The following is a 72089-nucleotide window of genomic DNA, read 5'->3' as shown; positions in this document are numbered from 1 at the left end:
CCCTGAGGGCACCGCCCTTGGTAGGCCCCCCTGAGGGCGCCGCACTCTTGGAGGGTCCTTTGAGGCGCCGCCCATGGGTGGGCCCCTGCAGCCACTACTCCTTTAAGTCCTTGGGGATGCCGCCCCTGGGAGGGCCACCGTGGGTGGCGCCCCTGGGAGAGTCCCTGGGTTGCCACCCTTGGTAGGTCACCTTGGGACACTGCTCCTAGGGTCACTGCCCCTGGCAGCACAGTCCCCTGGAGGGTCCTTGAGGACGCTGCCCCTGGGAGCGATGCCCCTAGGAGGGTCCCTGGGGTCGACGACCCTGAAGGCGCCGCCTATAGTAGGGTCCATGGGGTGCCGTCCCCGGGAGGGCCCCAGGGGGTGCTGTGGGAGTTGCCCCTTGGAGGGCCCTGGGGGGGTTTGCCCCTGCTGGAGTCCCATGGGGCTCTGTCAGTGCACCGGCCCTGTAGGGCCTCAGGGGCTATGTTTTTGTGCTATTTAGAACTTCCTGAGATGCGACGTTAGTTGAATGAAAAAATACATTCACCATCGCATTTCCAGTAACAACGCTTCCTGAAACACTTGGCGCACTGCTCCTGGGAGGCACTCTGTGGGTGCTGCCACTGGGAGCAGCAGCAGCAGCAGCTGCTCAACAGAAACTGTTCAGTAGCAGCAGCTGCTCACCAACAGAAGCTGCTCAGCAGCAGCAGTAGTAGAACATGCTCAGCAGCAGAGTTGTTCAGCAACAGCATTACCTGTTCAGCATCTGCTATAGTAAAGGTTGGACCTCACTAACCCGGGACCTGATACAGTAGTCCGGCAGCTTCGATGGTTCGGTACAGTATCATAGCTCACTTCTTGTGGCTGTTGCCACTATTTTACCTTTAAATATTTATATTTACCCCTAAATATGCCTCCTGAGAGACCAGCAAGCAGTGGAAGTGGTTGTAATGTGGTGAAATGTAAGCATGTGACATTAACTATTTTAGAAAAGATGTCTATACTGAAGAAATTAGTGAGTATAGTAATAGTACATTTTATGCATTATTTTGCCTTTTATAACCTCAGCTTTGATGGTTCGGAATTTTCGCTAATCTGCAACCAGTCTGGTTCCAAGCTTCCGGATTAAAGAGGTCCAAACTGTAGATGGTACAGGACAAAGGCAGGCCATCCTGTATCATCATATTTCCATTAGGTCTACCTGCATCACAAGCCCAAGACAACAGCATCTGCTGGTGAGTACAATATAGTGTTTACATATACCGTATTTGCCGGCGTATAAGATCCTCTTTTTTTTAAATGTATCCCAAATTACCCTGCGTCTAATGCGCCCATATTACTGATGGGAGGCCAAGCACTGTAGGCGGAGGTACCTAGCTAAGGAGTCTGGGACGAGCAGTAGTCCTCTAAGCACAAAAATTGTGTTTACTACTAATAAAATACGTACAGAAAAACAAGCCAAATTATCACAAACTTATGGCAAATTTGCCGGACTTAAATAATGGCGTACATTGGCTTAATGGTAGAGGGAAGCTCACAACATCTCACTGTACCTCCTCCCAGAATACGTAACCCACACCAGATACATGTCTTACATTATTTAATGACTGTATTACCTTTAACAAACATTTGTTTATTATCTAAATGAAAAATGCCCCTAGAAGGATTAAAGAAATGTTAACAGAAAGTTCAACCGCCAGTCAGCCATTTGCAGTGAGTCGATGACGCCAAAACAATAACGATGGTGTTACACCCTGGTGGCAGATTTCGGCAACAAATATCACGGCCAAAAATACAAGTTTCACATCCTGTCGGTAATTCTCTTGACCAAAATATAAGCAAGCCACACAGCTGCTCTGATCAGAGGCAGAGTTGGGTTAGTTTAATGTTACTATATATGATTTCCTACTTGACTCCAGTATACAGTGGCCCCTCGGTTAACGAACTCAATCCGTTCCAGAAGGTCGTTCGTTAACCGAAACGTTCGTTAACCGAAACCATTGTTTCAATGGGTTTTTGGGTAATTGGTTCCAGCTCACCGAAAATTTCCTAACTTCAACAAAAATGGCGGAAAAATTTACTTACTTTGAGGTGTGTATGTAGAAGGCTCCTGGATGATGGTGATGATGTGCATTTGAAGTGGGAGGTGCAGGAGGAGAAGGGAGAAGAGAAGGAAGTGGAGGTGGAGGAGAAGCATTTTACTGCTTCTTGGAAGGTGAGTCACCTTCCATGAAAATGTCAGGAACCTCTGGACTGACAGATTCTCCACCATGAACATCCTCTCTCCTTCTTGAAGTGGAAGGCTGAGGGCTAGCATCTTGTTCCCTCTGCCTTTTACTGAAGAAAGTGTCAATTGTGGTCTGTGGGGCATCTGTCCTCCTCACCATTAACTTATGTTTAAAGAAGGAGACCACTGAGTCCTCAACATGACACAAAGTTAGTTCAGTTTTTTCCACTTCTGGGTGCTTTGAAGCCAGTTCCCTGAACTTCTCCCAGTGGTAAATCACATCTTTCAACTGTGTAGCTGACATATGGTCATCACTTTCAATTTCCTCCTCACCACTGTCAGCCTCTACCCGTAACATCTCATCCAGTTCCTTCAAGTCATTAGGAGTAAGTTCCTCCTCATGAGACATCACAAGCTCTTCCACATCCTTCTCCTCCACTTCAAGACCCAATGACTGACCAATGGACACAATCTCCTGGTCCAACTCTGTGTCATCCTCAAATCCCTCAAAATCATGGACTACTGATGGCCACAGTGCTTTCCATGAAGAATTGAGGGTTCTATTGGAGACTTCTTGCCATGATGACACAATCAATTTTACAGCCTCCAGGACGTTGAATTGTGTCTTCCAGAACTGTTTCAGTGTTAGTTCAGGATCAATGGAAGTTGCCTGATGACACCTCCTAAACATTTTCTTCATGTACAACTTCTTGAAGTTGCTGATCACATTCTGGTCCATTGGCTGTATGAGTGATGTAGTGTTTGGAGGCAAAAACAACACTTTCACAAAGTCAAATTTATACTCCAAATTTCTGGCAAGGTCAGGGTCATGACCAGGAGCATTATCCATGAGGAGAAGAGCCTTTAAAGGAAGTTTATTGGTGGTTAGGTAGCTCTTGACAGAGGGGCAAAACACATCAATAGCCCATTCATTAAAGAACTGTCTTGTCACCCATGCCTTACGGTTGGACTTCCAATAAACTCCAAGCATTGTTCTTACCACTTTCTGTTGCTTGAACACCCTGGGGTTTTCAGAGTGGTAGACAAGCATAGGCTTCAGTCGGAAATCCCCTGAAGCATTGGCACCAAGCAATAGAGTGAGACGGTCTTTCATGGGTTTATGCCCAGGTAAAGAGGCTTCATCCTTGGTGATGAATGTTCTTTTGGGCATCTTTTTCCAGAACAGCCCAGTTTCGTCAACATTGAACACTTGCTGTGGAAGATAATTTTCTTCTTCCATCAGTTTTTTAAATTCAATTAAAAACTTTGCTGCCCCTTCTTTATCAGCACTAGCAGCTTCACCATGCCTAACAACACTTAAAATGTCACTTCTTTTCTTAAATTTTTCGAACCAGCCTTTGCTAGCCCGAAAATCTTCAAATTCTGTTCCTGAAGAACCAGGTTGATCTGTCTTTAAATGTTCATAAATCTCCCTGGCTCTTTCACAAATGAAATCACCAGAAACTGAATCACCTTTCATCTGTTTTTCCCTAATCCAGATGATAAGTAACCTCTCAGTTTCTACGATTAGGGATCTACTTTTAAACACTCTTGTAGATTTGTCTCTCACGTTCACTTCCTTAAATTTGTCTTTTTGTGCAAGAATTGTCGACACAGTTGATGCCGACATGCCATATTCTTTGCATAGCGCATTTGATTTAATACCTTGTTCGTGTTTTTTTATTATTTCCTGCTTCATTTGGATTGAAATCACTTTTCTTGATCTCTTAGGCCCCATGCTGGATTCAAACAATGGCAACACGTATTTTTCAAAGTTAAACTAGCTGTAAATAAAGAATATTTTCTTTAAAATAACACTGCACTGCACTATATATTGTCAATATGTAAAATAATTTTCAAAATGACCAATAATTTGCTTGGAAACACAGAAAAAAAGCGTTTAGTTGAAGAGAGTCTCAAGCAAGATGTTACCTCCAGTGAAAACAGAGAGAGACTGACGCCTGTTTGCTGTGTTAAGAGGCTGGATGCCGCGCATTAAACTAGTCACTTTACCTTCAATTATGTTCAATAATTGTTAAAATGACTAAAAAATTGAATATTAAACTTTTAAAATTATTGAATAGTATAAACTTCTTGATATTTACAAAAATAGTAAGGAATTTAAGCCCTAGAACCGATTAATGTATTGGCGGACTGATACTAAAGCTGGTTGCCCGGTCAGTGCAAGCGAAAACATGTTGAGGTCGGTTCGTAAGAAGTTCGTTAAGCGAAATTTTTTTCGTTAAACGAATTGAAGATCCTTATGGAAGGCAGTTCGTTAATCGAAATTACGTTAACCGAGGTGTTCGTTAAACGAGGTCACTGTATAATGTATTTACATGCACAAATCATGTGTTTTTCCCTACAAAACCACTTTAAAATTTTCAATAATTGTATGATGAAACGTACTAAAGAAAATTCCACAAAATATCCTTGTAAAATAAGGGTGCGTCTTATATGCCGGCAAATATGGTAATCCCCTGCACTGTACACTAGTCTTAATTTTCAGCTTTCCTTCTGAGATACAAGTAAAGGATAAAAGCAATAACTTAAAGGTACTTCAGTGAGAATACTTTATTTATTAAATATTTTTGGAAGATCATCCTTTACAAACATATGAGGACACTATACAAAACCAACGCATTAAAACCAACCATTAGAAGCATTTTCCTCGTTAGACAGTTGAGCAGTTAACTTGGGTCAGTGTGCCTGTAATGCTCGTACACAGTTTACCTGTAGCAGCACAGCAGTTATTAAACCTCTGCAAAGTTTTCCATCACAAACTGGTAAATTAATTTAATTCAACAAGAAAACATTCATTAACAAATTTTAATTTATTTTGCCAAGCGGATAAACATTTCAAAGTACTGTACAGTAATTTATATACTTCAGTTTCTAAAACAATACTTCACATGATTCAATAAATGCTGAGTGGCCTAATCAAAGTACTGTACTGTACAGTATAATACAGGCAATTCTGAACATATCTTTTGGAAAAGTTATTAGTTTACTGGTTTAACTCCTTAGTTCCTGCACATTTGGACAACTCCCTTTACACATGTACTGTACTGCTGCTATCATGTGTACATGTACTGGCTCAGTCATATGGTTACCAAGGGGTTAAGACACTAGTGGATGTGAATCAAACTGATATTTAGTAATGCATTGCTTTACAGACATAACCACAAACAATACACATCAACAAAAATATATTATAGCAGATATATGCTGAGCCTTAACAGAGAAACAAAACAAGACCCAGGCAATATACAGGACAGTATACTACTGTCCCAGTCCTGCTAAAAGTGTTGCCTAAAGGATCCGCTTTTACCTTTTTTATATTTTGCAGTTACCTACTAATTTTGTCATAAAATAAAATACTGTGGCTGATTTGAGACAGTAATCACCTTTAGGGCAGGGCCTGGGACGAAGGGGGGGGTGGGGGTAAATGGTACCAAAAGACCAAGGCCCGGCAGATTTGTCATGTGTTAAAAATCGTAAAATATAGTAAAACTATTGTGTACTGTATTTCATGCAGAAAACATTAAAATTGTATGGAGAGGGATGAGATGAGGGTGGCCTTGCAGGAAGGAGTGGAGGGTAACTGAGGTCTGAAGGGCCTGTAAGTCATACATAAAACCAGAAGAACGAGATGCCTCTCCCATGGCCTGCTTATGGGGTCAGCTCACCCAGCTGAGTAAGGAAACTTAACTTTATAGTTTGGGAAAGTGAAAGTAGTCAAGTGCAGTACTGGCCATTTAAAAGAAGGCATAACCTACTGTGTGCTGTATTCACACTGCCCGTGCCTGGCTATCAGGTCTACAGGACCTACTTTCACTTTTCACTAACTTGTAGAGTTTACTACAAATACTGTAATATATACACAGTTTCCTGCTGAACCTTAAATAAGGTACATACAAACAATTAGATTATGCCAGCCACAGAAACACAGTTGTAAACTAATACAATGTTTTAAAGTTGCACTCATATTCTTCTTTGAAGGAATGTGTGTGCAAGGTGTGTGTCCATGGAGGGCACACGTGCACACAGTACATACATGCAAATATTATAAGTAAATATACGAGTATTGTACTTACAAACTCCTGTTTTTTCTGTATGATGAAACATTGGTGTTAAGCGACTAAAGAGAACTATATGGTGTTGTGAGGACAGAGGGTGGTGTAAGGTCATCATTAGGTAGCGGCAGGGTCACACTCGGTCCAGATGGCCTCTTCAGGTAAATTACCAGTTATCAGGGATACTGTTGCTGCCAGTACGAGTCACAGATCGAGTGTGTGCGATAATAGGCACCACTTTCAAGACTTTTCAACATCTCCAACTTTGTTTCTAGTGTCAACATCTTTGGGTTCTTGTATTAAAACTTAAATGATGTTTTGGAGGAAACATTATCAGAGCCAAGAAGATTCAAGTGAGTGAGTAGAACAGTTGTTTATATACAACAATCTCTGAGTGCATTCTGGTGAGGAAGATGTTTTTCCACGGTGCACACCCATGTTCACATCAACCTTAACCTGGCATAAACAAATTTAGTCACAAAAATAAGCCGTGTAACTGTAAGTCCGGTTCTTACAAATCCAGCACAATGAGGGCGACCTGTATAGAGACAAAACTTAAAAGCCTGTACTAGCCTAAAACTCTGTCCCACATTAACTCCATACCCCTGAATGTAAACATAAAACAATTCAGATGTGCTGGGGTGATATATAATATACCCTAACACACCTTTACACAAGTACAGTACACAATGTTTCAAAAGTAGCATTGTGTCGACTGTCAACTTCCAATACAATCCTTTGAATAAACAATTACAATAACGGTTTAATTCATATGGCTTTAAGTACAGAGCATCAACTCCAGTGTTAGTTATCAAACCCAGAGGTGGAAAGTGAACAGTATTTCAAAAATCCTAAGCAACACTCACAAGTTAAACCATTTGTTTATATTATGTAAGCCAAGCACTTATTTCTGGGTTTATATCTTCAAGGTTGCAATATGTTTCACTCGTACAATAAGTCTTCATGATATTGGTAATAAACTTCTCACATTGGTCAAGTTATGAGGGTGATGAACAAGTTGTGATAAAAGTCAGACTACTGTACCTCTTTAGATGTTAGTTTTACTAAAAAATTTCAGAGTTGAGAACAATGCCTGCCTTGTTTCAACAGCTGAAGTGATACCTGCAAGAGACACATTTTCACTGTATCAATGTCAGTGAACTTCTTTTATGTCAATTTAGGTGACAGATAGAAGCTATGAGGCCAAAAATTCACAATCCCAACTGTCTTCTACACCAGTACATATAGTACAATTGTTCATAAAAAAAAATCATATCTGACAGTGTAACCCTGAGATATCAATTTTCTCACATAAAAGGACAGGGTTATGAACACACACACACCCTTCTGTCATTCTCTTAAGTCTAAGGGCACATGATACATTAGTACTTTCAAACAATACGGTACAACGCTACACATGAAAATTTGGTTTATTGATATCCCTATAATGCAGTAATGCTAACTAAAACATTTGAAAAGACAACAAAGCAGGTTTTTCTTTTAGTTTTTTGAACGTATGTTTAGTTTTTGATTATCAAATGTTCCCACGTGTTTGATATTGTACGTTGAACTCATTGCAAGAGCTTTGAGGTTTTATATACATCATCTGAAAGAAGTCATAAATATATCCCAAATATTCTGCTTTTGAAATTAAATAAGAAAATTTTCAGCTCAGCCAGCCCTCTACAAAATCACAAGTGAGAACTTACTACAGTTAGCCAGTCAAAATAAATTGGAATATTCTTCATTACCACCGATGCTCTTTATTGTTTTTCATGTTAACTTTACAAATACACTATTGTATTAAGAAACATGATAAACATCCCCTGAATGTTTGTGTGTCCATTAATCTGTTGTAAACCATTTCATTTTACCTGTCAGTCATTTTAACATAACCACAGTTCTGTTTCTAAATATTGGTTGGTATCCATTTACAATACCATACATCAGGAGTCAACAACTGTGCCCATGGCTCCCTAGCTCCTCTTCTGTAGTCTGTCCACTCGTATGCCAATCAAACAAGCAAAATAAAGAATAACACAAACTTGGATGCAATGACCACATGCTGCACTACTTCTGCCGACCAACACACACACACATATAAAGATTTCCTCAGTGTCCCTTACCTGAAAAATGAGGTCAATCCCAGTTTTTACACACTTATCAGCAGTATTTATACTTTGTTACTCTTAATACATCTAGGTTCTACCAAATTAACCTACAAGACAAACCAGTATGTCAGACCATCAGTTCTTACACAGAAAACCATAATAGAATCTCTCACAATAAAAGGTTTAGTCCACCATATACTGTACAAATGAAGTCCAGGATTCATGATTTATAAAGAGAATTGTCTCACTGATATTTGAATGCCTGGAAAATGTGAATCTTGTTACACACTCCAAAAATTTTGCCCGACATGATAAACTTAAACCTGAAGAAGTCCTCTTTAACTGTACTATACTATCATGTACAAAAGTCGTGTCCACTACCCAGCCACAGTGAGGTTTCGAATGGCCTTGATTCTGAAGTTTCGAAACAACTGGGGGAAATGCTATGGTCGACCAACAGATGTCGCCCACTGTAATGTGTGTGGGGGAATAGAGGAGGTGGGGGTTAGTCTAGTAACAGGCTGTGTGTAGGTGGAGCATAACATCGTGAATTCCGCAATCACTGATAACAATAAAAATGTCATGAAGATAGTTAATATTATTAAGCATGGTAAGAGATGTGCAACGGGTAAATAAAAGCACTACAACGACCATATCTCTGCCGTTCATGGCTACGACGGTGCGAATGATGGGCACACCAGTAATTAATTCTCTGTGACTACCAGTAATGGTAGTCACGGAGAATACACACGTTACCAAGGTTGGCGCCACCCACACCAGGGGAAGGAGGTGATATCGATCACTGAAACATGCCGAGGTCTCGTTCCTACCATCGTCGTCACCAACAGGTAAGTCACATTAATTTGTCACCATAGCCCATGTCGTCCTTATACTACTGCAGGGTGTCCCATGAGTGACAGCAGATATTTGTACAGGTGAAAGAATATGTGATATTGAGTTGAAAATCTTCTATACACATAAGCATTTTTCGGTTGGCAGAAGTCCTGGGAAAATGAACCAACAAGCCATAAGCTAAAAATGATCAAATCATCAGTTTATCCTTGGTCACCATCAAAACAATCCTCTCATCACAAAACTATTCTGAATCGTCTGAGAATTGGGCATACGCGATTGACGCATGGCCAACTCGTGTCTTCCCCTAATGGAGCCCCACCTATATGCTCCAACTGCCGAACACAAATAACAGTCCAACATATTCTCATTGAATGCCCTATTTATAATCGGTATCGAACAATGTGCTTCACAAACCCTACAATGTAGGATATTTTAGCAGACCCCAAACTTTTCCCCAAGTTCAGTTTTGACCTTTTTGAAATACTGTAATCTCCTCCAAACAATATAACACTAAGTTATAGAAACACAAATATATGTTAACTAATCCCTCTGGCCAGCCCTAGGAGAGACTCAAATGGGTGTCAGTGGTCTGGTTAAACTAAATCTTGATGATGATTATCGGCGAATGTTCACTCTACAGTCGCAGGGATGGTGGTGGAGGTTTTGGGGGGGGTGTGATCCACTTGCAGTGCACTATGAATACATGAAATAGGAAGGGTTTCTTGGGCAGTTGATCAAAAAAGATTTAACAAAACGTTATGTCAGAGTAATAATGCTTCACCTAGGTATTACTAATACCATCAATTTACTCTAGTATATAAAAGCCTGCATCAGTTACCACAACATAATATTACTCTGCCATTTCAGATATGCCTGCAGGACGAGCAAATTCGTCGGCAGTGATTGCTGAGCAAGGCCAAATCATCGGGATGTGGAGAGCCGGGGCAACTGTGCTGAACATTGTTCTCGAAGTGGGGAGGAGCACCAAGACGATTAGGAGGTGGATCCGCCAGTGGGAGGAAGAGGGCTCATGGAGACGAAACCTCGAAGCGGGAGGCCACGAGTAACGTCGGCAAGGATGGATGCCATGATTGTGGCAGCTGCAACGGCATATCCAATGTGAACATCAGTGGAGCATACAAGAAATCTGGGCCTCAACTGCCATCGCATGACGATGAGACGCGAAGCCGGGATCGACTGCCATATTCCAGCTCACAAAGGGTGGCTAACACCTACTCACAAGGAGTGTCGACTCGGCTTTGCATTGGAACACCTTCCACATAGATAAGAATACTGGAGAACCATTATATTTACCGATGAAACGGTGTTCAGGTCAGTGGGAGCGAAGCATGGCAGTGCTGGTGGCCCCCCAACACACGCTACCAGGAGAAACACATTCAACATCGCGCAGTGAGTGGTAGGGTGTCAGTGACATTTTGGGGTGGATGTGGGAATATGGGCCAGGTGAACTGGTCAAGATCAATGGCCGTTTCACTGGTGAGCAGTATGTAGACATCCTGGAGCAAGTGCTAATTCCTACAGTCCGGGCTATGGGAGTTAAAGCCCCCCACACTATCAGGCTGGTTCATGACAACAGTCCCATTCATACCAGCAACATAGTGAAGGACTACCTCCAGGATCACCCTGAAATTGAGGTCATCGACTGGCCAACACTAGGATGTGATATTAATCCGATTGAACATATTTGGACCATGATGAAACATGATTGGGATATTGGGGAGCAGCGAACCTGTGCAGCAATAGAGGCCAAAGCTTCCGACGTGTGGGAGAGTTTACGTCAACGACCAGGGGTGTGCCTGAAGCTGGTCGACTCCATCCCTAATCGCCTTGATGAAATCCTGAATGCAATGGGTGGCTGGACCAAATACTAAGGTGTGTGTGTGTATTGTTTGGATTTTAGTATTGTTTATAAATACAATTAATATATATTAACTCACCTACAGTGTTATATTAAATCCATGTCCTTAATGATGTCTTAAACTATATTGCATGAAAATTCATAACAAAGTAACTTAACAGCCACAAATTATGTATTGTGTGGTATACAATGGTCTGTATGACACGTCGTGGAATGTGTTGTCTTATAGCACAATATAATTACTGTATATAGTTACAATTGCTACCATCATTGAAATGCTCATGATGTTCAGCACACAATATTAACGGTACCTGAGCACACACCAAAATATATGAAGCTTGCATATTGTGGTGGGGTGTTTAAACACGAACTTGGAAGAATTGGGACAGTCACCTAGATTAAGTCTGAATATTATCTTATATACTGATAACTTTTTCACTCCACTCTTTTTAACATAAGTGTATAATTATATAAGATTGCATATTATCACAAATATTTATTAAGCAAAGGATGGGTGTAATATAAATAAATATTACCATAATCTCTTTGTTGGAATAACAACAAAATTGTGACATGGTCGCTGAGTAAAACTAGCTGACCAAGGCCCTTCACCCTGATCCTTGCATATTTCACTTTTATCCTTAATATATTCCATTCTTTAAAGTATCATTGTGACCTGAGTGGCAATAAGCACCCAGGGCACTGCACCTGTTCCATGAATTCGTAACCATAAAGAAACAACTAAGACAAAACGTAGTTAAAAAGGCAGTTTGAAATTATGGTGGTATAAATAATAAATAAACCTGCCTCTCATCCAGCCCCCAACACACACACACACACACTACAGTGGGCGACATCTGTTGGCCGACCATAGCATTTTCCCCAGCTGTTTCGAAACCTCACTGTGGCTGGGTAGTGGACATGACTTTTGTGTACGATAGTACATCTGGTCTCCCATAAGAAAAAACAAAACAAAAAACCTACACAATTAACGTGACTTGCTACATGCTACAATATGTCTTATCGATGACAGGAAGGGGCAATTATACCCCACAGATAACTTCCAACACATATTTGCTGAAAACAACAATGGTGATGCTAGTCTTTGGGGCTATCATCCAAAAGTTACATACAGGTTAGTGCAATAAAATACTGCGAAACTTGTAAGTGCTAATCCACAAAATACTGAATCTTAACTGCCAGTATAAAGTAACAAAGACAAACTTAGTCATCATAACTTTTATCAATGTTACCCCTCACAGCAGGAAAAACATACATAAGGTACAGTATATATCTCAAGAGATCACCACTCGCATAAATTCAAGAAACTAATGTGACAGCTGATGGCTAATACCCAGCAGTGTAATTAATAATCCTCACTTATTGTCACCAATAAATCTTAGTGATATAACAACACACAAAGCTTAATTGATTTTATAAATTTTAAAATGTGAAGGTCAGAAATTTGACAATGCAAAATCTCAGGCATAGCTGTCCCACATGCTCACACTCCTGGCGGTGATCCCTGACATGTACGGGTTGACAATTCCTTATCCGAAATCCTTGGGGCCAGAGGCATTTTGGAATTTTTCGGTTTTCAGATTTATTTATTTTTTTATTTTTATTTTTTAAGCCTACCCGGGCACAAGTCACTGACCCACATTGGGGCCTGGGTGGCGAACATATAATAAAAATTATAATAACAATTCATAGGTCTAGGTCATGTCTCTCACTTTTGATCTTTTTTCATTCTTGTATTTCTTTATTTTATTACAGTATTATTGTTATAATTAATTTTATTATCATATTTTATTATTATTATTATTATTATTATTATTATTATTATTATTATTATTATTTTATTTTGGTGTATTTTTATTAAAAATTTTATTTACTATGAATAATTATTATTACTATTACATTTTTGCCCCCAGGCCCTGATGTGGGTCAGTGATCTATGCCCGGGTGGGCTAATCCCTGTTTAAAAAAAAAAAAAATTGCCCTCCAAAAAAACTTTCGGTTTTTAGAGCTTTTCGGTTTTTGGAATTTCGGATAAAGGGTTGTCAACCTGTATAGTGAAGTAACCAGTGTCAAGTGAACCAGCACAAAATCAACAATAATTACCATTCTTTGAGCTGGCAATGACATATACATTAATTTCACTCTACCTCATCACAGTGTGTCGAAAAATTTGTGTAATGTGAGGCTACAAGAGGGAGACTATCACTGCTTGCTTCAATACTACATAAGTACAAGCTCTACATAAAATATTATATTCCTTCTTGAAAATAAAAAAGAAAAACTTGCTCAGCTGAGTAAATATAGTGGAATACGTCTCTTTAAGTCACATATTACAGCCTGTTGTCAAGGAGTACATGAACACAACACTAAAAGCAATAGACAGCAGTATTTGGACTTTACCTACAGTAGTTAGTTCTCATTCAATTTGTATTTACGAACCTCCTCCTTGGTATATACTCTTCAATATCGCTTATAAAGTTGGCAATTATCTGAAGACCTCCAACAATTACAAACCTTCCAAATGAGACTAGATTATCTGAACCAAAATACCAAGAAGCAAGTACTATAGTATAGAACAGCCATGGGTTCCTCAAGCTGTGTTACCATTCACAAAACTGTACGAGACCAAGCTCACCCTGCTGAGAGTTCTGGTCACATTCACATGTCACCGCCCTAATAACATGAGCTCCAAGCAATTTACACATATATAAACTTATTACTGTACTGGCAAAAAGGTGAATTTCATTTGTACAGTTTCACCATATTCTGTCCACCTTTGTTTTGTTTTTACCCCATGAATTTAATTATATATGGCACAGTTCAGTAGCCTAATGCTTTACATATTTAATTCATGCAGGAGCTGTATGCTTAACCACACCAGAGTTCCAACACTATTATAAGTAGAACATGTATAAGATCTGTCATTGCCAAGAAGTGTTGCCTGAAGGTTTCCTTTCTTATGAACCAGAACCAGACAACTAAACCCAGATCAAATCAAACACAAGTACAGATATCCCTCGTTTAGTGTCAATTCACTTAACGTTAAGTCGGTTGAGCGATAAAATTTATTGGACACCCTTTCTCACTTAATATTCAGTATAGTGATAGTTTGACACAGTGGAATGGGCAAAAAAAATGGGGATGAGGTGGCTTGTGAGATGGCATGGTGCCATTGTTACATGTAATGGAACTATAAAAGTTGTGGAAAAATCATTACAATACTCTAATGTGGCTTAGAAATAAAGAAAATATAATATAAAACTATAAAATAAGAAAAATGAAGAGCATGGGCGTGTACAATATATGTGTGAAGTGAACGTAACTGAGGCAGTGGGCTGTAGCTGCGTTGCAAGCCCAGCCGTGTACCGACTCCCTCTGCGGCAGCAACCATACGTCTCTGTGTCACGTCGCCCAGAGGATAGCTTGAGTGTGGAAGGAGCTATTTTTTGTACATAAAATATGTGCTGTCGTATCTTATAATACGTTATGTATCAATTTTACTGTTTATCATAGCAATCTTTGTTCGAATTTGGCTCGCCTTTTGCTCACTAAATTGTTTAACTCTGAACCACATCATTTATATAGGAGTTTGGAGCTAATAAATCAATCAATTGCTTAACTTCAAAACCATTTATAACTATCTCATTTATTATTAATACTAGGGAGTACAGTATTGCATATTCAGTGTTTACAGCCCTGCCGTTTGAACCTGTTGTTCACCCTCCATACTTTGTTGTTATCCCTCATTAAACGATAATTTCACTTAATGTTAGTTCTTTGAAGAACACAACTCTATTGTTAAACGAGAGATGCCTGTACAGTGTCTGGTTAACAACATTAATTATTTCTTGGTTGGTATAAACTATAACACAATACAGTACTGTACTGTAATTTCATTGTCAACTCATCTTGTCCTCAGATATGAATGTTTAGTTATACCAGGTACAATACATGAGAGAACAACATATATTAACCCTCATTTACATTTAGATATCTCAGAAGGGACACATTATCTTTAAAATATTTTTTCAAAATGACTGATGAAACCATTGCTTCTCACTCCACTGGAAAAACATCTTTATTGGAGAAGAGAGTCACTTCTTGCTCTGATTTGCTATTATGCAATGGACAAGAATAATATTTATTTCAAAGTTCTTAGAAATATATATATACTGTATATAATAACTATGGTTAACTTCACCAGTTTTTCTACACTCAGCAGCCTTAAAAATAATTGGTTTTGGCATTATTTACATATACAAATTCCCTTAGAAATGCTCAAACTGATCAATCAAGCATCATAAAGTTTGTCTTAAAGTGACAGAGCACCTACGGGAAGGAGGGGAATTGTTTGGTATTTAAAAGGGACATTTAGAAAATTCCCTTTCATCATAACCTCGGAGCAGCCTGGCTGTACAGCAAGCTGCGAGCATCACTGGGAAATATAACTGCACAGAAGAATGTACATTTTATCACAGCACTGCCTGCACAAGACGCGATTGCACGGGATGTCCTTGATCACAGCACCACCATCTATAAATCTTACTGTAGCCAAGGATACACATTTGATCATGGCACCACTAACAGCAAGAGATGCATGTATGTCATAGATGGGAAAGATGACTTGAAATCACAGCATCATTAACTGACACAACTGTGGCCAAGTCCTCTCAAATCCCACAATCTCCTGCTTCACTGAGCTGCTAGGGGAGGGAGGGCAATTCGGGGGTCAGCAGCAGCTGTGGACTCCAAGTTGGCCAGGAGCTGTTGCAGCCAATGTTTAGTGGATTTATCATCCTTGAGGCAGGCAGCAAAGGTCTGGTCCTTCAGCTGGTCTGGTAAACACTGACGTAAAGCTTCCCTTGCTCTGTTGAACAAGTTTTACATTAGAGAGAAATGAAAACTACACATAATCTTGTTTAAGTTTCTCTTTTACACAAATGGGAAGGCACTCAATCCTTTCACTGGGCTGGTACATACAGTATGATATGGTCTCTACACATTTTGAGTTCACTACATCTGGGACAGTTGCCCACATGTACTCACATCAGGGATGGAGTGAATACACGAGTTCAATATTCAAATACGAATAAGAATACGGGGTCTCCGAATTGCGAACGTCCGCAGATACGAAAGGAGTTAAACTTGAAATTTACAGTATTTTATTTAGCTGATGACTTCTTTTTTTACTTTCATTTACTATATTTTGTCATTCTATTTCTTATTTTATCTTAAATTAAGTGCTTTTAGATGTATATAAGGACTTAGACTATGATATAGTGGGATTTTAAACATTGTTCTGTAAGTACGGTATGCACATAGCATGTGTTCCGACTTACGTACAAATCCGACTTAAGAACGTCATCAGGAGCGGAACCCGTTTATAACCCAGGGACTCCCTGTACTTCTTATTTGCTAAAAAATATATCCTAATATTTTAGAGAATTAATTATATGCTTGGCCTATTTATACTATTGTACAGTTGCGGAAATGTGTTCCCACCACCCCGTGGTAACCCATGCCACCAAAAAGCCAACCAATATAACCTATTCACCAATCACATCCATTGTTACATGACCAATATACCCATTCTTTCATAAATAGTGATACTACAACTGCAAAGTTGCCATTTAGAGACAGATTACCACAGGGGGTGTAGGAACACATTTCTACAACTGTACCAACAAAGCATAATACGTAAATAAATTGTATAGTTTCATTTGACTTCTTACTTCAGACTCTGTATGGCCTGAGAAAACACTACCTATTTTAAAAAGTGTTTGCTGGACGTGAAAGACAGAGCTGTCCGAATAGCAATAGTATATATAAATTCCCCAGTGCTGTGAGACACCAGTCTGAGAGGAACGGGTTGCAGTCAATTAGAGGTCTGCCACCTGTGTTGTTTTGGTAGTGAAAGATTGACGACTGCTCTGGGCATGATTTAAAGACATTGGCATGCTGTCATAAGGTGAGATAGTGTCTTAATATGCCACCTATATGTCACCATCCATAGGTTTACTGCCCCTTCACCACCTTTCCTCACACCCTATTTCACAGTTTCCTTATCCTGCCTCTCTCCCTGCTGTTTTCCAGCCAAACTTCTCACCCCCACCCCTCTTACTGAGACAGAATAATCCCTTACAGACACTACATTCTCAGTTCAATCTATTTGCAGAACTGAGGTCTGCTTAAGCGTTTAACCCTTACGCCCAAGGTGATGTCTAAGACGCCCGATTATTGCGCCCCGGGTGATGTACTAATGCGCGTGCCATTTTCCGCCAGTGTTTAAATGCCCAGCGCAGGTTATCAGGTTCCAGGGTGACTATTTGCCTGTCACGCCACACGCTCGGCCATAAGGAAGCTTCCTGAACGAAATTACCTACTTTTGTTTGTTTCATTCCCATTGTTTGTCCATTTTATCTTGTTGTGTCAAAGTAATATTGCTAAAAGCCTGTGGTGTAATGGTTAGCATCCTCGCCTCGCAAGTGAGCGGACTCGGGTTCAATCCTCGGGCAGGGTGAAACTACGGGCAAGTTTCTTTATGCCATTTGCCTCTGTCTACCCAGCAGTAATTGGGAACCTGGATGTTAATCGATTTACGAATCGTATTCCGGGGTAATGGTTAGCCAGTGCAGTTGGCGAGCTGTCCAGTCTTCTCGGACTATTCCTTGACACTGTGTCATGCAGCTCGTTAATTTACGATGTGGTTGTTGTGTTGGCGACAGCTTCTACACCTTAAACAAATTCACGCCTAGGAGGCCCTTGGGCAGGCCATCCTCGTTACATGAGGGTCTTCCATTATTATTATTGCTAAAAGTAGTGTAGTTGTAGTGTAGTATTACTGGAAAATAATGCTATGATTATGTTATAAATGTATTTATCTGTGGATTTATTATTATTTTGTTAATTACAGCTAGACCCCGACTTACGACTGCTTGGACTTACGACCGCCGCAGTTGTGACTTTTTTTTTTTTTCAAATGACGCAGGCATTTTCTATACCGAAACGTTTCCAGTTAATGTAGTCTCCATGTATAATTAGAAAATTATGGGGGCCCCAAGTGCATTCAGCTGACTACATTAAAGGTAAGTGTTCAGTCACACTGTATCCATTCCTCATTATTTATTACTTTCACTGTACTGTATTTCACTAGATTTTTTATTTAAAAAAAAAATTGTAACAAATCAAAGCATACATACCTTGGGTTATCTGACAGCCTCAAGTAGCAGCGTATAACATGCTTCAGCAACCGTGCAGACTGTTCCTTGGCTAAAGCAATCACCATCTTGCCCAAGATCATGGCCACATGGGAGAATCGCTCATAAGTCTGCAGTGGACGAAAAACTCAAGATAAAAATTAAATTGGTCATTTTTAATTTACAAGGACACATGGCAAGTCAGTTTGAAAGAAAAATTATATTAAATGAGAAGAGGAGCTGTGTTGCTCTTGACTGTGGCTACCCTGTAAATAGTTCCTGCCAAAGACTAAAATATCCTATGGCTTTATAAAAAAAAAAGTATATCGCATCTGATATATTTTATCAGACTCCTACTGTAAATCTCTGAAAACTTTTACTAAATTAAAATAGGAAATCACATAATGAGCAACTTGTCCAAAAAATCTCTGAAATATTTTTAGACCTCTGAGATGATATGATTGTCTGTTTTTTTCCACAGCAACTAAGGATATCCTGTCTGATTACAATAATTTGACCACCTATCTCATGATATTCTTTCTACACTAAACTAAACTAATTAGCCTGCTCCCTCTAATGTTGCTTTCACCAAAAAATCCTTTGGTAATTTACAGCTAAGTTCCACATGTCACTAGCACTTGGTAATTTAACAAAATACCTCTTAGCTATTAACAGAATGCCTCCTCTGCCCCAGTAACATTCATTCCTTCATAATTCAATGTATTAACTGTGATACCGTATATGATATGATAAGTTAGCCTGTGCTAAGAACTTCAACATAGACTACTGAAAACACGTTGTAAGGTAATTTAGCCTATTGTAAGTTGGTGAGTTTCATTTGCTGAAGGAACTGCACAACTTTTCATTACTAATTGGTACATATTTTACGTTTTCATTGTTTACTGGCAGTAAATGGTAAATATTTTTCATGTCTGAAGCTAAAAGTTGCATTCCCCCCCCCCACACTAGTGGTTGAGATGTTCCATTTAACCAAAAAGACGCTGGTGTTTTATCCCAGCAGTGGGTGGATCAGCATTTTAGCTTAAGGTCCGCGTAGGTAATATTCCTACAAATCTAAAAAAAAAAAAAAGTTCATTCAGATTTTGTCCGAATTATCCGAAATCCGGATTAAAGGGGTCCGAATTAACGAGGGTCGACTATTACATTATTGATTTATATTGTATAAGGTGTATTAATAACCATTATTTAAAGACTATAGTTTTTATTTTTCATTAATTTTCCTTTTTGGGGGGAAAAGAGGGTAAAATATCACACAGCATAAATGAAAAGGTCACACTATGGAAATCATCTCATTATTATTGCTTTATTTTAATGGTAATTAATGATTCATGATACGACGATTCACCTCACACTGCAATATTGGAGGACATATTACCGTCGTTATTCGAGGCTTTACTGTACAGGTATTAACACACTTGCTCAAATACTGATTTAACTAACATCTGGGCTGGTTCAATCTGTTCTTACAACAAAATCTTCCATCATCTGATAACTAGAAAATTATCATCCTGACTACTTAATCACTAGACATCTGTATTCACTTCTCTCAGCCTTTTCAAGTGTCATCAAACAAACATTCAGTGAACACCATCCTGCAACTAACTCACTGAATGTTTCCTCTGAACCCTCGCGATCCTATTCCTCTCACAACACACTCATGCATGATATACCTTTCCCTCTAAAACTCGCCTGGCAAATATAGTTGAGTCCGGTCTCATCAAGAAGGATCTTCTGCAGGATGAAGGTAGCCACTGTCTTGCTCAGCTCTGACCCAGACTCCATAATGCGCAAACACAGTGGGATGATCTCGGTAGTCAACAGGAAATTTATTACCTCTTGTTCGTCCGTCTGTAGATTGTACGAGATGTAAGTGGCAATTCATCAATTCATACATATAGGTACTGGAATAATGAAAGTTTGTCTGGAGGTTCACATACATGAAATTAATCTACTTGCAGTGAATCGCATCTAAAATATTAAAGAAATGAGGTGAAGATAATGGATGGATAGACACAACTACAGTACAGTAAATGCAGAACACTCATTGCTAAACAGCTTTGTCATTTATCAGAAAAATCTTTGATATTAAAGCAGGATTCTTACCTTAACCAGAGCACCGATGACACCTAGCGACGTGAGACGCAGGTACTCAAAGGGTCGAGTTTTGCTGACGGTTTGTAAGAATGGATACAGGTACAGGGGAATGTGAGCTGCCAAGAACTGAGATCGTGTTTCCGGATGTGAAGCTACGCACTGTAAAGATTATGGACTTTCAGTGAGATCCTGATGTAATCGAACAATTATAGCAGCAACATCTACCCCCATATATATATATATATATATATATATATATATATATATATATATATATATATATATATATATATATATATATATATATATATATATATATATATATATATATATATATATATATATATATATATATATATATATATATATATATATATATATATATATATATATATATATATATATATATATGCAAGTAAATCACTGTAGGTGCGCGTGATCTAGGTATATGCTGAAATTTTTACTTCTTTCTCTCATCATTCTGTAACTGTATCAAGAGTTACACACATTTCAAAGACGGATGGGCTGAAGGGGAAGAGCAGAAAGGGGGCAAGGAGGGAACAGCAGGGGACAGTATTTTTTTTATAGTTTTAACAAATCTATTGACAAAGCTTGGAGTACAGTTTGCCTATTCTGAGTATAATTCAGTCAGGTCTTGGCACTGAGGGTGGTACCACTTCTCACGGCCACGCAGTACAGAGGTTCATACACAAAGAAATACAACATATTCATTAACAGGAAAAGTCAAAGAACATAATACTTTAATAAAATTTTTATTAATGAAGTACTGTACGGCACATAAGCAGTATCCAAAAACCTTAGAAAAAAATAAAATAGTGTTTACAGTACCATAATCCTTCCATGAATGTATGTAAAGTAGAGCCACTGTGTTGTAGAGAATTAGTTATCTGAATCACTCTCGTCTATTGACATGACAAGTGGATCATCGGCACGATTATCCAAAGCTTTCTTTCCTTTTTCACTTATATCAAACTTAAGAGAAAAACCCTCTACCTTATCCTGATTATGCCTCAGGTCTTTCACTGTTGTAACACCAACATTATACTCAGTCGCGAGGCTTGCTATTGATCTTCCTTCCTTCAATTGGTTTAGTATTTTCAACTTATCATTAATACTAAGCACAACACGCTTCCTTTTGCCTTTAGTTGGCGGCATTGTCACTTAAGCAAACACGTGGAAGCACAAACACGCAGTCAGAAGGAGTTGCTTACTCTGCAGTATCTCAACGAAGACTAAGGCCTGATCAGTGTTGCCAGCTCGATAGGTCTCATGGCACCCAATTAAAACAAAAACGCGCCCAATTTGAAATCTGTGTAAGTACAGTACACAAAAAAATATATACGTGCAATATATTTGTTTCCATAAATGCATATTATTGTGAGTGACGCCTCACTCACACCAGCTGTCCCGCGTGAGTCAAGCGCCCGGTAGCATCAGGTCCAAGTAATGTTCGATATCACACGAGTAATGCACCACGAAAAAACTTTAAGTTTTCAGAGCTTTACGGTTTTCGTAATTCTGGATAAAGAATTGTCAACCTGTATAGGATTTGTTTATTTCATGCACTATATGCACTGAGTAAACAAACATTTTTTTAATCTACTTACTATATGCACTGGGATACGGAAAATCAAATTTATTTATTTATTTTAGGGGTCTGGGATCGACGGTTAACCCGAAAGTTGATTAATCGAGGGTAAGTTAATCGAGGTTTTACTATATATATATATATATATATATATATATATATATATATATATATATATATATATATATATATATATATATATATATATATATATATATATATATATATATATATATATATATATATATATGGCATATGTTTTCACCAAAATCCACGACACGACTTTTTTCTTTCATTATACACACACACACAAAATACTTACTTGAAGAAGAGCAAGAGCATTGCAGACTCTATTGCTCTGATGAGCTGTGAGAGTGGCCGGGTTAATAGCAGGGTAGATATTGATGATCTCCTGCAGGAGGGCGGCGATGGTTCCAAAGGAGTTCCACAAGAGTGGTGCAAGGTCGGGGACGGACTCACGCTTCTTACTGCATGTAGAAAGATGGGTTAATTAACAAGACACCACAGGGCATCTTAATGTGGCTCATTTCTTAGTAACATCATTCAAATTCCAAACATTTATTCAGAAATAATAGTAGGGGTAGCTACCTTGAGTTGCACATGATATCAATATCCTACTTTGATGTCTCAACCCGTGAATTAGCTGTATCTTTTTTACTTACATTTGAATGTAAACATGGTATCCTAACCATGACATGAATATAAAGCCCATAAAGGTATCTAAAATCCTAAAGCTTCAATTACTGCTACAGTATATATACTTTTCTGCTGTGTAACAGGAACTTGGTTACAATTTATATCAATGCAAAATAAAGTCTATGCCACTGTTAGAAAATATTTTACATACCGTACTGTACTTTAGGTCACACCCAACACCTGGCAGTAATTCAAGAAAACATCATCATCTTGTAATAGAAAATATAACATTTGGAATTTCAATTAGTATATAACATAATTTACTTCAAGGATGCCATTAATTAATCTACCTACATCCTCCTGCTGCCTACTGTCACCCACTAAACAGCACAGTGAATTTAGCACAACTTCTTCCACAGGGCAAGACATCTGAAAAATATACATATTCTTCCACTTAGCTGCACCTTTCAAACATACACTTTCTCTTGTTGCTCCTACAAACCTAATGGAATTCATCTAACATAAACACTTCCATAATCATTCACTTTGCATCCATTCTTTTCTCATAATTTTAACATGTCAGTATTTTATCTTTTACGTAAACATTCCATTGACAGTCCCAGATTTTCCTCCTACCCTCCTCGCCCTCAATTCATCTTCTCTCCAAACTCAGCACTCACCAAACACACACATTCCCCTCAAATCTTCATAACCTCTAACAGAATAATCCCTCACTGATATTCAACTGTAACATACCCCAGGAAATGACTACCACCTCCACCAGAATTCTTCACACTGTAATTAAAATCAAAAAAGTTCAAACAGTACTTCTACAGTTCTAAGATAAAACCCAGTCTGCAGTAACGCGTCTGATGCATATGAAAGATAAACTAACACTGCGGGGGTGCCAAAGTGACCACATAAACGCTTATTCCTACTTGAGTGACATAGTTCCTTTTACTCAATCATTTTATATCCAAATAACATGTGTTCTCCAATACATTCATTACACTTTAACCAAATCACACTATGAAAACATGATTTGTAGGGAACTTACCAAAGGCACATATTGTTGATGACTTTATTAAAATTATTCAGCAAAATACAAGTGTTCCTGTGTAGAACATAAGCCGAACATGGTTTTAGTTAGGTCTCGTTGGCTTGTCATCTGAAATACTGTACTTTATATGTGATTTAGGGGGCTCTGTTCTAGCTACTTACCACCGCCCATTTCACAAATACGGTGGTAAGCTTTACCTCAGTTCAAGGAGAGCATTTTCTCTTGTATCAGGGTTTGCAAGTTCAATGATCCACTGGTAGATCTTGTCTCGTTCAGCACTTGTTATGCCGCTGCCTGCACCCAAGAACCTCTGACCTGGGGCTGTACCCTGTAACACACAAGTGCTCATTGAGGACCTATACAACCTAAAAAGAATTATTGATAACTGTGAAATACCTCGTACTATAATTTGTGGTCTTATCAACAAAGTTACATCAAGCCCAGAGGAAGAAAGAGGTCTACTTGGTGATTCATAGTTTATGAAAATTCAAAGTCAGATTTTCCTTGTTCTTGATGCCAATTGCATAAAGCATTCTATACCACTACCCCACACCTTCGTGAATTTCTAAAAAAAAAATGATAATCATAATAATGGCAATACAATTTTAAAGTCCACCTGAAACTAAAAACAAATTACTGTTCTCTGATAACAAATATGCTAATTAACTTTATGTAAACCATATTTCTTGTTGAGTAACAAAGCCTAACCTAACTATTAAAGAAAATTTTAAGGAATATAATACTTAAGATCAGGTGTCCGGGTTAAGGAGCTAAAAAAAACTTTTTAATAGATGATAAATTCTTCAGTTTATCAAGCCAATCCCCCAAATGGTGGAGGAAATAATTTTTTGGCAAAACCAAATGATCACATGACTCAAATATCAGTACAGGATACATGTCTAATCTAACCAGTGATGCCAGAAGGACCTGACCTGACCTAACCTAACCTAACCAGTGATGCCAGAAGGACCTAACCTAACCAGGGAGGCTCTGCCACCTGGATAAACCTAACCTAACAAGACAAAAGAAAGAACAGGACCCTGAAGAACTAAACAGTCACAAAACTCGAGCAATATAAACCCCGGCCTAGAACAGTGAGGGCATCAGCCTCTGGTCAGGTCCACACCACCACCATGTAGAGTAACCTTCCTATGGCAGAAATAAAACGTTAACTGCAGATAATCCATAAATTACTCTTGACAGTGAAGCTAAACCACAATTTTCAGTAAACTAATACCCCAAAATACATACAAATAAACCCATCTACATAACCCCGGCAGGTAATGACCCCTGTACAGCCTCTTTCCACCACCACCAACTAATTCCTATGGTTTATATTGACGCAACATAAGTTAATTACGCTAACAACTTGAGCTGTATGTGTGTTAAGTAATGCAACACAGACTTACCTGAGCATTCCCTAAAGGATTCATGGTGGGGATCAGCCCTCAGTCAGTCGGCAAACATAAACACACACGTAGTTCCCTCCTCCGTCAACAGATGGCGCCACCATCCCTACGGTACACAACCATGGCTACTGATACTACGGTACATAACGAGATACTGTACGGTACATGGTATTACGTTTACTGCCCTGCTGACGCTACGATATTGGGTATAAGTACACTAGAGTACACCCCATGGCTATACTACATCAGTATACAGCTTGATTACACTATTACACACAGCATGGACACACCACAATATATTAATATGTTTACATTACGGTATACATATCATGGTTCAAATACGGTACGCAGGAAGGCTAGGGAGAGTATTTGTACAAAAGACATAACATGGCGCCAAAATATTTATGGGGTCATGTCATTTCACACACACGCACTCACACACACCATCTGTAAGGGAATTACTACACCACGTCAAGCCCCTCATAACACCATCTGTCGAGGTCAGCGTAAAAGGCCTTCTTGATGTCATCCTCTGCATACAGTGCTGGGACGTATCCACGGAAGGCATGACGTGAGTGATTCAGTGGGACTCGGAGCGTCATGAGGCGCTCGTTGATTCCAATAGGCATTTCAGTTACCCTGTGTAGGATGCGTTGGCGAATGGCAAAGACAAATCTATAAATGCAGTTTCTCTCTGCAGCAGGCTTACCCTTCACGAAGAAGGCACAGCCAGACCCCTGTTCTGTGATATGACCCCTGTCTGGGAGCCAGGACTCACTAAAGGATGTTATACCTAGCCAGGTCTTTTGCCACAAATGCGGTTCTTCTTTCAGGACGCTCACTGTTGTCGTTATCCTTAACATCAACCACTTTAGTGTAAGCAGTGACTCGAGGTGACCTGTTTTCTGGCACAGGAGTAGTCTTCCCGAAGATTCCTGTTGTCGCAAGAAGCAGCAGTAAATACTTGACTCTCATGTTGTCAGGACAATCACAGTTTACTCGCTTGGTGTTTGACGCAGTGGGACGTAACTGTCTACTCCACTGGATTAACTCCAACTGAGAATCTGTTGACAAACTTTCACTGAGCTTCCACACCGGAAACTGACTTACACCAGCAGACAACTTAATACGCAAATGCGCAAATTAAAGTCTAGTGTTCGAGTCCAGTTTGGCCTGAACACAAGTAAGTCGGTTGTTATCGCGCGTCTAAAGATCAACCCGCTGAACGCTAGTAACCAGATAAGTATTGAAATGATAAATTCGGGATTTTTGCTCCAATTACTTCGTAGTTTAAGTAAATATAATATTACGATGTACTAAAGAAAAATAATGAATAACTGAATAGTCATTATGTTAACGTTGGAAACTTGTTATTTTTACACTACTTGTACAATATTTCCTGAAAATTTACATCGCCCGTGGACTCGCTCGCACGCCCTTGGGTTTTTACACTACCAAAGGAGCTAAGACAGCTAATTTCTTATTAGTCCTCACATCATCGTATAAATAAGCAAATTTACTTTGATGATTTACTGCTTTTTTCTTTTATTTTAGCCAGTGGCAGATATTGGGCTGAATGGATTTTAGGGATCATATGAAGATCTCTCCCCCCATCCCCCAGAGCAGCCAACTAAAGTCTTTTTTACTTTTTCTTTTATCCTCTTCACCACTGATCGGCTAGTTAGCCGCTTGGGCGATCGGTCACGTTTCTGTTATGCACTGTTGGCAAGTACTGGGCATGTACCGGCTCCTGAATATACCTGAACCTGCTCCAGTGTTGGTCAAGTCTGGTCTTGAAAGAGCTCACACTCGGTGCCGTCACAACACTTTCTGGCAAATTGTTCCAAGAGTTCACAAGTCTCACTCCGAAAAAGTTTGCCATCACAGTTTTCTGGACTTGCGGCTTCTTCAATCTTGAGCTGTGACCCCTTGTGGGGCGAGAGTCCGTCAGCTCCAAGTAAAGACACCCAACTGAGTAGTGCCCCTTGAGATGCTTATACACCTCAATTAGGTCACCCTGTCCGTCTGTAGTAGAAGCTAGGCAAGTTTAGGCGCTCCAATCTCTCAGGGTAGCTGAAGTGCCGAAGTGCAGGCACCAGTCTGGTGGCCCTCTGAACATTTTAAACCAACTGACCGTCCCTAGCATATCTCGGGGACCAGACGGGGTGACAGTACTCCAGATGGGGAAGCACTTCACTCTTGAAGATCGTTACGAGGGACGGACCGTCTAGATATCTGAACGACCTTCTTATAAGACCCAATAATTTATTTTTCTGATTTACTTTCTTCTCGCAATGGCCCGAAAACTTCAGCTTATTGTCAACATACACACCTAGGTCCTTCTCACATTCAGTTTCAAATAGTGCAGTTTCTTCATCCCGTTGGGACATAGGATACTCCTCCTTACCGTTGGTACGCCCCAGGTGCATCCTCTTACACTTCGTGACATTGAATCTCATCAGCCATTTCTTCGACCATTCTTAGAGCCCACAGAGGTCCTTTTGCACCTCTTCACAGTCCGATGGGTTCTTGATTTCCAGAAACAACTTGGCGTCATCGGCAAACATTTGTATGGAAGAGTGTACAACGTCAGGCATGTCATTTATGAAACAAACAAACAACAGCGGGCCCAAAACACTACCCTGTGGTACCCCGCTTGTGACAGGTATGGATGATGATTTCGTGCCATTAATCACCACACACTGCTTGTAGTCATGTAGAAAGTCTTCTATCCACGCTAGGACATTTCCCAGAATTCTGTACCATTCCAGTTTGATTTTCAGCCTTTCGTGGGGTACAATGTCGAAAGCCTTGGCAAAATCTAGGTAAATATTGTCGATATTACCACCCCGTTCCAGAATATGGGTCCAAATATATCCAATACCTTGAGGAATTGTGTTAAGCGGGAGCGCCCCGGCATAAAACCGTGTTGGGAATCCTTTACAAGGTTGTTTCATAGTAGATGTTCCATCGCAGCATCTCTGATAATACTCTCAAGTCCTTTACATATTATGCTGGTCAGGCTCACCGGTCTATAGTTGTTCGTGGAGTGGCAATCGCCCTTCTTGAAGATAGACTCACATAAGCCACTTTGCATTCATGGGGACCGTTTGTTCATCCAGGCATTTACAAAACTGGATCTTCAGGGGCTCGGCAAGCTCGTTGCACAACTCTCTCAGCACTCTTGGATGCACCATATCAGGGCCGGGACTCTTATGGACCTTAAGCTTTGACAGGCTACTTATCCCCTCACTAGTTTTAGTACCTTAAGTCGACTAATGAATCGTCTTCCCAACGTATACAAGATGTATTTCTTTTATTTAAGTTGACCGCAAAGTCAACCATTTGCTGTTATAAGAAAATGGTGGTTGAACATAATCAATATTTTCGGTAACTATTATAAAAAGAATATGTAACCATAAGCAAGCTGATGCTATAAGTATAATGTACTCTAGTGTGCTATATTACTGCGCCTCAACAAAAAATGCTTTAAGTACATACGTGTTATTGGGTAGTAATTCGATGGTAAAGGTTAGGTTTAATTAAACCATGGACACTACTAACAACAACAGATTTTCTTGTGTATTTTGTGTTGTTTCAAACGAATCTGACCTTTATTCCGTCACAAATGAGCCGGCTTTTTTTTCTCTAGAAAACCTACCTAACCTAACCTACCTAACCTAACCTAACCTAACCTACCTAACCTTAACTAACTCCGCCTGAAGACCCCCCCCCCCCCACCCCGTCAGCGCTACCTGGGGAGATGCTTCAGATTTCTTTCAAAACAATAAAATGTCTTAAAACACTTTAAGGTATTAAAATGGAATGTATGATATCAATAAATATATTTTCTCAAAATATTTGAGAATTCATAAACAAATATTGCAATAAATTATACATGTATCTACAAACAAAATAGGAAACAAGAACAACACGCATCACATACACAACCAAGGTAGAGCCTCCTCGAGACTAGTACCCTGTAGCACACTGAGAACACATGACATCTCAACTTTCGTCTTATCGAGTCGAAATACAGGAAAGTTCTGTCTTCCTTAGATTCTAATAGTTGTTGTCAAACGCATGGAATGACGGGGTCGACGAGCATAAAGACATTAGCTGCTGAAGCACAGAGATACACAAACACAACAGGAGTGACCTTGACACACTTGGATGTGATCAGTACAGTACAGTCCTCGCCATGACTCCGTCTAACAGAATAATCTGTTTCAATCAAACATTTAACACTTGGTTAGAATCGGGAGTGTTAATGGTAAAGCTTATGTGAAATAATAATAAAGACTGATGTACTATCAATCCCAGAATTATAATGTCACATAATGTTCTGACATCACAGGAAGTGTTGGCACATAAAACTTGTGTATGTTTACAGCTCACACTGGGGGTAATGTCTTCTCCACTTTGTTTACATTATTTTGAGATTCTTCCCCAACTCTCACTGAATCACGAGTTGTTTTCGGGATGAGAATTTGGTTGGTGATGTTGTTGATGTTAACGAAGAGGTTTGATATGTTCATCCTAGCATCAGGCTTATGTACTGTGACTACATCTTGGCACGAGGCTTCTCCTGGCCTCATGATTGCCCTGAGGGAAGTCTTGATACTGTGTATTAACTTGTGAGACTTGATATTCGAGTTATTTCCTGAACTAGATTTCACTGTAGCTTCAGGTTTTTGATACACAAATTTTTGGAGATCTATATGGTGGTGGTGAATGTTGTAATGGTCGGGAAGGACAGGGAGACTGGGCGTGGATAGGGCCAGCGCCAAGGAGTCGGTGGCAAGCCAGGAGTCGGTTCTCATCACTAGAGACTTGTTGGTGATGGGTCCTGAGGCTTTGCTGGGCTTGGCGCCTTCGACGTCATACTGACCAGACTTGTCGGCACACATGATGACGCTGTTAGAAGATATTACAATATAATTATAGCTTGCCATAAAATTTTCAACATTTATTACAACAAGTAACTGATTCACTCACCATCAGTTCTCTCGTAAAGAATGACAATTAATTTGTGGTTTACTAAAACACTGAAGAAGACGTACCAGAAGAAAACGATCATGAGGCCGCTGGCTGAAGCTCCCAGGAAGAAATGGGCTGAGGGGAAGACGCTGACGGTGGCGTGGTAGATGGCGGTGTAGAGGGCAGAGTTGACCATGGGCATGAGGCCGTCAAGGGCTCCCAGCACAGCAGACACCTTACCTGGAGAGTACAGGCAGGGAACACTTAGATACAGTGCAGATGTAAACATGTAAAAATAACGTTATCAAGTTCAGTTTCATCTGTTCTCCATGTAAACACGTAATGTAACAAGAGTAACTCACCGATCTCATCCCTGGCGACGAACTTGGTCATCATGGCCCGCTGGGCGATGGTGCAGGAGTTGAGCAGCAGAGCCGCTACTGGAGCTGAGGGAACAAGTAACACGTCACCTTGTGATCCACCACATATCACTATTAACAAACATCAACTATACTCCAAGTATATCACTTGACAATCTCAGGAGGGGCAACTCACCTATCCAGATAAAATATGGTCGAGTGTCGGAGATACAGCCGTAGACGACATACTCGAGGACCCCGGACATGGCCCCCACCATGGCCAGCACATTGTCTGCCACCCCCAGACGGCCACTCAGTAGTGGCACCGCCACCAGGGAACCTGAAGCACCACCACAACCACTTTATTACAGCCGCTACAGGAAACATGTTGTATTTTTCTACACAAAATATACCTCCATATTATTCTTAAATGTAAAATAAAATATGAAGAAGTCTCCTTCCAAGGCTTATCAGTGACACGTATTAGCATTATTGCCTGAGACAAATTTGAGAGTAAAAGTGATAATGTGTCTTACCTGTAGTAGCCACGAGGTTCTTGTAGGTAACCCAGAGGCTGTAGTCGCTGGCCTCCCAGCCCAGCACGTGGCGCGTGAAGGCGAACACGTAAGGCGCTGAAAAGGTCACCAAATATTTAGTGTGAAAACTATTGACTGTCAGTCACCATATTATAATTTATTACTTGGCGTACGTGTGTATCTTGCCATTAAATAATGATGTAAGTATCATTAGTTAATTGTAACTTTCATTTATACTTACATCTTGTGACTCGTCTGAGGAGGCTGGTGAAGATGAGGATAAGGATGAGGGCTCGAGTGTTACCCTCACGTTGCCTCAGAGTCGACTTGAAACTGTCAAAGATGCGGCGCGGGTTGAAGAAGTCCTTGATCATGATGGAGAGAGTTGGGCGGGTGTTGTGGAATGTGGAGGAGGGTGTTGCCTTCACTTCCATCCCGTACACCACCGCCACACTGTCCCGCAGCTCCACCTGGGACTTGTGTCCCGGGGCGTTGGCCTCGGCCTTCCTGGCGAAGGGTCCGTGACTCTCAGGAAGGCACACGACCACGTACACCACGGCCATCAGAGACAGCGTGAGGGAAGTAGCGAAGAGTGGTAGGTAGCCGCCCCACGTGTAGATGTAAGTGCCCATCAGAGTACCGACGGGGCCTCCCAAGAACCAGATGCTGTTGGCCAGTCCCACTCTTGATGTGCGCGACTCTTCTGAAGACACGTCACTGATGTACGAGTTGGCCGCCGTCAGGAATGACACGGTGCCGCCTCCCAGAGTGTCTAGCAGTGTGACCAAGAGCAGCATTTCGGCAGGCCACTGCGGTGCCAAAGACGCCAACAAGTAGCCTGCGGCGTGGAGAACGTGACCCACCTGCACTGCCACCAGTGGCACCTTCCTCCCATACTTGTCACTCCAGGCGCCCATGAAGAGGATGAAGAAGAGTGGGAGAGCGGCGGCGATGATGCCATTATAGAGGGCGAACACGCTGTACCTCTGCTGCACCTCCACACTGGCTGCTGGATCACTCTTGAGGTCGTCGCACACTTGCTGGGAGAAGCCACTGCCCACTCGGCACACTCGCTCCATCTGCATGTTCTCTATGTACACGTGCATGTTGGAGAAGGCCAGACCATCGAGCAGCATCAGCGGCTCCACAGTCACGCTCTTCATTACACTCATCACACGAGAGCTCCAGCCTTTAGTATTTTTGGGATCACCTTCCATCTTCTGCTGACGTTCACTCATTGTTGTCAAGTAAAATACAAGTTTATTTTTTCCAATGCTGCAGTACTTAAAAAGTGATGTTCCTGACTATATTAGTGTTAGCTATAAGTTTATACCCCTTTATCTAACTAACTGTAATATAAATTTAATATCACTATTAACTTGGCCGAGGCAGCTATTGTGATGTTTCTGCTGCACTCTGCCGTTGGCCTATGAGGTGAGTGCAAGGTGACCACTGTTAATATACCCTTTAGCATCCGCCTACCTGAGAAGAGTGACGTCAGCCAGAGGAGTAGGGAATCACCCCGACAGTATTAGGGTGAGAGCTATCGCCCCTCATGCAGGCCTCTCCTCCCCATGAATGTTATCACCCCTCCCTTCACAGGTATCTCTCACAGATCATTTTTGTTTATTAATTATTTTAACAGATTTTAAAACACGTTGATAATTATAAAAACTGAAATCAATCTGTAAGACTACTTTACTTTTTTTCCCTCTGTGTGTCTGTCTGTCTATCTCTTGTTACGACCGAGTCGTATTTTTTTATTTTTTTTGTTATATAACATGCTTCCATGTTCCATATTATTCCTGTAATAATGTGTTATATTTACTATTACATTATCTAGTCGCCTTACCCTGTGCTGTTAAGGTTTTAACTGTTATTATTTGTTCAAGCCCATCTTATTTCTTCATTTATTATTGTAACAAGCATTCTGTGTTACTCTAACGACCATCTGCATCGTTAAACGACCCATGTTCACCGGCTGGTCGCTTGGCGCGAACCGACCATATATATAGTACTCCACCTGGAGACAGAGGCAGTTCAGTCCTCTTGTCATACAGTTCACATCCTTTGAGTGACTCTCGTCACCTGTGACTTATACTTCATTTATTTGTGTTGTTCCTGTCGCCACCAATGTGGTATATCTATGTGAGTACCTATTTATGTCTCTATTTATGTCCATCAGTATTTCCTTCGTTACATTTAAGTAATTCAGTGTTGTTTCACGTTAGTTAATTTCAGTGTTTGTTTTTATATGTTTATGTAGGGTTAACGTAATCCAATGCTTTATTTTTATTCTTTTGATGTTTCCATGTTTAGTATCATTTGTCTTAAAAGTTTCGATGGCGAATCAATTTGTTGTGACAGCCTACGAGGCTCTGTGTGTTAATATTTAATTAAATTCTTAAAGGTTTACTTTATTTATTTTTATTCCATTTCAATTTACTTCACTTTTTTGTTTGGTTACGCCTAGAACCTGGATATTTAAGTAAATTAAGAGACGGCGTAACACTCTGTCTGTAAATAATTAAGCACAGGTTTATGCATTGGTCAAGTTTACCTGTGCCCCACCATTAAGGACAAAGGTCATTACTCTTAGGACAGAAGACACCTGGGTATAAAAAGCACAACATCTCTATATATTGTCTAGTTTTTCCCATTACGAAGATCCACCACACGATGTTGTCTGTGTGTGTGTATATTATAATCAGCAAGGATCACCTGAAGATTAACAACCACCATATTAATTTTCCCCTGTATAGTTTGACCCTTTGGTATATTTATCTTAAGATGAACCTAACCTAACGCTAACATAACAGTCTATATTAACCTAGCCTAACTTAACTTAATTTAACTTAACCTAACCCTCCCAGGAAAACATTAGGGTGTTTAACTTTCAGGTAAAATAAACTGGGGTGTTTTATTCTCAGGTGACTAATACATATTTATTAAACACCTTGATATACCATCTACTTTAGTCATACTTCACACAACACAACACACACACACACACACACACACACCTACCTTGATGCTATTAATATTTATCCAACCCACATGGCTGTCAAGAGCAGTAAACCGCTAAGAAAGGACCTAAAAACTAGCTCCGTCCTCTTGCACCGAGCGTCTCAAGGCAACACACCAGGCCAACAGACCCGCACTCTTCACTCCAACACCCAAACGCATATTAGAGATTTTGAACCATCGTGTTTTAGGTATGTCTTCTGATTTACACCTTATTTACAGATTTCAACCAATGAGCCCAAGTATACATTCCAATTGACTAATCACGTGTCCAAGTAAACAAATTAATTACCTAACCATTTAACTCCCGATCTCCGCCACAAGTTCAAACCTAACCTAACCTGGTAAAGGCTAGAGCACACATAAGTGAATAGTGTTTAGTGTGAAATAAAATAGGCGGATTACCTGAAGATTGAACACCCTCCCCCCATACATACACATTCTCTTCTAAAGTTTACAGAGGTGACGATGCAGGACCCAGACAAGAGGATGTTGACCTATGCTGTAAACAAGGCCCCTTGGTCAGGTCACCTCGCGTCCAACACCTCATCCAGGATCCTTGTATAATAAGACTTGTTGATATAACCCAACACTTTCACTCCTCTATCACTGACTAACTTGGTAAACTCTGCCACGGTAAAGTTAATTAAAGGTGGTTAGGTTAGGTTAAGTTAGTTTATGTTAGGTTAATCTTAAGGTGATATGGGTGGAAGGAAGGTTAGGGTAGGGGAGGGGGTTAATTTATATCTATTTTGTTATTCTATTATTTCGTGTCTTTTGTTTCGGTTGAGTTTGTAAGACTGTGCAGAGAAAGGGAGTGAGTATATACATAGACAATGATACAGGTTATACAAACAATATACATAAGAGTGCAAGTATACATTGTTACATAGACAGTCCAGATATACATTGATAAAATAAGTATAGATTTAACTAAGGACAACTACCGACACAGTACCATGATGGTTTGTTTACGTAATGTTAAATCATACACATTCCTCTTGTTACTTTCGGTTAATGCCTCTCAAATTAACCCAGATGGCGTCATTATGTCTGTCAGGTTAGGTTAGGATTTTTTTTATCAATTCTCCTATCTGTTCTGGTGGTCACTCACGGTCAGTCTCACACGAGTATAGGTCACAACTTCTCTCTTTAAAAATCATCACATTGTAATTTGTCACTCGCATTCCTCTCTAATGATGTCTAGCCTCACTCCTGTCTTCTCTACCTCCTCGCGTCTCCACACCTCGCCCATGACACACCCTCTTCTATATTTCTTCATCTCTTAAGGCTGAAGTAGTTCCGCCCACGACTGGTGACTTCACCCGCATCCTCTACACCCACCTCCTTCCTCTACACCCACCCGCATCTTCTACACCCACCCGCATCCTCCTATACATCCACCTCGCCCTCACCCGCATCCTCCACTCACCGCATCCTCCACTCACGGCATCCTCCACACTCACCCGCATCCTCCACACCCACCCGCATCCTCCTCATATACATCCACCTCACCCTCTCCACACCTATACTCCCCACCCACCCTCCTCCCCACTTACGCTCCTCTCCACCCACACTTCTTTCCTACCTACACATCCTCCCCACCTACACCCCTTCCCCACCTACACCCCTTCCCCACCTACACCCCTTCCCCACCCACACATCCTCCCCACCTACACCCCTTCCCCACACTCTCCATCACCGTTCCCCGTAAGACCAATACTAGCTGTCCTTGTTAAAAAATTCTCTTCCTCCGTGTCGTCACATCTCACTCAAGGTCGTTACAGTAAGCTCGTCCCTACTACCCTCTCCAGCACCATGCACGACTGTGGAACTGACATGAACTGTTTCGACTTCCTATACAGGTATACTTCCTGTTTTTAATGATTACCATATGGAGGTCACCTGGAGACTCGATCTTCCACTACCTTATTTCCCTCCCTAAAGCTAACCTAACTTACTGAGCTTTAATCTAACCTAACCTAATCTAACCTAACATAGCTTTACCATGTCTGACCTAAATTAATATAATCTGACCTGAATTAACCTAATATTAATCTAAACTAATCCAATTTAAATCTAAACTTATCTGATCTCCCAGGTAGAGTTAAGGTGTTTAAATCACCAAGTGAAATAAGCTAGGGTGGCTAATCATCAGGTGATCCCAAATACCTTTAGAATACTGATAATTGTGGTTTTAATAACTGTATATACTATGATACAAGTAGTTTTTTCTAAATATAAAAACGAGAATATTATAATTTTAGGGATATATTTAATACGAAATGCCGAACGCTTTATATTATCACTGTAATACAACTTAGAACACTGATGGATAACGATGTACTTTAACGAACAGGCTAGAATGGTGACCTTTGGGCATGATATAGCACACTGTATTATAGAGCTTCGGTATCACAGGAAACCGGGAGGTCAGCACTAGAGTCGCCGGTCTTCACTTCCTCAATTGTAAAGTCTGGTAACAATTGTCAGGTGTGTTGTTGCAAGTTGCTGATAATTCATACACCGGAGGAAGCTGACTTACCCGACGCACCGAGTTGACGCACCTGACCTCGCTTACAACACATTACCTGCCGGCATGATGTGGTGAGAAAAATATGCTGTCAATAACTCTCGTATTGTAACGGTGCCTCCGTGGGCGTTCCTTCATATTTTATTTATTTTTTTATTTTGGCCTGAAGGAATTAAATGGCACTAAACTAATTCGTCTGCAACAGATATATAAATTTTTCTTCAACATCTTGAGGTTGATAGAAGCTACAATAGGCAAGGTGCTGACGGCTGACAAATTTTAAGCCACAGGTCAGAGGTAATTTTTTCATAGTATTGTTCAGTACCTAACACGGATGCTCCTGCAAGCTGCATCTTCAGGATCTGTCTTAAACAGCACATCTCGGCTCACGGTGGCGTCCTCAACAATGAAGAACTAGTATGTTCCCACCAGTCCACGTCCTTACAGATGGAAGGGGAAGCAGTCACCGATGGCCCAGGGCGACGAGGCAGACGCTACAGACCCGGGCCAATTCCCGCGCCCTCCTGACGTCACACTCCCCTGTCATTGGAGGATATGACTTTCTATATTAACCACGACCGAACAAGCTTCAGACTCATATCCTAACTGATTGCCTGTATAGCAGGAGCTAGTTGGCTTCTGGATACATGGGAAGAGCAATCCCATCTATACAGCATTACGCACAAGAACAGGAAAGGAGTAACTAAGACGAAACTAGCAGGTAAAGCATATCATCGACAACTTCATAATGTCAGCAGCCAAAATGGAGAGCGGCCAAAAGAGTTCAAAAAGTGTTTGTTCCCGAGTTATGGGCGTTCTGAAGGGGGTATCTGTGGAGCCGCTGATGCTGCTCGATGGTCTGGCCTTCTCCAACATGCACGTGTACATAGAGAACATGCAGATGGAGCGAGTGTGCCGAGTGGGCAGTGGCTTCTCCCAGCAAGTGTGCGACGACCTCAAGAGTGATCCAGCAGCCAGTGTGGAGGTGCAGCAGAGGTACAGCGTGTTCGCCCTCTATAATGGCATCATCGCCGCCGCTCTCCCACTCTTCTTCATCCTCTTCATGGGCGCCTGGAGTGACAAGTATGGCAGGAAGGTGCCACTGGTGGCAGTGCAGGTGGGTCACGTTCTCCACGCCGCAGGCTACTTGTTGGCGTCTTTGGCACCGCAGTGGCCTGCCGAAATGCTGCTCTTGGTCACACTGCTAGACACTCTGGGAGGCGGCACCGTGTCATTCCTGACGGCGGCCAACTCGTACATCAGTGACGTGTCTTCAGAAGAGTCGCGCACATCAAGAGTGGGACTGGCCAACAGCATCTGGTTCTTGGGAGGCCCCGTCGGTACTCTGATGGGCACTTACATCTACACGTGGGGCGGCTACCTACCACTCTTCGCTACTTCCCTCACGCTGTCTCTGATGGCCGTGGTGTACGTGGTCGTGTGCCTTCCTGAGAGTCACGGACCCTTCGCCAAGAAGGCCGACGCCAGCGCCCCGGGACACAAGTCCCAGGTGGAGCTGCGGGACAGTGTGGCGGTGGTGTACGGGATGGAAGTGAAGGCAACACCCTCCTCCACACTCCACAACACCCGCCCAACTCTCTCAATCATGATCAAGGACTTCTTCAACCCGCGCCGCATCTTTGACAGTTTCAAGTCGACTCTGAGGCAACGTGAGGGTAACACTCGAGCCCTCATCCTTATCCTCATCTTCACCAGCCTCCTCAGACGAGTCACAAGATGTAAGTATAAATGAAAGTTACAATTAACTAGTGATACTTTCATCATTATTTAATGGCAAGATACACACGTACGCCAAGTAATTAATTATAAGACAGTGACTGACAGTCAATAGTTTTCACACTAAATATTTGGTGACCTTTTCAGCGCCTTACGTGTTCGCCTTCACGCGCCACGTGCTGGGCTGGGAGGCCAGCGACTACAGCCTCTGGGTTACCTACAAGAACCTCGTGGCTACTACAGGTAAGACACATTATCACTTTTACTCTCAAATTTGTCTCAGGCAATAATGCTAATAAGTGTCACTGATAAGCCTTGGAAGGAGACTTTTCATATTTATTTTACATTTAAGAATAATATGGAGGTATATTTTGTGTAGAAAAATACAACATGTTTCCTGTAGCGGCTGTAATAAAGTGGTTGTGGTGGTGCTTCAGGTTCCCTGGTGGCGGTGCCACTACTGAGTGGCCGTCTGGGGGTGGCAGACAATGTGCTGGCCATGGTGGGGGCCATGTCCGGGGTCCTCGAGTATGTCGTCTACGGCTGTATCTCCGACACTCGACCATATTTTATCTGGATAGGTGAGTTGCCCCTCCTGAGATTGTTAAGTGATATACTTGGAGTATAGTTGATGTTTGTTAATAGTGATATGTGGTGGATCACAAGGTGACGTGTTACTTGTTCCCTCAGCTCCAGTAGCGGCTCTGCTGCTCAACTCCTGCACCATCGCCCAGCGGGCCATGATGACCAAGTTCGTCGCCAGGGATGAGATCGGTGAGTTACTCTTGTTACATTACGTGTTTACATGGAGAACAGATGAAACTGAACTTGATAACGTTATTTTTACATGTTTACATCTGCACTGTATCTAAGTGTTCCCTGCCTGTACTCTCCAGGTAAGGTGTCTGCTGTGCTGGGAGCCCTTGACGGCCTCATGCCCATGGTCAACTCTGCCCTCTACACCGCCATCTACCACGCCACCGTCAGCGTCTTCCCCTCAGCCCATTTCTTCCTGGGAGCTTCAGCCAGCGGCCTCATGATCGTTTTCTTCTGGTACGTCTTCTTCAGTGTTTTAGTTAACCACAAATTAATTGTCATTCTGTACGAGAGAACTGATGGTGAGTGACTGAACCTGGCAATTGTAAAATACTGTAATATAGTGTGTATGTTCACTATATTATATCCTCTCACTACAGCATCATCATCAACACCGACAAATCTGATGAGTATGACGTAGAAGGTGCCAAGCCCAGTGCTGCCTCTGACATCATCACCAGCAAGTCACTAGTGGTAAGGACCGACTCTTCCTGGCTGGCCTCTGACGCCCTGGCACTCGCCTTCTACACCTCCAGCCTGCACGTCCTGCCCGACCACCATCATAACCATCCAAAACAACAAACTGAGGAGATTCGCTACTAGACTGTGACGGTAATTGTCTAGTTCAGTGACGCAACAAAACAGAACCAAAGACTATTTATTTTTATTTGTTGAAAGAGAAAAAAGAGAAATAATGTAATTGCAACTTTTCACAGGTTAGGTTAAGTTAGGTTAGGTTTCGTTGGGTTAGGTTAGGTTACGTTGGGTTAGGTTAGGTTACGTTACATTTAGGTTAGCTTTAAGGTAGTTAGATTAAGTTAGCATTAGGTTACGTTAGGTTTCGCTAGGTTTAGGTTAGGTTATGTTAGGTTAGCGTTAGGGTGGTTAAACTGTAGGTGATCAAAGTTTGGGATGCTTAATCTACCCGTGATGCAAAATACTGTATATATATATATATAGAAGCCTTGATTTTGAGGGATAAGAAAAACTAATTGTAAGATATTTTTTCTTACTTTTGTATATATTATTTATCAAATAGTTTAATATGTATATAATTTATTACATAGGCCTAATATATTTACATTTTTATCACAGAGTTGATAAGAAAATTGTACAATACTTATTTATGATTATTTATCTCTGATAGTTTAATACAAAAAATATATAATAATTTGTTTATTTATGAATCCTGGCAACATTATCAAGCTAGAGGGTGGGAGGTGTGGGGGGGTAGACGGGGTGGGGGTAGACGGGGTGGGGGTAGATGGGGTGGAGTGTGAGGGTGGGAGGTAATTGGTTAGATGAAGCCCAGTCCAAATAGGCCTCATAAATTAGCCCTCACTTACAATAGCCCTCAGTTCTAATGGGCTTCAATCATTAGAAGTCCTAGTACTAATAGGTCCTAGTACTAACCGGTTCTAGTACTAATAATTCCTAGTACTCATAGGCCCCAGTCTAAATAGGCCCTAGTCTAAATAGGCCCCTTTCTAAATAATCCCTTGCATTATATACCTACATTGTTTATATACATACTGAGTCAATGTAAACTTGTATGGTGATATTACTGAATAAATATCTACCTCTATACACTTTTATCTATCCATCCACATATCGATAAAATCTATCCAGTTATTGATAATTTATTCATCCATCCATAATCTAACCATCTATCCATCTATATCTGTGTGTGTGTGTCAGTCTGGATTTGGTAATAGTGGTCATGTTGCAAGAAGAGTTCCTGTGTGTTATCCTGAAGGTGTTGGGTAAGAGTGACGCAGAGGAACAAGAACTGACTCTGTGCTAAGATTCCTGGTGTACCTAGAGTGGGGGGCTGATATGTGTGTGTGGTTGTGTGTGTGGTAGCGGAGATGCAAGGGGAGGGCGTAAAGGTGTACGGAGAGTTGGAGAAAGATAAGCTGGACGATAAAGAGGAACCAATTAAATGTTTGCTTTCTCCTCTCCTCTCTTTCCCCTTTCCTTCCCCCTTCCTCTCTCTCACTTTCTCTTCCCCCTTCCCCCTCTGCTTATTTCACCTGGAGTTTAATCATTCTAAAGGTACTCTAATCTAACCTAACCTTACCTAACCTAACCGAACAGAGAGACTGATAGATAGAGAGGAAGATATACATACATACATACATACATACATACATACATAGTGGCTGCCCATCGTGTAACAGGATGGTCGGCCCAAGGGTCACCTAGGCGTGAATTTGTTTAAGGTGTAAAACCTGTCGCCAACACAACAACCACACCGAGTTAACGAGCTGCATGACCCAGTGTCAAGGAATAGTCCGAGAAGACAGGACAACTCGCCAACTACAATGGCTAACCATTACCCCGGAACACGATCCACAAATCGACTAACATCCAGGTTCCCAATTACTGCTGGGTAGACAGAGGTAAATTGCGTAAAGAAACTTGCCCATAGTTTCACCCAGCCCGGGGATCAAACCCGGGTCCACTCGCTTGCGAGGCGACCACACACATACACACACACACACACACACACAGGGAGACTCGGTACGCCGGGGAAGGAGGGAAGGAGTGAACAAGACGACCTTCTACCAGCCAAGGACGACCGGGATAGAGGATAGCTTGACTACAGGAAGTGTGACGTCTTCAGCGGGACTCAACTCGATAATAAAACACCTGCAGGCTATTATGAAGTCTTCAGGTGCTTCGATAATGAACTTAACGTAACTTCTACACACACACAAACACACGCGACAAATTTAGCTTTCACATACCATTTAAAGGCCCAAACATTCTTGTATATAAACACACTACCAGTTTGACCGACAACACAGACGTTCCGGTTTTCTCTCGGGGTAAATCAAGTTTAGATCTTAAGCAAACGAGTAGCAAAATCGCAGGGGGAAAATGATCGGGTCGGTGGCATCAAGCTAGGGAGGTGCGGGGGAGCCGGGCGGGGATGTGCAGTGAATGGAGGGAGGGGATAGGCTGGAGAGGGTGCAGGGGGCCTGGTGCTGGGGAGTGGGGAGGCGGAGTGGGTAAGCATAAGTTACTTAACACATTAGTCAAGCTTTTGTCGTCGTTGATGACTGCCTACTTCGTTTTTCTGGGCTTTTATTCACTTCTCATCGTAGCCACAGCCTCTAACCTTAAGCTCAGTCATATACGGCCGCTGAACGTATTGTAATAAATCCATAAATACCCATAATAAGGACGATAAATTATTCATAAATGCACTCATGATTATTATTATTATTATTAGAGATACTTATCCCTCCTTTTGTTATGTAATATTTCTTCAGCGTTTAATAATAGTGCTACTGTTAAATTGTTGTTGGTGTTCCTTTAAGGATAGGAAGTACAGGATTTGATGTTCCTGTAGGGTTTTATATAAATACTTTTATTATTTCTTATTGGTCTAATATATTTCAAAACATTAAATTAACACTATAACGTTCTTTTAGCATTTAATATATATATATATATATATATATATATATATATATATATATATATATATATATATATATATATATATATATATATATATATATATATATATATATATACAAAAGCTAAAGGAAAATACACCTCACCAAGACCCAATATCTTAAACCTAATAAGAACTAACGTTATAATAAAGACCAGGGTCACGGTCAAGGGTCACAGTCAAGTTCTATGGTTCTTGCGGGCGGCTTACCTAAGAGTCAATGAGTGTCGTTCTTCTTACTAGGAAAACAATGATTCGTTCTTCTTACGTGCGTAGATATCTTACAGGAGGAGTACCTATCTACCACCTCCTACCTAACCTGCCTACCTAACCTACCTACGACCGAGTCGTATTTTTCTATTTTGTTGTTATATAACATGCTTCCATGTTCCATATTATTCCTGTAATGATGTGTTATATTTACTATTATATAATCTAGTCGCCTTACCCTGTGCTGTTAAGGTTTTAACTGTTATTATTTGTTCAAGCCCATCTTATTTCTTCATTTAGTATTGTAACAAGCATTCTGTGTTACTCTAACGACCATCTGCATCGTTAAACGACCCATGTTCACCGGCTGGTCGCTTGGCGCGAACCAACCATATATATAGTAGTCCACCAACTGAAGGCGTCCAGTTCAGTCCTCTTGTCATACAGTTCACATCCTTTGAGTGACACTCGTCTCCTGTTACTTATACTTAATTTATTTGTGTAGTTCCTGTCGCCACCAATGTCGTATATCTATGTGAGTACCTATTTATGTCCATCAGTATTTCCTTCGTTACATTTAAGTAATTCAGTGTTGTTTCACGTTAGTTAATTTCTGTGTTAGTTTTTATGTTTATGCAGTGTTAACGTAATCCAATGCTTTATTTTTATTCTTTCGATGTTTAGTATCATTTGTTTTAAAGTTTCGATGGTGAATCAATTTGTTGTGACAGCCAACGAGGCTCTTTATTGTGTTAATATTTAATTAAATTCTTAAAGGTTTACTTCATTCTTATTCCCTTTTAATTTACGTCACTTTCTTTGTTTGGTTACGCCTAGAACCTGGATATTTAAGAGAGGGCGCAACTAAATATCTATCTATATATATATATAGATAGATATAGAGCACCTCGCCAAGACCCAATATCTTACACCTAATAAGAACTAACGTCATAATATAGACCACAGTCAAGGGTCACGGTCAAACTCTACGGTTCTTACGGGCGGCTTACCTAAGAGTCAACGAGTGTCGTTCTTCATACTAGGAAAACGATTAGTTCTTCTTACGTGCGTAGATAACATACAGGAGGAATACATATCATTCTTCCTATATACCTATCTTTCTTACCTGTCTACCTACCCACTTATTTTGCGTGTTATATTGCCATGTTACTCTGGGACGGTTATGGGATAAAGAAAAAGAGGAGGAACGTGACTGGGTAAAGGTCATGGGAGAGGGCGAGGCAGGAGTTGGGGTCGACGACGAGGGGTCGAGTAGGTGTGAATTGAATTGAGCCGGGGATATTACTGTTCCCACACACTACCCGGATACAACATTTATTTTACTTTCATCCTCTTCACCACTGATTGGCTCGTTAGCCGCTTGGGGGCTCGGTCACGTCTGTCACGCACTGTTGGCAAGTACTAGTCATGTACTGGCTCTTTGTTACGCACTTTTGGCAGGTACTGGGCATGCACCGGCTCCTGAATGTACCTGCTCCAGTGTTAGTCAAGTCTGGTCTTTAAATACTGGCACTCATTGCCGTCACCACACTTTCTGGCAGATTGTTCCAAGAGTTCACAATTCTCACTCCGAAAAAGTTTGCCCTCACAGTCTTCTGGACTTGCGGCTTCTTCAATCTTGAGCTGTGACCCCTTGTGGGGCGAGCGTCCGCCAGCTCCAAGTAAGGACACTCGTCTGAGTAGTGCCCCTTGAGATGCTTATACACCTCAATTAGGTCACCCCTTGCCCGTCTGAAGTACAAGCTAGGCAAGTTCAGGCGCTCCAATCTCTCAGGGTAGCTGAGGTGCCTAAGTGCAGGCACGAGTCTGGTGGCCCTCCTTTGAACATTTTCAACCAACTGACCGTCCCTAGCATTTCTCGGGGACCAGACGGGGTGACAGTACTCCAGATGGGGAAGCACTTCACTCTTGAAGATCGTTATTAGGGATGGACCGTCTAGATATCTGAATTACCTTCTTATAAGACCCAATAATTTATTTGCTTGATTTACCTTCTAGCAATGGTTCAAGAACTTCAGCTCATTGTCAGCATACACACCTAGGTCCTTCTCACATTCAGTTTAAAATGGTGCAGTTTCTTCACCCCGCTGGGACATATGATACGCCTCCTTACCGTTGGTATGCCCCAGGTGCATCCTCTTCCACTTCGTGACATTAAATTTCAGCAGCCACTTTTTTTACCTTACTTGGAGCTCACAGAAATCCTTCTGCAGCTCTTCACTTTCCGCTTGGTTCTCGATTTCCCGAAATAACTTTTCTACATGAGCAAACATTTGGATGGAGGAGTGTACAACGTTAGGCATGTCATGTATAAAACAAACAAACGGCGGGCCCAATACGCTGCCCTTTGGTACCCCGCTTGTGACGGGTAAAGATGGTGATTTCGTGCCATTAATCGCCACACACACTGCTTGCGGTCATGTAGAAAGTCTTCTATCCACGCTAGGACATTTCCCCGAATTCCATACCCTTCTAGTTTGATTTTCAGCCTTTCGTGGGGTACAATGTCGAAAGCCTTGGCAAAATCTAGATATATATTGTCGATATTACCACCCCGTTCCAGAATATGGGTCCAAATATCCAATACCTTGAGCAATTGTTATGCAGGAGCGCCCCGGCATAAAACCGTGCTGGCAATCCTTTACAAAGTTGTTTCGTAGTTGATGTTCCATCGCTGCACCTCTAACAATACTTTCAAGTACTTTATATATTATGCTGGTCAGGCTCTCCAGTCTATAGTTGTTCGTGGAGTGACGATCGCCCTTCTTGAAGATAGGACTCGCACTAGCCATTATCCGATCACTGGGGACCCTTTGTTCATCCAGGCACTTACAGAACAGGGGCTCGGCAAGCTCGTTGCACAATTCTCTTAGCACTCTGGGATACACCATGTCAGGGCCGAGACTCTTATGGACCTTTAGCTTTGACAGTTTATATCTAATACCTTCTTCTGTGAACACAATGTGGGTCAGTGCTGTGTCGAACCGTCTGTCCTCAAACGCAGGAAGGTTAATCGCATCCTCTCTTGTGAACACCGAGGAAAATCAGGTGTATAATGCCTCGGCTTTATCCTGGCCAGCATCTGCGTAACTACCATCTTCAAACCTCGGGTCTGATACTCCTACTCGCGTTTTTAATTTCGACTTTGCATAGCTGTAAAACACCTTTGGGTTTGACATGACCTCGCTTGCAACAAGCCTCTGGAACTCCTTTTCATCCCTTCTACACTCTGCCTTTGTTTGGTTTCTGGCTCTTGCAAACATCCTCCTCTCCTGCTCATCGTTTGACCCAACCCAAGTCTTGAATTTCTAAGTTTTCTTAACTTGTCGACCGCCGCATGGTTCATATGTAGGGATCCCCTCGTATTCCGAGAGGCTCTGGGTTCGGTCTTGGGTATATATTTATCGATCAAATGGGTCACTTTACTAGTTACGATATTCAGCGTAGTGTTTGCGTTCTTGTGCCTTAATGAGTCAGGCCAGTGGATACCCCTCATCTCTTCCCTCATCGTTATAATTTCCCTTGTAATATTTGCACCTTGGCCTGGCTTTATCTTGAACTAGGTAACAGTTAAATCTAAATGACCTCACTACATGGTGACTGGTGCCAACTGGGGGCAAGGTGTTCCAGTTTGGCCACCATACCCTCCTCGTTTAAGATGAGGTCTAGTTGCTTGGGTGTTTGCTCCCCTCTGTAATGTGTCGGGTCTCTAACATGTTGGAACAGAAAATTATCTCAATAGAGTTTATACAAAGAGTAGCAAGTAAGGTTATTCAAGTCATTTGGGGTGAACTCGTTTCTCCAGTCGATGTCGCCATAGTTAAAGTCCCCCCATAATGAGGTGGCTAGGGTTGAACATTGCTGCATTGTTTATTAAGGCTCTTGAGTTCCTTTGATTTAGTGGGCCACAGTTTGGGGATCTGTAGATACACCCGACAATAAGTAAGTCCCCTCCCCTTAATTAATTTTACACCACTTGGACTCTCCAAAAACATCCTCTCCCTGTACCCTCGCCTGGCTGGCTCTAAGGTCTTTCCTAGCACAGATAACCACACCCTTCTTGCAAGTTTCTTGATTAAGGTTCGTAAATGAGTCATATCCAGCAACACTGAACTCGCATTCATCTGGGTCGATTCTCCTGTACTTGTACAACAGTTCTACAACTCCTACAATATCGGGTTGGTGCACCTTCAGTGATGTTTCAAACTCCTCTCTTGTCAAGGAACGTGTCGGTATTAGTGCACATGACATTCAAGCCAGAATTTGTTCTCGGTAACGTCTCTGCTGTTAGTAGTAACCCTCCCCCCCCCGGTTCTCAGAAGCTGCAGCATTTGCTAAGTACACTGTATTTTGCAGGGTGTGGGTAGAAATGCCATTGTTTACACGGCGCTCATCTCCCAGCTGATAGGCGGAGCTAGTGCCACCTGCCGCTATCACGAGAGAGAGAGAGAGAGAGAGAGAGAGAGAGAGAGTCAGTCATAACTTGCCTCAGATGACTCGGCAGCAGTACAGTAATAACTCAATGTAAAAATATGTGGTTTCTTACCGTAAGATGACGTAATGTGGACAACTCGAGACAATGGTGGGAAACAGGAGAGTAATCTATATTTTGAAAGAGGAAATTTATATTTTTTTCCCCGACAAACCACATCAATCATTCTTTCTTAACGTTAACTCTGTGGATCACCTGAAGAATAGGCACACCCAATTTATTTCACGGGATGATTAAATAACCTAATACTACCCTAACTGAACCTAACATAATATTAACCTAAGCTACCTTAACCTAACCTAACCTAACTTAATATTAACCTAACCCCCCCCCTCCCCCACTGCACCATATCATAGCAGACAATTAGCAGGAAACGAGTCAGTTAAGCCGACACCCCTCAGCGAGTCTCACCCTCACTGGAGGATAAACGACCGACTGAGAAACTTAGCGAATAACATTGAAATATACGATTCAGTCTCGGATTTATATGTAGTATGAGTTATATATTTAATTTCTTCATATTTACATGTAAAAACTGGTCAGGTGTGTCGAGAGGGACGGGTGTGTCGAGAGGGACGGGTGTGTCGAGAGGGACGGGTGTGTCGAGAGGGACGGGTGTGTCGAGAGGGACGGGTGTGTCGAGAGGGACGGGTGTGTCGAGTGGGACGGGTGTGTCGAGAGGGACGGGTGTGTAGAGAGGGTCGAGTCTGGCCTATCTGTGGCTCGCCTTGGGGATTTTCCCATTTCCCCCTGAGATGAGACCAGAGACTTGTTTACATCTGTATAAGTTTAGCCACGACCTCGGCCAATCAAGTTGCTGAGGGACAGAAAAATCAACCAATCAGAACTAAGATAATTTGTAGTGCTGTATTGCTGTTTTGTTTATTCTTTTGATAGTAAAGTCTGACTAAATCTAAAATTTCTGTATTGTTTCACTGAATGATGTTTATAACCAGTTTGTGGCAGTATAAACGTAACAAGAAAAAGAAGTACGAGTTGTTATTATTATTTTTATTATTTGAAGGACAGGTCATATGCAGGTTGTACACTTGTTGTTTTTACACTCCAGTAGTCCTGACATTTAGCAAGTACTCGTAGAGTGAAAGTTGGACCGGAATGATTACCTGTGATAGTTTGAAGGTTAAACTGAAACCCTGATATAGCTCTTCCTTTAGTCTGTTATCATCATCATCATCATCATCATCATTAATTATTACTATTCCGAGCAAGTACAATTTAGTTAACAAAAATTCATATGGATTCTTCCCTCAACTAAACGCTTTACGACAAACGGCTGCCAGGTAAAATTGGATATAATATTTGTCTTGCTTGAGGATACTTTACCTCTTTGGATTATTGACCGTCTTCCAATCAGATCACGGACTCTATAAAAGACAAAGAACCTATATAGTCCCTGTCATGATGCAATATAAAGAGAGTTGACAAAAGACTTGAACCATCAATCTATTTCCGTCCTGTCCCAAAAAAGTCGCCTAACAGGCCCGGTACAAATGCGTCAGGTGAGGATACAGTCAACTCCCAAAGTCAAGCAGGATGCAGCAGAGTCCTCAAGCTATAACTTACGTGTTGGTTAGTTTCTCGTGGGTCTAGGGACGACTTCTACACTAAGGACGAAATATGACGCAAACATATAAGGAGGAAATTTTATGTTTTTATCACCCGGCATTTTTTTATGGGGAAAAATATAATCCGGTTTCATTAGCTATGTCCCCAACCCGGTCTCCTGTCTTTGTCCACACACTGACCCACTCCCATTACATACGCAAAGGCCACATCATCTCCCCTTCCCTCACTTTTTTTACTTTTTATATACGAGTATATACAGCATAAATAGCTACTAAAACACACAACTATGTCAGAGGTCAGTGTCAAACATTCACCCAACACTGAGTTTCCCCCCCACCAGTGCCTCGCCATCCACGCCCCCCGCCCCGTGATGATCGCTCGACACACTGTCACTGAGAAACTATAGCTGCATCCTCCTGTAGGCGGAAATGAGGTGAAAAATGATCAACAACAGGTAGGTGGGTCATTGTGGTGCATTACTAAACAAACGCTTTCCTATGTACACCTCGCGGGGGGTAACGGTGGGTGGTGGTGCCGCTGAGCCGTTATGACCTATTTGAAAGAGCGAAAGTTTGTCGGGTAATAACTACCGCCCCGTGAGGATACTGTACCTTATGTACACGAGGGAACAACATGGCCGCCGCTGCAAACTCGAGGAGAACAACATGGCTGCCACTGCAAACTCAAAATGAACAACATGGCCGCCGCTACAAACTCGAGAGAAACAAAATAGCCGCCGCAGCACACTCAAAATGAACAACATGGCCGTCATTGTACTGTAAACTCGATCGCTTTTAACTTCTCCAACTTGTAAACTGGATGGACTAAGGAATGGGGAATAAACCAGCCCAGCCTCCTCACCCCCCACAGCGACTTGGCCCTCTCCTCACCCCCCACAGCGACTTGGCCCTCTCCTCACCCCCCTCCACAGCGACTTGGCCCTCTCCTCACCCCCCCTCCACAGCGACTTGGCCTCTCCTCACCCCCCCCTCCACAGCGACTTGGCCCTCTCCTCACCCCCCCTCCACAGCGACACAGCGACTTGGCCCTCTCCTCACCCCCCTCCACAGCGACTTGGCCCTCTCTCACCCTCCACAGCGACAGCGACTTGGCCCCTCTCCTCACCCCCCTCCACAGCGACTTGGCCCTCTCCTCACCCCCCTCCACAGCGACTGGGGCCCTCTCTCACCCCCTCCACAGCGACAGACTTGACCCCCTCCTCTCACCCCTGCGCCCTCTGCGCCTCTCCTCACCCCCCCTCCACAGCGACTTGGCCTCTCCTCACCCCCCTCCACAGCGAGGCCCTCACCCCCTCCACAGCGACTTGGCCCTCTCCTCACCCCCTCCACAGCGACTTGGCCCTCTCCTCACCCCCCTCCCAGGGCCCTCTCCTCACCCCCCTCAGCGGGCCCTCTCCTCACCCCCTCCACAGCGACTTGGCCTCTCCTCACACCCCCTCCACAGCGCTTGGCCCTCTCTCACCCCCCTCCACAGCGACTTGGCCCTCTCCTCCCCCACAGCGGCTTGGCCCTCTCCTCACCCCACAGCGACTTGGCCCTCTCTCACCCCCCACAGCGACTTGGCACAGCGACTTGGCACCCCCCAGCGACTTGGCCCTCTCCTCACCCCCCCACAGCGACTTGGCCCTCTCCTCACCCCCACAGCGACTTGGCCCTCTCCTCACCCCCCCACACCCCTCTCCTCACCCCCCACAGCGACTTGGCCCTCCTCACCCCCATTGGCCCTCTCCTCACCCCCACAGCGACTTGGCCCTCTCCTCACCCCCCACAGCGACTTGGCCCTCTCCTCACCTCCCAGCGATTCGCGACTTGGCCCCTCTCCTCACCCCCACAGCGACTTCTCACCCTATAGTGCTTCGCCCCCTCCTCTCCCCCCACACCCAGAATGATGGTCATATTTACGTTTGTTTTAATAGAGGGGCAATGGTGTGGAAACCTACTAAGCTGGATGTAAGTCACGCGGTAATAATGGAATACCATACGGGGTTAACTAAATGCAAAGCACATTTTTACATTTGGCAGGTTGGTAACAGTTGGATGGTGGTGGTAGTGGTGTAATGATGAGCAAGCGAGCGGACCCTTGTTCGATCCCCGGGCAGAATGAAACTATGGGCAAGTTTCTTTACGCCATTTGCCTCTGTCTACCCAGCAGTAATTGAGGACCTGGATGTTTGTCGATTTGCGGATCGTGTTCCGGGGTAATGGTTAGCCAGTGCAGTTGGCGAGCTGTCCGATCTTCTCGGACTATTCCTTGACACTGGGTCATGCAGCTCGTTAACTCAGGGTGTGGTTGTTGTGTTGGCGACAGCTTCTACACCTTAAACAAATTCACTCCTAGGTAGCCCTCGGGCCGGCCATCCTCGTTACTTTTAGTAGTGGTGATGGTGGTGGTAGCTGGTGGTGGTGGTGGTAGTGGTTGGTGGTGGTAGTGGCTATGGTAGTAGTGATGGTGGTGAACGATGACACTGGGTCATCCGCTGCATAAAGAGAAAGCTCTAATAGCACCAGAGGGAGGGAGGGAGGGAGCGTCCTTGTCCCTCGCTGCATCTATAACGTGAACCTGAGTGTTGACATTCTGTTGGTGGTGTAGGTAGGGAGGGGGATGATTTACCCTGAGTGACCATATCACCACCCTTCTACCCCACGACCTCATCCCTGCTATAAAGCTCATCACCTGCTGGGAGCTACTAGTCTACAGTAGTTCCTCGCCGTGTCAACACTATACCAACAGCTGACCACTACTACCATCACGACCACATCCACCACCATCGTCAATACCACCATCACAAAGTCTACTCCGGTCTAAGAAGGTGAATATTTTTTTAATAGAAGTTGACGTGTATTTTGTGTGTATGTAAGTACTGTCAGTTAACTATCCAAGTTACTTTTTGGAACTTGTCATTACACCGAGTCCAGAATCTTTGTTTACTTAGAGGCACCTAACACACATCTCTACATTTTATGGAGTTTGTTAATAGTATTTACAGTTCATATCGGTTCAAATTATAGTCAATTAAACATACGCCTAATTTCCACATACGCATAACCGCATATAAGATTTAAATAAACTGCAGGAGTGGTCAGAAAAATGGCAAATGAAATTCAACACCAGCAAGTACAGCTTACTTAATATTGTTAGAACAAATACTGTCAATGTATACAGCCTTAACAACATCAACTTAGAGAAGTCGACTTGCGAAAGAGACATAGGGGTACTTGTAAGTCCGGACCTACGGCCTAGAAAAAAAGTGCGTTAATGTTCGAAATAAGTTAAACAGAGTATTTAGTTTTATATCTAGAAGTGTAAGTGATAAGAGTGCAGAGGTCTTATTGCAACTATATCTTGCGCTAGTCAGGCCGCACCTCGATTATGCGGTTCAGTTCTGGTGCCCTTATTATAGAACGGATGTCAATTCACTGGAGTCGGTGCAGCGAAGAATGACGAAAATGATTCAGGGACTTAGAAACCTTCCATATCAAGATAGGTTAAAGAAACTAAACTTGCATTCCCTAGAAAGACGGAGAGTGCGGGGAGATATGATGGAAGTATTTAAGTGGGTGAAATAAATCAATAAAGGCGATATAGATAAAGTTCTTTTAATATCCGAGCAGGATAGGACTCGTAACAACGGATTTAAGTTGGATAAGTTTAGGATGGAGATAGGAAGGAACTGGTTCACAAATAGTGGTGGATGAGTGGAACAAGCTTAGCAACTTCGTAGTAAGTGCTGGAACGCTGGAAAGGTTTAAAAGGAGGCTAGATCGATTCATGGATGACAGTGGTAGTAACTCTCGACAGGAGTTGCCATGCACAGGCCAACCGGCCTACTGCAGACTCCTTATGTTCTTATAATCGTAAAGCATCCCGCTACCTATACACTACCAACCATGTATGTCGACACTAGTTAGCATTGTTTGTGTTTTCTGTGATGTTATAGTGATGTTGTGTTGCAGGAGTGTTGTGATGATGGGCCAGCAGCAACCGCAGAAGTCAGCAGCACTGGTGTGGGTAGCTGTTAACCTCCTCCTGCTAGTGGCCGCACAGCAACCCGAACTAGAGTCTCAAGGTTTGTGTGTGTGTGTGCGCGTGCGTGCGTGCGTGCGTATTTTAAATTTTGCAGCCATAAGACCCATAAACCACAATGCATTCTCCTCTTGCTGTGTTTCCACAGACCGCCATCACTGGTGGGACTTGGCCCAGAACGAGCTGGAGGCCGCCCTTAACGTCCGCGACAACGTCAATATAGCCAAGAACGTCATCCTGTTCCTGGGCGACGGTATGGGCATTACTGCCAACACTGCCGGCAGGATATACAAGGGCCAGAAGAAGGGGATGAACGGCGAAGAAGGTTACCTCACCTGGGAGAGGTTCCCTAACGCAGCTCTTCTTAAGGTCAGTCGAGTAACGTTGTATCAGATTCCTACGAGGAAAAATATGGTTCTAAATATTATAAAGGTTGCTTATCGACCTCTGGGCACCAAGTACCTCATTACATTATATCATAAACTCCCATGGTCCCACTTAACACAAACACTCCTTAACAACACGATAAACCTTCTCATCTCTTGTGTTTGTGTGCAGACTTATAACGTGGACAAACAGGTGCCAGACAGCGCTGCTACCGCCACCGCCTTCTTATGCGGCGTTAAGAGCAACTACTACACTTTAGGGGTCGATTCTGCGGTGAAGTATAAGGACTGCAACGCCAGTCTCAACACCGCCCACCACCTCTCCTCTATCCTGCAGTGGGCGCAGGAGCAAGGCATGGATACAGGTCAGTTGTGATAAGCCACACTAGTGCAGACCTTAGCTATACTTCCTCAGGTAAATGTAGGTGTGGTATAGCTCCCCTCAACACACTTTTTTATTATTAGCTTTATTAAGTTTAAGGGGGTCAAATTTGACTTGATGCTTTATTTAAGAATAAAAAAAACACACTACGAACACACACACACACACACACACATAGTGTGTATTCACTCTCCTTCAATTTTACCTTTTTGCACTGTCACTATGTTGAAATGCCCTGTAGTATGTCTTTTTCTCCACCTAGTTATTATATATTATAATTGTTCCTTGTATATTATTTGTCATTCATGAGACCCATTTCCCAATTATGCAACTGTATGTTATTATTCTCACAGTACAGTACCACAACTCTGAACACCCTACACGTCCTTCAGCAAATGTATATAATTGTCCACCGTTTCAGCCGATGACGTTACTTCTCTCCTACAGGCTTGGTGACCACAACGAGAATCACTCATGCTACTCCAGCTGCACTCTACGCCCACACCGCCAACCGTATCTGGGAATGTGACGGCAACCTGAAGGAGGAGGGTGCCGGCTGTAAGGATATTGCCGATCAACTTATCACTGAAAATCCCGGCAAGAACATTAAGGTTATTGTTATTCGTTGGTTGTTCTTAGTCACTGGTATACATAGAGAAGTTAGAAAACGCATTTAAAGATGAGGGAAGTTTGGATTTTAAAATATCAATTACATCTCAAACCACCTATGTCGCTTGCCTCCTCCACCTGACTGCCTCATAGTATAATGATTGAAAACTCGTACAGAAGATATAGGAAGAATTTATAGTTGTAGGATGTAAAGTGAGGAAAGTTTGGGAGCGTGGCCGGTTAATTATTTAAGTTACTATGTTTTTAGGGGAAACCTTCTAAACACCACCTACAAGTACAGCTATTTATTATTCGGCTGTACGGGCATACCCTTCTCGGCGAAGGTGATCTTGATGTCACCATGGAGCTTCAGTCGTTCCACCTTGGTGACCCTCATGATCTCATTAGTTTCAAAGAACTTCTTGAGAACTAGGAGGTTTAATTTCTTGAGGCAGGTCGGCGTATCCGGACGTATCCGCGCCACGTTATCAAACTCGTAACCGTTCATGGTGAGAGAGGGTTAGAGAGTGTGTGCTGCTTACTCTCCGTGGAAGGAGCTGCATGCTCTTATATTGGCGGTCACGAGCCGGAAGATATCGTCACTAATCTGGGTGTGTCTGGCCAGGTGACAAGTATACTGGCTGAAGGAGAGATTCTTGAGTAACACGGTCATGTCGCCGGGGGTGAGAACCCCAAGTCAATGAACATAAGAAAATAAGGAGTCTGCAATAGGCCGGTTGGCTTGTGCATGGCAGCTCCTGTCGAGAGTTACTACCACTCTCTATCATCCATGAATCTATCCAGCCTCTTTGAAACTTTCCAGCGTTCCAGCACTTACTACAAGGTTGCTAAGCTTGTTCCACTCGTCCACCACCCTATTTGTAAACCAGTTCCTTCCTATCTCCCTCCTAAACCTAAACTTATCCAACTTGAATCCGTTGTTCCGAGTCCTATCCTGCTCGGATATTATAAGAACTTTATCTATATCGCCTTTATTGATTTATTTCACCCACTTGAATACTTCTATCATATCTCCCCGCACTCTTCGTCTTTCTAGGGAATGCAAGTTTAGTTTCTTTAACCTATCCTGATATGGAAGGTTTCTAAGTCCCGGAATCATTTTCGTCATTCTTCGCTGCACCGACTCTGGTGAATTGATATCCATTCTATAATAAGGGCACCAGAACTGAACCGCATAATCGAGGTGCGGCCTGACTAGCGCAAGATATAGTTGCAATAAGACCTCTGCACTCTTATCACTTACACTTCTAGATATAAAAGCCGATACTCTGTTTGCCTTATTTCGAACATTAACGCACTGTTTTCTAGGCCGTAGGTCCGGGCTTACAAGTACCCCTAGGTCTCTTTCACAAGTCGACTTCTCTAGCTTGATGTTGTTAAGGCTGTATGCATTGACAGTATTTGTTCTTCCAATATTAAGTACGCTGCACTTGCTGGTGTTGAATTTCATTTGCCATTTTTCAGACCACTCCTGCAGTTTATTTAAATTAGATAAATTCCGATTCAGAAAGGATATAGGCAAGCACTGGTTTGGTAATAGAGTTGTGGATATGTGAAAAGGCTACCGAGTGCTATAGTAGGATCGGGGACGCTAGGGAGCTTCAAGACGAAGTTGGATAGGCACATGGAAGTGCTGGGATGGGTGTGAAAGGGATCTGCCCTGTATGGGCCAGTCGGCCTCCTGCAGTATCCCACTTTCTTATGTTCTTATGTTCTTATTTAGATCCTTTGTTTGCCCAGGTGTGTGGTCGGTAATGCTTCCTAACTATTACCACCCGGGTGTGTCTTGGTCAGGTGAGTTTATTTAACACGGTCATAACGCCGGGTTAAGTCAGGTACCTTGAGGCCGTGACCTTTCCTGGGTCAGGTCTTCATCTCACTGTAAGGTGTGTCAACCTAAGTGGGTTACCATGTAGGCATCTACTTACTGTTGTGTTGTATATCTCTGGGCTGTAAGCTGTGGTCTGATAAACAAACATTACAATAGAGATCACTGTTATAATGCAATACTTTTAAGAAATCGAAAACCACGATCAATTGATGCGAATAATTCGAGGGAGTAATAACAGCATCATAATAACGTGAGGGTGTTGGTGTGTGTACAGGTGATCATGGGAGGAGGAAGGCGCACACTTGGGGCAGGTCTCGACCCCAACCCTGACAACAAAATCTGCACTCGCCAGGACGGTCGAGACCTCACCCAGGAATGGCTGAAAGACAAATACCATCGAGGACACACTGCCACTTACGCCACTACTGCCGAGGAGATGAGGGAAGTCGAAAAAACTGATTTCTTCCTGGGTATGTGAACGTCTTACAACCAACTCTTGTTCCTCATTTACTTCAATGTTGTTTTAAGCTCTAAGGTTAGAACAACTAGTCGTCAACAATTAAACCTTCAGAGAGGGATTTATAAGGCCCATTGATTAATCTCCGTCCACTTCTGATTGGTCCAAGCAACTGTAACCGCCCCCCCCCTCAAACACACGAAACAGTTGGAAGCGTTGAAGTAGTGGGTTGTAGTGTCAGCATTAGCACTAATATCTGCGTTGTCTCTCAGGTTTGTTCTCAGATTCTCACCTGCCATTCATGGTGGAGAGAGAGAGTAATACCTCAGTCCCCACGCTGAAGGAGATGACTCTGAAGGCTATCGATCTACTGAAGAATCCTGAAGGTTTCTTCCTATTGGTAAGAATATGGTTTATCCTCGCTTTTTACCTGCAGGGGTATGTTCAATTGTTGATAAAACTGTGTAAATGTTGGTTTGAAATACTTTATTAAAAGATCATTTCAGTGGTTCAAGTTACGACTTTGATTAATTACACTGAAATTTATATTTTACACTAACTGATAACTTGTGCAACTGCTAGTGGGACCAACGGATAGCAAGCGAAGTTTCCAAATTGGCCCCAATACATAATAGGACCTAACCTAACCTAACCTACATGCGACAGGTCGAGGGTGGGCGTATAGATCATGGACTTCACGGGAACTCTCCTTACCGGTTCCTGGAGGAGATACTCGCCATGGACGATGCCGTGGCTGCTGCCCTGGAGGTAGGTCTTAGTCTTTGGTCATGGTCCGTTTCTTTGCTTCTTGTTTGAGGACTCTTTCTTCTTCGTCTATCTTCTCCTCAATGCGTCGTCTTTTTGTCCAGTTTACAGCAGAAGACAATTAAATTCTTGGGTCAGTGTTCATTAAGCTCAATCATCCTGATGTTGCAGGAAGTTAACCTTGAGGACACACTGGTGTTGGTCACGGCAGATCACTCCCACGTCCTCACCATCAATGGCTATCCGGACCGTGGCAACGATATTCTAGGTGAGTTTTGGGTGGCTCGACTCCCACCTTGACAAAAGACTCTGGAGCTGAGAGTCGGTAAAGTAAATAGACAAAAGAAACTCGGGCAAGTGAACACAAATAGAAAAGTGGAAGTCTTGGCTAAATTGTTGTTCTTGATTGTATTGGATTTTTTTTTATTTTTTTTTATTTTTTTCTCTTTTTAGCGGTGTTTGATTATGTTTGACTCTTTGTGTGCAGGAGTGACGGGGTATCCCTCAAAGGAAGATGGCCTTAATTACACGACCCTCTTGTTCACCAGCGGCCCGGGCTTCAACTACTCCATCAAAAACCAGACCGTAAGATGTTATCACCAGACCTTCTTGTTGAATACTGACATAAGATTGTATTGCACCTCATAATGAAGGCTGGACTAACTAATGTCTTCCGCTACCTGGATATAGTAGTACCCTGTTGAGGTTTTATATGCTAATGTCGGTATGTGTTCCAGGTAACTCGGCTAGACCCTAATGATCATGACACGAGGGACCTTGACTACAAGAGCTTGGCGGCGGTGCCCAGGAAGTCTGAGACACATGGCGGGGAGGATGTCGCCATTTGGGCTGCAGGTGTGTAATGTATGCTCTTATTCTCTGTTTTCTGAGTATTAAATATGAGGGTATAAGCGGGTGTGTATAGATGTTTACATACAGTATATGTGCAATAGCAGTTTCCTGTTATCTTCTGGACTTCTTTTACTCCACTACCGCCTAGACTTTCCTCCTTTGATAGTTTTCTTTGCCTGCTGGCCCACGCCACGCTACACTATCCTGAACGATGAGTGTAGATAATATATACAAATATTCATTGTTCTCTCTATTCCGTCACGACATACCCACACAGGTCCGATGGCTCACCTGCTGCACCGGACACACGAGCAGCACTACGTCGCCCACGTCATGGCCCACGCTGCAGCGGTCGGGCCAAGCGCACACAAGCGCCTGAGAAAGGGTTATCCCGCCCAGCACGAAGCCTCCCAAGCTTCTTTCTTCTCTGTGCCACCCAGGGCGGCTTATCCTCAAGGAACTTCCATCACAGGAGCATCTAAGACGCAAATATACCCGTCAATCAATCCGGGGCTGCAGCAGGTGATCGCTGCCAGAGAACAGCAGGTAAGTGATGCAGCAACAAATCCTCTTTAGAGTCCAGGCTTACCACATGAGCCGCGACCATCACCACGAGGCTATGGTTGATGGTCGTCTGCCAGGACCAATACTGATAGATCTGATCCTAATTTCCCGTAAATAAGGTAATATATTACAAACAAACTCGTTGATGTAACACCGAGAGCTTAGTTAAGGTTTAATTCCAGAGAAACAAACGGTTTTAAAGCTTCATATTGTAGCTCATAATTTAATGCACTAAATCTAAGAACCAAACCAGTAAGCGGATCCATTCCCTGCCATCACTTCACCGTACACCACCAGGCGAGGCGGCACTACAGCCTTAACAACATCAACCTAGAGAAGTCGACTTGTGAAAGAGACCTAGGGGTACTTGTAAGCCCGGACCTACGGCCTAGAAAACAGTGCGTTAATGTTCGAAATAAGGCAAACAGAGTATTGGCTTTTATATCTAGAAGCGTAAGTAATAAGAGTGCAGAGGTCTTATTGCAACTATATCTTGCGCTAGTCAGGCCGCACCTCGATTATGCGGTTCAGTTCTGGTGCCCTTATTATAGAATGGATATCAATTCACTAGAGTCGGTGCAGCGAAGAATGACGAAAATAATTCCGGGACTTAGTAACCTTCCATATCAGGATAGGTTAAAGAAACTAAACTTGCATTCCCTAGAAAGACGAAGAGTGCGGGGAGATATGATAGAAGTATTTAAGTGGGTGAAAGGAATCAATAAAGTTAATATAGATAAAGTTCTTATAATATCCGAGCAGGATAGGACTCGGAACAACGGATTCAAGTTGGATAAGTTTAGGTTTACATAAGAACATAAGAAAGTGGGATACTGCAGGAGGCCGACTGGCCCATACAGGGCAGATCCCTTTCACACCCATCCCAGCACTTCCATGTGCCTATCCAACTTCGTCTTGAAGCTCCCTAGCGTCCCCGATCCTACTATAGCACTTGGTAGCCTATTCCACATATTTACAACTCTATTACCAAACCAGTGCTTGCCTATATCCTTTCTGAATCGGAATTTATCTAATTTAAAGCCATTTGTTCTAGTTATTTGTTCTAGATAGGAAGGAACTGGTTTACAAATAGGGTGGTGGACGAGTGGAACAAGCTTAGCAACTTTGTAGTAAGTGCGGGAACTCTGGAAAGTTTCAAAGAGGCTAGATAGATTCATGGATGATAGAGAGTGGTAGTAACTCTCGACAGGAGCTGCCATGCACAGGCCAACCGGCCTATTGCAGACTCCTTATTTTCTTATGTACATGTTGTCTGTTGTTTCAGATCCTGAAGGAGCTCGGCCTGATGCCTGTCCACCGCTCGGAAGAAATCATATATGAAGACTATGAATATTGATGACTGAACACAATTTATGGATTATATGACGAACTTTTATATTAACAATGTCTCGTGATACATATTTATTTGGATGTATTTTTTGTTGTGGTTAGGTTAGGTTGTGGGCAGCAAATCGGAGAGCAAGACATTAATACAAATCACCATATCAAATGTTTAATAAGGGGCCCGGACAAAAGCCCCCTAGGACAAGAGCCCCTCAGTAAAACTGCAAAATAGGACAGAAGCCCCCTGTTTTTATGTTAAAGAGAGGTTCATTAGAAATATAAACAAAAATATAGATTTAAATATGAAATTATAACTTAAATAATTAGAATATTATAATTTTCAATTTTGATATAGAACATTATTAAATAAATAGAAAAGGAAAAAGACGACATATTTTACCTTCATGTTCATTCTGTATTTACTGAGGTGACCCTGGGGCCCAGTGAGGTCACTGAATGTCAGGGAGTAATTACCCCAGTAGACTAAACCTTCATCAATGCAGATTAAATAAACATTCCTTGAATACTTCTTTATAACTAACAGAATTCCCGAAGGTTAGGTTAAGTTAAGTTCGGTTAGGTTAATGTTCATAAACTGTAAAAAAAATTAACCAATTAATTTTTATTATTATTTATCCTGAGGGGCTTTTGTCCTACACTCGTTTAATAAATATCCCGCAAATAAAGAAAGTGATAAGCGCCGTTCATTTGATTACTTCCTGACACATGTGGCCTCCTAGCATGTGTGAACTCCTGACACATGTGGCCTCCTAGCATGTGTAAACTCCTGACACATGTGTCCTCCTGACACATGTGGGCTCCTGAGACATGCGGCCTTCTGATACATATGACCTCCTGACACACGTGGCTTCCTGACACATGCGGCCTTCTGACACATGTAGCCGCCTTACATATGTGGCCTCCTGACACATGTGGCCTGACACATAAGAACATCAGAAAATAAGAAGTCTGCAATAGCCCGCTTCATGAATCTATCTAGCCTCCTTTTAAAACTTTCCAGCACTTACTACAAAGTTCCTAAGCTTGTTCCACTCGTCCACCACCCTATTTGTGAACCAATTCCTTCCTATCTCCCACCTAAACTTATCCAACTGAAATCCGTTGCTACGAATCTTATCCTGCTCGGATATTATAAGAATTTTATCTACATCCCCTTTATTGATTCCTTTCACCCACTTAAATACTTCTATCATATCTCCCCGCACTCTTCGTCTTTCTAGAGAATGCAAGTTTAGGTTCTTTATCCTATCTTGATATGGAAGGTTTCTAAGTCCCGGAATCATTTTCGTCATTCTTCGCTGCACCGACTCCAGTGAATTTATATCCATTCTATAATAAGGGCACCAGAACTGAACCGCATAATCGAGGTGCGGCCTGACTAGCGCAAGATATAGTTGCAATAAGACCTCTGCACTCTTATTACTTACACTTCTACATATAAAATCTAATACTCTGTTTGCCTTAATTCGAACATTAACGCACTCTTTTCTAGGCCGTCGGTCCGGGCTTCCAAGTACCCCTAGGTCTCTTTCACAAGTCGACTTCTCTAGGTTGATGTTGCTAAGGCTGTATACATTGACAGTTTGTTCTTCCAATATTAAGTACGCTGTACTTGTTGTACTTGCCATTTTTCTGACCACTCCTGCAGTCTATTTAAATCCTCCTGTAGTGCATTTGCATCCTGCCTTGAATTAATCTGCCGCCCTATTTTGGTGTCATCTGCAAACTTGCTCATGTCCCTGCTGATCCCAGTATCTAGATCGCTTAAGTCGATTATGAACAAGAGTGGGCCTAGTACTGACCCCTGGGGACCCCACTGGTTACGCAGACCCACTCAGATTTAACACCATCTACGCTGACCCTCTGCATTCTATCGGTGAGCCATGATTTTATCCAATTTAAAACTTTCCCCTCGATACCATGAGCCTTCACTTTTCTCAGAAGCCTCTGATGCAGTACTCTGTCAAATGCTTTGCTAAAGTCTAAGTAAATAACATCGTAATTTTCGTCATTATCTACTACCTCGAAGACTTTCCTAAAAAACGTCAGCAGATTTGTTAGACAAGATTTTCCCTTTGTAAACCCATGTTGAGAGTCGTAGATTAATTTGCTTTTTTCCAAATGCGATCGGATGCTATTTGCTCTAATTGATTCAAGAAATTTCCCCACTACTGACGTCAAACTGATCGACCGGTAATTTGACGCTGATGCTCGGTCTCCCTTTTTGAATATAGGTACTACATTTGCCCGTTTCCACAAGTCTGGCACAACTCCCATGTCTGATGATTTTGTAAACAAATTTAAGAGGGTCCGCTAATCTGTTCCCTACACTCTTTCAAGACTCGAGGGAAAATTTCATCCGGCCCTGGGGATTTTGTCTTTTTTAATTTATTTATCCTCTTGAGAACCTCTTCTTTTCTGATAGTGATATTCTTTAATTTCTCCTCTTCATTTCCCCTAAATATCAGTTACCACCTCTGGAATTTCCTCATGAATTTCTTCTGTGAAAACTGATAAAAAGTAGCTGTTCAATGCTTTGCTTATTTCTTCACTGTCATCGATCATTTCTCCCCTTCCTGACTTTAAAGGCTTTACAGAAGAACATAATAATGGAGGAAACTGCAGCGGGCCTATTGGCCCATACTGGGCAGTCCCGTTTACACCCAACCCCTATTGCTCATATAAGCATCCAACCTATGTTTGAAGCTATTCAGCGTATTCGAGTTAATGATGATATTTGGTAACTTGTTCCATTCATCCACTACTGTTTCTAAACCAGTGTTTACCTATTTCCCGCCTAAATCTAAATTTGTCTAATTTAAAACCATTGTTACGAGTTCGCTCCTATATACCTGGAAAAATCCCTTGAGAGGATAAAAAAAAATATTAATATTTACATACATACACGTTACCTAAAGTCAGACCACACATTTTACATATTTAATCCATTTAGTCACGGACCAACACAGATAAACACCATCAGAGAGACAAGTGTACCAAGACAATTGCTTATAGATCGCCATTTAGGTGTGATAGAAACAAAGTCATATTCGCCAATTCTATAATACTAGTATGACTTGGGGTGGCTTTGAGAGAACCATACACTTGATATTACAATTTATGTATCCTTCCTGTCCATGATTTACAACAATAACTGTAGGGTAAAAGTTACAATATTATACTATTAACACTGTCATGTATTGATACTATGACTAGTTACCAAGATACAGAGCACGATGAACATAACATGATAATGATAGTGAAGCCTGGAAGGGTTCATATCATAACTTGTGTGTTCGTGCATATGTTGCCCCGTGAGAGTTACCGTGGGCCTCCATGTGCCCAGGTGGGATGGTCAAAGTATTACACTACAAGTGTGTCAAATGAAGAGTGACTGATCCACATTTAATTTAAGGTTTTTGAAATATGTATTTAAATTAAACACGATTTTTCATATAGTTATGCGAATGATGGGAAGCATCGTGGTCTGGCACACACACACACACACACACACACACGTTGTGTGGAGTCACTGGGTGGTTTGGAAGTTTATTTCCATTCATACTTTCGTAACTACAACCTATGGTATTTTTTCTTCGTGTCATATATAATGAAGATAATGCAGAGTATAAAATGCCATATACAATATTTATACATAATGTCATCTATACAGCCGTACTATGACTGTGTGTTCGTGCATGTGTTGCCTCGTGATAGTTAGAGTGGGTCCCCGTCCAGAAAGGACACTGTTCTAACCTCCAGTACCGACCCAGGTGGGCTAGATATTATGGTTTCCGAGTGTACCTTCCAAAATCTTCGAAAAAATAGTAAACAAGCGGTTGCGGAAGTATCTGGAGGACGATGACGTGCATAATCCCTGCCAGTTCGGCTTCCGCCAGTACCGAGGCACATCCACCACCATAGCCCACGCCTACGAGCAGATCGCCAATGCCATGACTGGCCGCCTGCAGTGCAACATAGTACTGAGGGACGTCAGCAAGGCGCTTAACAAAGTTTGCCACGCGGGGCTGCAGTATAAGATCATACAACTGGGGCTACCCGAAAACCTGACGCGCCTGCTGTGCAACTTCATTACAGACCGCAGAGCCAAAATCAAGATGCAAGAACATTGTGGAGAAGAATTCTCATTCTCGAGCGGCGTGCTTCGGGGCTCTTGTCTCTCACCAACCCTTTGCACGCTCTCCATGGCTGACCTGCCACCCCCAATCGCCGGCAGCGAGTACGTCATGTATGCCGACGATGTAACACAGATCGTCACCTGCCCAGGAAGGTCCACGGCAAGGATGGCGCGACTCACTGCTCGGGCAATAGAGGGTATCTCGGAGTATGAAAATAAATGGAAAATTAAAACAAACAAAACGAAATTCGAGGTCATACCCATAGCCAAATTCAAGCCGGCGCCATTGATGATCGACGACGAAGAGATTGAGTACTCTAAACAAGGCAGGCTGCTCGGCCTCATCATCTCTCGGACGGGCATCATTTCCCACGTGAAGGACAGACTAAATAAAGCCAAAGTCGCCGCAGCCAAATTAAAACGTTTTAAACTGATGCCTGAGAAGATACAAGTTCACCTGCCCAAGGCGCTGGTGAGGCCTGTGTTGAGTACCCACATATACCACTTGTCACACTCGGGAAGACTAGACTACAACAACTACAGAGCTTCCAAAACAAGTGACACATCTCACCACATTGGTGTTTAACATTTGCTTACTACCAACAGGATTGTAATTAATAGGAACTGATATATCCAGCCAAGGAGGAATGACATTAATGGGTTCGTCTGGGGTGATTGGGACATTGTTTCAAGAGATCTGCAACACTTTTATGAAAACACACACAAGAACTTCACCCACACACTTCAACAGCCAAAATGTCCGTCTTTTTCTAACACTGCCTATCCTGTTGTCGAGCAAGTCTTTTCAGTCTGCAATCAGAGTAGGGTTCTGTTACACTGATTGGTTGGCACACTGTATGGGCAGGGCTGTCTTCATGGCACCCCATATAGGTTTACATGTTATTCTTTGAGGCTGTGTCCATCTGGTCTGACAGTGCCATAAACATTGTAACGGTCGTTCACATGGGTGTATGGGCGCCGGCCTGTGTGTATGGGTGCCGGCCTGTGTGTATGGGCGCCGGTCTGTGTGGGTGTTCCTGTTTATGACATAGTATTCAAGATATATTCGCCAATTCTATGACTATTAAAAATAAAAGTTTCTGTTTACAAAACCTTTGATCCAAAATTGAAGCAGGAAAACACGGTGATGGGAATTTTGTTTTTTTTATTATGCAAACTAACATTCCGAGACACACACACACACATCCCCAACAGGAGCACATGCGCCGCCTATTGGCTTCGGTGGCACGAGGAAACCAATAGGAAGGCAACATTTACCCCAGGAACAAGCCAGGGAGTTCTTTGATTTGTCAAGAAAGAAAAAAGGAAAATCGGGCCACACTCCAAAGAACTGACTGGCGATGGTGTAGTTCAATATTGCAAGAGTTAGGTATATTAAGTGTTGCCAGCTCAGGAGGTGGTCTACCCCCCCACACACACTTAAGGTAACGTCAGCGTCCAGTAAGCTGGTCACAATATTGCCCGACACAGTTGGTTCAGTGGTGACGGTGGACGCCCTATACGAGGAGACCGGCTGAGCCTTCATCTAGCGCGTCCACACCCAAAGACACATAAACACTCCCAAGTTAACATTCCATTTGTTTACACACGGGGCATAAAAGAAAAGTTTTATTTTTGGGGCAATTCTCTCTGGGTTCCGTATCGTTTCTGTTGACAGTGAGCTCAGAGAGAATGCACATATATTTTTTTTCTGAAGTTATTGCTGCTCAAACACTCCGATAGTGTTGCCATGGAACAGATTGCACCAGTGTTGTGTTGTGTTCTCCAGGGGAGAGTACAGTCATAAAGCACGATACGGACTCACGGTAGATAGTCATTTTAAACGTATTAACTCTTAACGTGACTTGAACAGTCTTTAAAATACAACACGAAAATTTCCAATTCTTCCGATATGTACAATAAAATTTCATCGTGAACGTTCTGTTGTCAAATGTTTTATAAATCGATTTATTTTCTGGTTGGCTGCATCTCATCACACATACTAATTAATTTTGCAAGTATAATATTCACATTTCACCAGTAAAAATGTTAATGAATAGCAAATGCACTAATGCTCATTGGTTTCTGAACATTCCAAATTATCATATATTAATGTCAGGCTCTACCACAAGGCTCGTGATCATATCTTGTAAGCCCACTAAGGGCCACTCGTTACTAGAAGACGTCTGCTTGTAACTTGTAACATAAATCAAATGTATAGGCAGGTGTGAGGATGTTCCTGGGGTGACGCACCTCCTCCACCCACAGTTATCACCCCACCAAGGTCGTCCCGCTTCTAGAACAGGCAGGTGTGTGTTGGTTAAGACATTAGTGTTGTTTCACTTCCTTTTGTCACACGAGTCAACCAGCATATCGTGGAGATGGTTGTCAATCACCCCATGACCTCACGAGGCAAGAAGACGTGAGGGGTAAGGTAGAGGTCAGGTGTTGTGGTGGAGGTCAGGTGTTGTGGTGGAGGCCTCGTGTTGTAGTGGAGACCAGGTGTTGTGGTGGAGGCCTCGTGTTGTGGTGGAGGCCTCGTGTTGTAGTGGAGACCAGGTGTTGTGGTGGAGGCCTCGTGTTGTGGTGGGGGCCTCGTGTTGTGGTGGAGGACTCGCGTGTCTTGGGTGTTGGGTAGGCCAGCAAACTGTACCCCTGGAGACTGAGAGCGACGAGGGACTGTGAGTGGAGACCAGGCGAACCTTCCAACACCCGGAAACAAACACCGTCATTCTCCCCTGGTTTGTGTTGGCTTGTTTTAGTTGGCTGTGTCGGCTTGTTTTCGTGGGCTGTGTAGGCTTGTTCGTAGGCTGTAGTGTCGGCTTTATTTTGGAGAGCCCTATGTCTTTTTTTGTGTAGTGAGAATACGTTGAAGACATTCCAGGAAAAATGTTGCTGCCATTGAAGATGACCACATGACCCCGAGTGAAGGAGTGGGACGTGGTTTCGGCCTCCGGTACTGCGGGCCAAATGTGCAGCAAGGAAGATGGTCAACTGGTATGGCTGGCTGGAGATCGTCGATAACCGCAGTGAGCCTTGTGGTCATATCCATCCCTCCCTCCCTCGAGTACACTGGAATGAGATGTAGCTCTTAGAATGCAATAAATAAATAAATAAATAAGTTACTGATGGAATGTTGTCAGATATAACACTTTAAGCAACTTTGATATACTGGAAAGAATAAGAAGTTATAAAATCGAAATAACTTGTCATTAACTGCATTCTGGGAACTGACATTATGAAAACATTGCTCCGTAGTTCAAGCTTCTTGCACAACAATTGACACAACTTCTTACCTGTGGATTTATGAAGTCTTATCTCAGCAGCTTCTGTAGTGAGTGTGTGAGTGAGTGTGTGTGTGTGTGTGAGTGAGAAGGTCTTAAGCTGTCGAGTCTCCGGTGGTCTGGTCTACACTGACAGGCGCTGTGTCAGGGTGGCGCATATATGTTGCTTGTGGGAGGAGGAGGGCGGGGCACACACAGGCGCGCCACACACGCCACCCGCGCTTTTTTTTCTTTCTCCGCGTTTCCTCAGAGCTCCTGGCTCGTGATGTTGCTACGTGAGACCTCGACATCGCCTGACTAATATTTACGGATCACCTGAAGATTAGACATCCTAGTGTATTTCCTTTACGATAAACAGTCCTACAGTTACGTTGGGGGGGGTAGGTTAGGTTAACTTAAGTAAATTAGGTTAAGTAAGGTTACATTAAATGAGTTAAGCATTACGGTGGTTAAGCAGTCAACAAAACGCCGCCAGAGTTAGTGTGTTTTATGACCGTGTGATGTACGGTCGCCAGTAATTGATAAAACACAAGACTAACTCCATCCCAATCACGCACAGGTAGACAAAGCCAGGTGGTGTGTGTGTGTGTGTGTAAGGTAAATTATTCACTATTACACAACAGCTCCTTCCTCAGGCACGTGCAGGTACGCGAGAAGGCCAGGTAGAGTAAGTCAGTCATAAGGAAGAAGCCAACTCAGTCGCCCAAACTCATACCTGCCAGTAGCTCTGTCCTGCTGGCTGGCTGCCCAACCCTTGTGCCAGCCAGCGATTTTTTGTTAACCTAATATTACATAATAATGCAACTAAAATCCCAGAATCACAATAAAAACCTAACCTAACCAAATCTAACTTAACCTAAGCCCCATCAGGTACCGTTGGGTAGTCTAATCTTCATGGGATTCAAATTCTTGAGTGGCGCACACGACCCAGTCGCAGTAAAGTATTACAATTTGTATCTGGTGAAAAGACAGATAAGGTTTCGAATGGGTTAAGTCATCGTACTCAAGGGGTTAAGACATCGTACTCAAGGGTTAAGTCATCGTACTCAAGGGTTTAAGACATCGTACTCAAAGGGTTAAGACATCGTACTCAAGGGTTTAAGACATCGTACTCAAGGGGTTAAGACATCGTACTCAAAGGGTTAAGTCATCGTACACAAGGGGTTAAGTCATCGTACACAAGGGGTTAATCATCGTACACAAGGGGTTAAATCATCGTTATCATAAGGGGTTAACGACAAGAATTAATAAAAAGATAAATACATAAAACAACGACGGCTCGCCACTGCCCTACTCAAAGTAGTTCATTCTATCGACCAAAATAAACCGTCTGTATTTCTAAGACACCTGCAGCCCTTCCGCATTACGTGCATGGTGGCTCGTCTTCAGGATGTTGGGGCCTCGTGAATTATTTTTGGCCGCCAGCCCACCATGAGCTCCTCACGCGACGTTATCGCTGACGCCATTAAACTCTGACGTCAGAGTTGCGTGACACCTGAGTACTAATGATAAACAAACTGAATATCAAGGGAATCCCCGTAGTACACAAAAACTGAGTGACGCAAATCCTGATGGCCAATAGGCTGAGTAACACACGAATCTTGATAATAAAATGTCACAAACCATGTTATTGAATATACTACCTTTGTGTCACACTTCAACATACTGTACGACGCTAAAATCAATTGCATGACCAAACGTGTAAAGAAGGGAAGACAAACATTGATAACACTATTTGCCTCCTCAACAATCGTGGCTGGGAGTAAGAGCAACTACTTCCCGCAGACCATAAGGCAATCACATTATTACACAAATGTAGTAAATTGCTTCCGGAAACTCACGTATAATCTTCCTGATGTGTGTCAGATGTGAGTGATGGGGTGATGAAACTGACGAGCGACAGGTAGGCAGTATGCCAGGTGGCCTGCCAGATAGGCACGGGGAGGTGGTAACGTGTCACTTTAGCTCCGGCCTTGAGTGTGTGTCTCTCGTCACGTATTTACCTTGGCATAATAGAGAGATCTAGATAAAGCTACAAAGTTAATTATCTTTTCTCAACGTCTACCAGATCAGAAATTATTCTACTGTATATTTCAGTGTTTTATCACATCTCCCCCATTTACATTCTATTTGTAGTTAAAGTTCAGAAAAAATCTCAAGAATTTCATGTGATGGATCGCGACAACACAATATTGAGTTGGACAAGGGGGCGTATGTTAGGTCCATGAAGCAAACTAAGTCAAAATGTAGAAGGGTTGAGAAGGTGGTGCACACGCAGATATATACTCGGCTAACTGACATTTCAGGCATGCCAAATCGGCAATTCGAGCATTGACATACACTTCATTTAAATCAGTTGCTGTACATTTGGCTATGAAAATCAGTGTCATAGGTCAGATCAATTTCTTACGTCTATTGTTTACAATGTAATCAGAGTTCGAGCTTGCCAGGCAATAGTGAAATGGACGTCAAACACACAAGCTGATAAAGTCTTTTTTACGACCTCATCAAAATATAGACAAGGGCCTACTGAGAGTTTGGCTTTAGATCTGGAGATAAGAAGACTGACATATTCTTTTTAGGATATTAATTACTTTCTAAAATATAAAACTGACAATAATTTCAATACAAACATCAGATTCTCTGATGATTGGGAATCAAGAGATCTAACTTCAGAGATCAGTTGGCAACTCAAGGCACTCCCATTAATTACTTTCTAAAATATAAAACTGACAATAATTTCAATACAAACATCAGATTCTCTGATGATTGGGAATCAAAATGATCTAACTTCGGTATCAGTTGGCAACTCAAGGCACCCCCAAGGACGATGTTAGGGATTCGTTGAAGCTTTCAGCATCACTCACAAGGGATCTTGAATGTTTCATCTGCAATCAGACATATCTAATTTAATCTAACATGTACGCATTAAGTTGCAATTTCAAATTTCATAAAATAATGAGATACTAAGGAATATCAGAGTCTTGGTACTAATTCAGAGAAAACGGAGGACTCAGGAGTACTGAAGCGGTGAGAAAACGGATGTCTCATCTGGGGGACTCAATAAAAAAGTTATAGCTACATGTTTTTTGGGCTATTGGGCGTGTTACGACCGTGTCGTATTTTTCATTTTTTTTTTATTTCTTAACATGCTTCCATGTTGTTCCATATTATTCCTGTAATAATGTGTTATATTTACTATTATATAATCTAGTCACTTTACCCTGTGCTGTTAAGGTTTTAACTGTTATTATTTGTTCAAGCCCATCTTATTTCTTCATTTAGTATTGTAACAAGCATTCTTTCTCTCTAACGACCATCTGCATCGTTAAACGACCCACCGGCGGGTTTTGGGCGGGAAAAGGCCATATATATAGTAGTCCACCAACTGACGGTGTCCAGTTCAGTCCTCTTGTCATACAGTTCACATCCTTTGAGTGACACTCGTCACCTGTGACTTGTACTTCATTTATTTGTGTTGTTCCTGTCGCCACCAATGTGGTATATCTATGTGAGTACCTATTTATGTCTCTATTTATGTCCATCAGTATTTGTTTAGTTACATTTAAGTAATTCAGTGTTGTTTCACGTTAGTTAATTTCAGTGTTTGTTTTTATATGTTTATGTAGGGTTAACGTAATCCAATGCTTTATTTTTAATCTTTTGATGTTTGCATGTTTAGTATCATTTGTCTTAAAAGTTTCGATGGTGAGTCAATTTGTTGTGACAGCCAACGAGGCTCTTTATTGTGTTAATATTTAATTAATTAAATTCTTAAAGGTTTATTTTATTTATTTTTATTCCCTTTTAATTTACTAAACTTTTATGTTTGGTTACGCCTAGAACCTGGATATTTAAGTAAATTAAGAGACGGCGTAACAGGCGTTAAATGAATAGTCTGATTTTGCGTTAACTCACATGTACGACCGTGGTCATTACAGTAGTAGTAGTAGAGACCCTTCGGGGTCATTTTTCGTTAACCACCCATCACCTTTTTTCACATGGAATTTTTATTTTTTCGTTAGTTTTCTCGCTGTTTTGGATAGTTCTGCCATTTATCATTGGGGCAAATCACTTTTTTAGTTAGTTTAGGTTGGGTTAGGTTAATTAGGTTTACCTAACTAAAAAAAAGAAGTGATTTTCCCCAAAGATAAATGGCAGAACTATCCAAAACAGCGAGAAAACTAACGAAAAAATAAAATTTTCATATGGAAAAAGGTGATGGGTGGTTAACGAAAAATGACCTCCTTTGGGTCTGAATATACATGGTGTATGAGGGAGGTAAAGTTAGGAAGCAGGTAATACAAGTCTCGTCTGACACTATGATACAAATTTCCAGTTACCCATCAAAATAAAAACGTACAGAAATATTGCAAATAAAACGTAAATAGCGTGAGGGAGTCTTGTGCAATTTATTTCTCACTTAACTAGCT

General features: G+C 42.1%; 5 protein-coding genes across 5 annotated transcripts in view; 2 read left to right on the top strand and 3 right to left on the bottom strand.

Annotated features, from left to right (window-relative positions):
* The window catches only part of LOC121866523 (proline-rich protein HaeIII subfamily 1-like), a 402-nt gene extending 327 nt beyond the window's left edge, over nt 1-75 (bottom strand). The window contains exon 1 of the mRNA XM_042366290.1: nt 1-75. This exon is cut by the window's left edge and continues 327 nt beyond it. Coding sequence (XP_042222224.1) covers nt 1-75 — 75 coding nt within the window.
* Nucleotides 76-13110: 13035 nt separating this feature from the next.
* Nucleotides 13111-25286, bottom strand: LOC121866366 (CCR4-NOT transcription complex subunit 9-like). Its single transcript, XM_042365988.1, has 7 exons — nt 25198-25286; nt 23986-24116; nt 22394-22559; nt 20472-20621; nt 20058-20216; nt 18351-18478; nt 13111-16018 (listed from the first exon to the last, which is right to left on the bottom strand). The coding sequence occupies exons 1-7, from the start codon at nt 25219-25221 to the stop codon at nt 15844-15846; spliced, it is 933 nt and encodes a 310-aa protein (XP_042221922.1). The 5' UTR covers nt 25222-25286; the 3' UTR covers nt 13111-15843.
* Nucleotides 25287-29084: 3798 nt separating this feature from the next.
* On the bottom strand, nt 29085-32489 carry LOC121866365 (proton-coupled folate transporter-like). The gene is made up of 6 exons (XM_042365987.1): nt 31314-32489; nt 31073-31168; nt 30733-30876; nt 30540-30623; nt 30261-30417; nt 29085-30114 (listed from the first exon to the last, which is right to left on the bottom strand). The coding sequence occupies exons 1-6, from the start codon at nt 32308-32310 to the stop codon at nt 29592-29594; spliced, it is 2001 nt and encodes a 666-aa protein (XP_042221921.1). The 5' UTR covers nt 32311-32489; the 3' UTR covers nt 29085-29591.
* Nucleotides 32490-37245: 4756 nt separating this feature from the next.
* LOC121866575 (proton-coupled folate transporter-like) lies at nt 37246-39905 on the top strand. Its single transcript, XM_042366343.1, has 6 exons — nt 37246-38368; nt 38514-38609; nt 38804-38947; nt 39057-39140; nt 39263-39419; nt 39563-39905. The coding sequence occupies exons 1-6, from the start codon at nt 37378-37380 to the stop codon at nt 39783-39785; spliced, it is 1695 nt and encodes a 564-aa protein (XP_042222277.1). The 5' UTR covers nt 37246-37377; the 3' UTR covers nt 39786-39905.
* Nucleotides 39906-51564: 11659 nt separating this feature from the next.
* Nucleotides 51565-60514, top strand: LOC121866574 (alkaline phosphatase-like). Its single transcript, XM_042366342.1, has 13 exons — nt 51565-51788; nt 52933-53045; nt 53151-53371; nt 53561-53753; nt 54218-54381; nt 56506-56701; nt 56961-57088; nt 57355-57456; nt 57625-57721; nt 57941-58038; nt 58191-58308; nt 58583-58851; nt 60155-60514. The coding sequence occupies exons 2-13, from the start codon at nt 52943-52945 to the stop codon at nt 60224-60226; spliced, it is 1761 nt and encodes a 586-aa protein (XP_042222276.1). The 5' UTR covers nt 51565-51788; nt 52933-52942; the 3' UTR covers nt 60227-60514.
* The last annotated feature ends 11575 nt before the right edge of the window (nt 60515-72089 follow it).

The sequence above is a fragment of the Homarus americanus genome, unplaced genomic scaffold, assembly GCF_018991925.1.
Source record: "Homarus americanus isolate GMGI-L3 unplaced genomic scaffold, GMGI_Hamer_2.0 scaffold16430, whole genome shotgun sequence".
Classification (NCBI taxonomy): Eukaryota; Metazoa; Arthropoda; class Malacostraca; order Decapoda; family Nephropidae; genus Homarus; species Homarus americanus.
The sequence above is the reverse complement of the archived record's forward strand: the minus strand, read 5'-3'. Positions and strand labels throughout refer to the sequence as shown.

Coding starts and splice junctions, on each gene's coding strand:
- LOC121866366 (XM_042365988.1), bottom strand. CDS start 25,221: ATGAATCCTTTAGGGAATGCTCAG. Junction 24,117..25,197: donor ATCCTTTAGGGAATGCTCAG/GTAAGTCTGTGT, acceptor TGTGTGTTACAG/GGTACAGCCCCAGGTCAGAG. Junction 20,622..22,393: donor ATGCTCTTGCTCTTCTTCAA/GTAAGTATTTTG, acceptor TAATCTTTACAG/TGCGTAGCTTCACATCCGGA.
- LOC121866365 (XM_042365987.1), bottom strand. CDS start 32,310: ATGAGTGAACGTCAGCAGAAGATGGAAGGTGATCCCAAAAATACTAAA. Junction 30,877..31,072: donor GAACCTCGTGGCTACTACAG/GTAAGACACATT, acceptor GTGGTGCTTCAG/GTTCCCTGGTGGCGGTGCCA. Junction 30,115..30,260: donor CTCATGATCGTTTTCTTCTG/GTACGTCTTCTT, acceptor ATCTTCTAACAG/CGTCATCATGTGTGCCGACA.
- LOC121866575 (XM_042366343.1), top strand. CDS start 37,378: ATGTCAGCAGCCAAAATGGAGAGCGGCCAAAAGAGTTCAAAAAGTGTT. Junction 38,948..39,056: donor ACCATATTTTATCTGGATAG/GTGAGTTGCCCC, acceptor TTGTTCCCTCAG/CTCCAGTAGCGGCTCTGCTG. Junction 39,141..39,262: donor CGTCGCCAGGGATGAGATCG/GTGAGTTACTCT, acceptor TGTACTCTCCAG/GTAAGGTGTCTGCTGTGCTG.
- LOC121866574 (XM_042366342.1), top strand. CDS start 52,943: ATGATGGGCCAGCAGCAACCGCAGAAGTCAGCAGCACTGGTGTGGGTA. Junction 53,372..53,560: donor CTAACGCAGCTCTTCTTAAG/GTCAGTCGAGTA, acceptor GTTTGTGTGCAG/ACTTATAACGTGGACAAACA. Junction 58,852..60,154: donor TCGCTGCCAGAGAACAGCAG/GTAAGTGATGCA, acceptor CTGTTGTTTCAG/ATCCTGAAGGAGCTCGGCCT.